At 39.4% G+C, this 72,089-nt stretch overlaps 2 protein-coding genes and 1 non-coding gene across 4 annotated transcripts; 2 read left to right on the top strand and 1 right to left on the bottom strand.

Annotated features, from left to right (window-relative positions):
- The first annotated feature begins 46,721 nt into the window (after window positions 1-46,721).
- LOC104096694 (GDSL esterase/lipase At4g10955-like) lies at window positions 46,722-48,658 on the top strand. Of its 2 annotated transcripts, XM_009603109.4 has the most exons (3): window positions 46,722-46,895; window positions 47,160-47,277; window positions 47,542-48,658. In XM_009603109.4, the coding sequence occupies exons 2-3, from the start codon at window positions 47,216-47,218 to the stop codon at window positions 48,536-48,538; spliced, it is 1,059 nt and encodes a 352-aa protein (XP_009601404.1). In that variant the 5' UTR covers window positions 46,722-46,895; window positions 47,160-47,215; the 3' UTR covers window positions 48,539-48,658. The 2 variants fall into 2 exon arrangements, with proteins under 2 accessions (XP_009601404.1, XP_070053340.1); XM_070197239.1 differs by lacking the exon at window positions 46,722-46,895 and having other exon boundaries at window positions 46,903-47,277.
- A 6,539-nt stretch (window positions 48,659-55,197) lies between these two features.
- Window positions 55,198-55,304, bottom strand: LOC117276861 (small nucleolar RNA R71). Its single transcript, XR_004507119.1, has one exon. It is a non-coding gene; the product is annotated as a small nucleolar RNA R71 (small nucleolar RNA).
- A 1,339-nt stretch (window positions 55,305-56,643) lies between these two features.
- Window positions 56,644-59,055, top strand: LOC138908152 (uncharacterized). The gene is made up of 3 exons (XM_070198797.1): window positions 56,644-57,277; window positions 57,397-57,693; window positions 58,214-59,055. The coding sequence occupies exons 1-3, from the start codon at window positions 56,644-56,646 to the stop codon at window positions 59,053-59,055; spliced, it is 1,773 nt and encodes a 590-aa protein (XP_070054898.1).
- Window positions 59,056-72,089: the final 13,034 nt, after the last annotated feature.

Genomic DNA, 72,089 nt, shown 5'->3' on the forward strand with positions numbered 1-72,089 from the left:
AACTTCTCAATAACAAACACAACGGCAAGGAGATCTTTTTCGGTGACGGTGTAATTGACTTGGGCATCATTCATGGTCTTACTAGCATAGAAGACCAGATGAAAAATCTTGTTGATAGATTTCCCCAAAACTGCTCCAACCGCTACATCACTAGCATCGCACATGAGCTCAAAAGGAATACTCCAATTAGAAGCGGTGATGATGGGAGTTGTTGTCAACTTGAACTTGAGCAATTCAAAGGCTCTCATGCAATCATCATTGAAGTTAAATTTAGCATCTTTCTCCAAAAGCTTGCACTACTTTGGAAAATTCTTTTATGAAGCGCCGGTAGAACCCCACGTGACCCAAGAAACTTCTTACGCCTTTCACGGATGTTGGAGGTGAAAGTTTAGAAATCACCTCTATTTTCTCCTTGTTGACCACAATTCCCTTCTTGAAATTTTGTGGCCAAGGACAATGCCCTCCTCGACCATGAAATGGCATTTCTCCCAATTCAACACCAAGTTCGTTTCGTCACACCTTGCCAATACTTTATCCAAATTTGCCAAACGATCATCAAAGGAATCCCCAACTACCGAAAAGTCATCCATGAATATTTCAAGGTAGTCCTCTACCATATCCTTAAAGATCGCTATCATACACCATTGAAAAGTAACCGGTGCATTGCATAAGCCAAATGCCATCCGCTTGAAAGCGAAAGTGCCATAGGGAAAAGTGAAAGTTGTTTTCTCTTGATCTTTCGGGGCAATAAGGATTTGGCTATAGCCAAAATATCCATCTAGAAAGTAATAGTAAACATGACCGGCCAACCTATCAAGCATTTGGTCAAGAAAAGGGAGTGAAGTCTTTCTTTGTGACTTTGTTTAGCTTCCGATGGTCCATACACACTCTCCACCTAGTCACCGTTCTTGTGGAAATCAATTCGTTCTTATCATTGGTGACCATAGTTATGCCCCCTTCTTTGGGACACATTGCACCAGAGAAGTCCACAAACTGTCGGAAATAGGGTAGACCACCCCGGCATGCAACCATTTGATAATCTCCTTTTTGATGACATCTTGCATGGATTCATTGAGTCTCATTTAATGTTCAATGGATGGTTTGGCATCGTCCTCCAAGTTAATCGTGTGCATGCAAAATGCGGGGCTTATTCCCCGAGTATCCGCCAAAGTCCACCCAATAGCTTTCTTCCTCTTGTGGAGCACCGCCAATGTAGAGTCAACCTGTACGTTAATCAAAAAAGAGGAAAGAATAACTGGTAAAGTAGAACAAGGTCCAAGGAATTCATACCTGAGATGTGGAGGCAATGACCTCAACTCCAAGATAGGAGGCTCTTCAATTGAAGGCTTTGTAGGAGGAGTTTTCCTATTCTCAAGATCCAAGGAAAGTTTCCGGGATGCATAGTTGTACGACCTCATTTCTTGCAAAGAATTAACACATTCCATGAAGCCATCCATCTCGTCATCATCAAAATTTAGCAAGACGACCTACAACATGTCACCCACATTAATCGTGACACTTGTATCATCAATAATCACATTGGTCACCAAGTCCACGAACGAACACACTTCATTGCTATTCGGTTGCCTCATAGATTTGTACACGTGGAACACTACCTTTTCATCACCCACCCAGAAAGTGAATTCACCAGCTTCCACATCAACAAGAGCCTTCCCCATAGCAAGGAAAGGTCTACCAAGAATAATCAGGACCTTATAGTCCACTTTACAATCAAGAATAACAAAATCCACCGGGAGAATAAACATGTCAACTCGAACCAATACATACTCAATCACCCCCAACGGTCTCTTCATTATACGATCGGCCATTTGTAATCTCATAGATATGGGTCTTGGTTGCCCAATTCTCGATGTCTTGAAAATTGAATAAGGCATCAAATTGATACTCGCCCCAAGATCACAAAGAGCTTTTGCAAACTCGGCACTTCCAATGGTACAAGGGATTGTGAAAGCACTGGGATCTTCCAACTTAGGAGCCATCGAATGTACAATTTCACTCACTTGGTGAGTGACTTTGATAGTTTCAAAATTCATCGACTGCTTCTTTGTCACCAAGTCCTTCATAAACTTTGCATATCCGAGCATTTTCTCTAAGGCTTCAACTAATGGCACATTTATCGAGAGACTCTTCATTATATCAATGAACTTTTTGAATTGATTCTTGCTATTTTTCTTGGCAAGCCTTTGAGGATAGGGAGGAGGTGGCTTAGGCAATGGTGCCTTAGCATTTTGCACTACCGGTTCCGGTATGTCAATCACATGATCCCTAGACGAGTTCACATCCTCTTGAGTCTCTTCCACCGTGTCATCAATATCAATCTGCACTTCATCATTTACGTGCACACCATTGTTTGGGATCTCCTTTTCCTCTACCTGTTGCTCATCATCCACAAGTTGCCTTTGACTTGAGGTAGGTGCATTCCCACCACTTCCACTTTTTGTACTAACGGTCATGACATGCCCCGTATTGTTCCCATCCTCAGGTTCACCACCGTATGACTTGGTAGTGCCCCCTTAGGACGAGAATTTAAAGCTTGAGAGATTTGTCCCATTTGCACTTCTATGTTTTGGATTAATGTGTTGTGTGAAGCAAGTTGGGCATCAGAATCATCATTCTTCTCCATTATTTTCTTGAACATGTTCTCACTATGACTTATTTCATTGTTGGAGGAACTAGGACTATGAGAAGGATAAGGAGGTGGGTTGCTCGGTTGTTGATTCATCGGGGGCCTTTGAAAACCAGACCCCCGATTTCCTTGGTTTTTGTTCCACCCTCCTTGGTTGTTGCCTCCCCAATTGCCTTGGTTATTGTTATTTTGCCAATTCCCTAGGTTATTGTTTCCACTCCAATTTCCTTGATTGTTGTTATTCCAATTCCCTTGATTGTTTCCACTATTCCAATTACCTTGGTTGTTGGAATTCCAACTGCCTTGATTATTTGAAGGTCTCCATTGTTGTTGACTAGTGCCTTGGAAGTTGTTTCTTTTCCCTTGAAAGTTGTTCACATATTAGACCTCTTCTTCTTGATCATTGTAAGAATCACCTTGATCAAATCCACTATCATCTTGCACAAAATTATCCACTCTTTGTTGCATTTGTGGACTTCTTGTTCTTCTCTTGTTTACCATCATATTGACTCCCCCCAAAGCATTGACTTGCCTTGGATTTTGCACTTATTGAAGTTGAGCCTTTTCCTATTGGTTCATAGTGGTTGTCAACTCGGCTATGGCTTGCCCATGGTCATGCAACTCTTTATGAAGAAGAATCACATTTGGATCACCTTGTGGGACATTGGCTCTAGATTGCCATGCCGATGAAATATCTGCCATCTCATCCAAAATATCACACGCCTCCGCATAGGGCGTAGTCATAAAGTTCCCACCGGCAAGTTGGTTCACTACACATTGGTTGGTGGTATTAATCCCTCGATAAAAAGTTTGTTGAATCATGTTCTTCGCCATATCATTATTGGGGCACTCTTTCACCATTGTTCTATACCTTTCCCGTATCTCGTGCAGTGGTTCATTGGGATCTTGCTTGAATGCTAGAATTTCATCCTGAAGAATAGCCATGTGCCCGGGATAGAAGTTCTTCGAAATAAATTTCTCCGCTAATTCATCCCAAGTATGAATGGAATGATTGGGAAAACATTCCAACCAATCTAAAGCTTTTCCCTGTAGAGAGAAGGGAAAACGTCTTAGCCTTAAAGCATCCTCGGAGACATTTGTTTGTTTGCTTCCCCAACACGTATCTACGAACCCCTTCAAATGTTTATATGCATTTTGACCCGGTGCACCGGTAAAGAACCCTCATTGCTCGAGCAAAGTGAGCATCACGTTGGTTGTTTGGAAGTTGCCTGCCCTAATATGGGGAGGGACTATAGTACTTTCATACCCTTCATTCGGCAATACCCGGTGTGGAGCCGCTCGTTGTGGAGGTGGGGGTGGAGCGGGTACATTGTCTTGAGGCGGTCGGCCTCGTCTATTGGCCTGAGGTTCAAGAGGGACCTCATCCATTTGATCATCCTCATCATCCACATCTCCCATGGCTATGTTTTTGAGATCATTGTTTGCCATGATTGCACCTATAACACTCACACATTAGTAACAAGGAAGGAAAAGACGATATCCCAAAGCACACCTAACTATATAGCTAATACCATTTTTTAGCTCCCCGATAATGGCGCCAAAAATTGATCTCGTCCAATTTCACTCCTCTCTTTGAGGTTATGGAAATGGTCGATGCAATAGTAATACCCAACAAGAGTCGGGATCGAATTCCACAGGGAGCTATATAAATGGGTGTTAGTAGTATATATCTTAGCGCGTGAGTTTGTATATCTAATTTGCACTTCCGCAATATTTGGTTTTGTTTGAAAATCGAAACTAAACTATGATTGAGATTCAAAGAATGAAACTAGGAAATTGTTTTTGTTGTTTTTCAAATGATATAAAAGGCCTAAGACTATGACCTTCACCTAGGTGTTTTCCTAATGGGTTGTAAACTTTAACGCTTGTCTTTTTGGTCGGGGTGTATTATAGCTATCAACACTCAAGTACCCACTCTATACCTCTCGGTCAGAGAATGATTTTGTCCAATTTGGCTTTCTCAAGTCCAAATGGGTATTGAACAAAATAGTTGATAAGAAGCTCAAGTCGGGTTTTACTATTTCTAGATTCAACCCTTTAATTGGGCTTATCAATCTCTCGATTGACCAATTTTCTTGCTAGCCAAGTTTTCCTGGACTAAGTCTCTCTTTTTCAAGTAGAGACCAAGTCAAATAGGCATTAATTAATATTTGCAACCATTAATTCTTCAAATAAAAACAAGAACATGGCTAGATAATAAACACCAAACCATAAACAAGCAATAAATCAAACACCCATTAAGTTTACACACTAGGGTTGAGTCACAACCCTAGTGAAAATTTAGCTACTCATGCTTAAACTAGAAGAAATAGGAGAAGAAATAATAATTAAACCCATATTGATCTTTAAGATGACAAAATCTATGTTCAAATAATTCAAAATAGCAAAAACTACTAAAAAGAGTAAAAGAAACTGTCTACTGTAGCAGCTGATGTCAAAAGTTAACCTAAAATATTGAAACTCTTCTATTGATACAAAGCTGGAATTTTTGAACAAAAAATGCCCTTTCGGAGGTTCTGCGGCAGCACAATTTCATGCGCGGTCCGCACTTTTCTTCAGCTTGACGTAAGTGGAAATTTGCGGTCGCATAATTCTGATCTGCGGCCGCACTGCTTTCTTTCTGCGATCCACACAATTTTGAGTGCGGTCGCACCTTGCTCTTCTGCGATCCGCATAAATATCAGTGCGGCTGCGTGGCTCTTCTTCTGCAGCCGCACAACAATTGTGCGGTCCGCACTTCGAGATGCAGGTTCTCTGAACTTTTTCTCTAGCCCAGCTTCTGCGGCCGCACAATTTATGTGCGGACCACACTTTGCATATTTCTCTAATAGGGATTTCTTCACAACTTGCGACCGTAGATGATATTCTGAGGTTCGCACTTCTGAGCTTTTGTGCCTGTTTTTGTCCTTGAGTTTAGATTACCCCTTCTTGGGTTGGATTTTATATTGGGAGCACATCTTTTAATATTTCTACAATTAAGCATATTTCATCAACTTTCGGGAACACAATTAATCGAATTTGGACTAAAACGAAAGCTAAAAGGCTCTAATGAGTAGTCAAAATCCCCACATATCAGTTATCTCCGGCAGGGTCCCTGTCATTTCGAGGTGGTACCAAGCAAAACAATCTTCGTTATTTATAAGAAATTGAATGAGTTTTTCCCTGAGCGTGGAGCTTAACCCCATGCCCAGGTATACCTTTCGATCGGGCAAGCATTCTCGCAATATGACTTGTTCCAGCTCCTCGATCATCGATTTAGTAGCGTCGAAATCATTGAAGGCTATAAAAGATCTGGGAACCCCATAATCATCATCCTCACCTTCCTTTTGTTTGTCCGAATATGCCGAGGATGGTACCAGGGATTGCTATTTGGCCGTTTCTGACCATCTGTTTGGATCCTTTGATGTTGAGATTGTAGACGCCGGTATAACCTCCTTGACTACAAACATTTCCTTTATAGCCGGTAATTCACCATAAACTATTTTAACTTCGCCATGTATTGGGAATTTCAGTGCCTGGTGCAATGTCGAGGACACCACCCTCATGTTGTGGATCCATGGCCTTCCGAATAAAGCGTTGTACCTCATGTCTCCTTCGATCACATAAAATTTAGTTTCTTGGATGGTCCAGGCGGTGTTTACTAGTAATGTTATTTCGCCCTTAGTGGTCTCACATTTCATGTTGAATCTGTTTAGAACTCAAACTGCAGGCACGATTTGGTCTTGTAGACCGAGCTTCTCCACGACCCTCGATCGAATGATGTTGGCCGAGCTACCTGGATCAATTAACACACATTTAACCCAAATTTTATTTATGAGTATAGATATTACCAGTGCATCATTGTGAGGCTGTACAATCCCTTCCACATCCTCATTGCTGAAAGATAAAGTTCTTTTCGGTATGTAGTGTCGAGTTCATTTCTCCCTAGTGATGGATACTTTGTTACGCTTCGACATAGGCCCATGTGGGACATCAACCCCATCGATGATCATGTTAATGATGTACTGAGGTTCTTCTTGTTCTGCTTGTTTGCTAGAATCCCTATTCCTGAAATGATTCTTGGCACGGTCGCTCAAAAATTCTCGAAGGTGCCCATTGTTGAATAGTCGGGCTACTTCCTCTCTCAGTTATCGACAATCCTCCGTTCTGTGACTGTGAGTGCCATGATATTTGCACATCTGGTTAGGATCTCTTTGGGTTGGATGGGATTATAGGGGCCGAGGCCATTTGGTATCTTTGGTGCGCCTGATAGCTGATATAATGGCGGCAACATCGACATTAAAGTTGTATTCCGATAGCATCGGCGCTTCTTTAGTCCCGGCGGACCTGTCGAAGCCATTTTTGGTCATGAGTCCCCAGTTGCTTTGACCTCAGTCATTTCTCCTTTCGTTTTTCATAGAGTTCCGCCCGAACCCATGACTTCTACGATCTCCATTATATGGCTGGTACCGATCCCTGTTTGGCCTCGTTTCACGATCGATGTCTCCCTTGACTCTGTCGAGGATTCTGACTGGATAGACAGATCCCAAAGGGGCCCCGAGTTGATCATCTTCGACTTTGATTATCGATTGATACCGGTTATGCATGTCAGACCATGTAACGGTCGGGTATTCTATCAGGTTCTACTTCAGCTAATGTGAATCCACCGAGCTTCAAATATTGAGTCTCTGCGTGAAAGCTTGAACAACCCAATAATCAGCGACCAGCAACAGATCCATTCGTTCCCTTTGATGGCATATGTATAAGAGGTCACATGCTCGTTTGGGTCGGTCATTCCATTATAGTTAAGTATTTCAGGCATACAAAATCTTATGGGGATCGGCATCGGAGCCGTGCTCGGAGGAAAAGGTTTTTACACGAACTTCCTGGAATCCAGTCCTTTCAATATGGGAGGTGCTCCTGGGATTTGATCTACCCTGGAGTTGTAGGTCTCCTTTTTTTTGTCATTAGCTTCAATTTTCTTCTCCCCTGATTCTACCCGCTTTGTCATCTCCCCGAGCATCTTTATAATCTCGGGGTTAGCCACCGATTCATGTTCATTTGATCTTTCGATGACCAGTTCATCCCTGTGGGTGACTTCCCGGGACGGATCGGGCTTAACCCTACTTGGTGCACGGCTTTGGTTTTGTAATTGAGCTATCGGCACCTGTTGAGCCTGCAACACTTCGAAGATCACGGTAGGAAAGTTTGCATCGATAGCCACATGTGAATTAGCGTCAATCGGGTGTGCGATCACAATTCCAATGGGATCAGCAGGTGGTACCTTGTTTTCGGGCGCTATGTTGTTATTTTCACCTTGATGACCGGACTCGTTGTCAACCTGCAGGGGTGCTGATTGAGAGTTCGACATTTTGTATTTTACCCTGGAATCAAAGACACTTCAAATATCAAGTGTGAAGTAGTGTGTGTTATGGAGATTTGTATCAAATAACCACTATTATCTTTGGCCCCACGGTGGGCGCCAAACTGTTTACTCTCAAAATCGGATAACAATTGAATTTATATGTGGTTTTAAGGATACGTGATCTAACTTGATACAAAATGAAAAATCAAATTAATAGTGAAATAAACGACGAGGAAGTAAATACAAACCACACAAGTTGAACGATCTTAGCCTTGAAGATTAGTTACCCTCGAGTCAGAAGTGCTTTTATCGATGCCGGAACAGAATGACAAGATAATGAGAACTAGAAATAATAATATATTGCTTTGTGATGTGTGTTATAGTGTGTTGAATGAATTATTAGACCCCCTTTATATAATAGAGGAGTCCTACTCTGGGTGCATTCCTATAAAAGGTAAAAATCTTTTGATTTGCTGATTGCTGGTTCCTTGCTGATACGTGCCGAGATTCTCGCCTTAATATTCGACCGGTCGTGGATATTTCTATTTTCTGTTAGTTATCTCCGAGCTTGTTTGAGGTTAAGGTCGAAAACGGACTTCATGTTCCTCGAAGGTAGGCTTTTCGACCTCGGGTTCTAGCTCGACGGGACTCGATGTCGATCTTCAGTGTTTGGTCGCCACGTTCCAAGCCTAATTCACCAAGTTGTAGTCGAGTTCGACTTCGACCGTATACAATGATGCCTAAAAATGCCGTAACAAATCATTACCCTTGTTGATATGTATTCATCCCTACCATCATATATTACTCCATAATACACGTCTAAACAGTGGCAGAGACATGATTTCTGCTAAAGGGGTCAAAAAAGAAAAAGTTAAAAAATTAAAGAAGACTGTATAGCCGGTGGGAATTGAACCAACAACCTCACAAAGATTATGAACCCTCTTGATTATTGAACTACGCTTTCGCGCTATGTCAATAGATTCAAAATATAATATATAGAGGTACAAAATGGATTTTGCCTAATTTTCCGGCGAAGGAAGTTGGGATAAACCCCTACCGCCCCTCTAAATCCGCCATTGTGCCTAAGCCAACAAACCAAGCTTGTTTATAAGGTCAAACCCTCGCGAAGCTCCCAAGTCAACACGCGAGGCTCTCATAGAAAATTAAAGTGGAGCCCTGAGTGCTTAATCGACAGCAATTTGCTCGTTAATTATTCGCGAATTGAAGATAGCCCACAAGACATATTCATTGTTCACAAGGAGAGATCGAGGCTGATCACTTAGTTCAAAATTCTTGCGGCATGCACGACAGCACGAGAAGGAATGGTACAAATTTGCTTTCCACGCAAGATCACTTAGTTCAAAATTATTGAACCCAAATTCCTTGTGCATTCTTGTTCAAAATTATTCTAATAATTATATAATCTAGTAATTACACATTAATTTTCAAACACACCTCAAGTGTTTGCCATAACAAAGATGGTAAGATGAGTACGTGTAAAATAAGTCTGTACGAAGTAATGCTATAACATTAAATTTGTGGAAAGCAAAGGTCCGGACTCCGGAAGTAGAGCCAAGCACTTGCAATGTAGTTAGTCTGGACTCTGGGCCAATTAATTCTAGCGTACGACGACATTCATCAGCGTGATATCGACTCATCAATGTGATTGTCCATTGCATGCATTGTCTCACAGTGTTATGTGTCTTAGGCTTGTCTCGGTGTTTCTTTGTAATACTAATTCCTTGATTTTGCATTTAGGGCGTTTACACATTATGGTGACAAGATAATATCACAAGAAGCCAAAAAGTCCTTAGGACTAATTATCCGGTACACATGAAATATGTCCCTTGTTTGACCTATATATATACATACTCGGTTCATGCCCATGTGCACAAAGAAATTGTATTAAACAAGATCAAATCTTTTATGGTTTCGGAACATTCTTCTATAACACCACCAAAAAAAGAATTGAAAAACCTCAATTAATTTCCAAGTGGATTGGACTATTGACCAATCAAACCTGATCATATGGTCTACTGGTTCAGTGAGAGTCTCCTGCTTAACTGTTGTGGTTTCAATTCTTTTTGTTGCTCTTCTCCAATTCCATTCATGTTCCCCATCACTTACGTATAATTAATGAAAACAATTAAGAGAAGTGGATAAAAGATAAATTAATATAATTATTTCCAGGTAAATTCTGCTAGGATTCTTCAGATGATATTTCCTAGTATCATTTTGATGATTTATTTTTAAAATGGATGAATAAATAATATCAATGTAAGTAAGAATCTACCTGGTGTGATGAGTGGTCCGTCTTCTAATTCCTTATACCTAGATAGAGTTCTATCTCTAGCATTCAGTTTGTAACAAAGTTGGTGAGGACTTAGGGATCATGATATTGGTAACCAATGCGGAAGAAAAGGACCATTATATTTTGTTGCAGTAACTTCGACGGGTGAGTGTCAATTCTTGTGATCAAAGCGAAACTTTTCAAGAGACAAAAGGTAAATTATTCTTGTTCATGTTGCCAATTGCTACGGTGTACGGGTAAAATCGGGGTCAAAGTACTCCCTGATTCCCCGATAAAGGAACAAAGGGTAAGCACAGCTCGAAGTGATTATAATCGAGGCCAGGAGAACGATGTACCTGAGATCGGACACGGTGAAATGACAGACTCAGGCCAAGTATAGCTCTGGACCTCGGAGGACGTGGTGAACGGTTATGCATGACGAGCAAGAGGCTGTATTATTCACCCTCAACCGGATATTATGGAACGAATCCCGTTCAGTATCAACTGTATACCGGAAAAAGAAGATTTTTACTTTTTTAGACTTGTACTAGGATTGAAATTCCCCTAATATATAAACTGAAAGGTTTTCTTAATTCTGACACATGGTGACATATAAATCAAAGCAATAAAAGTTTGCATTTGTCTTCTAGCTACTGTTCAAGCCATTATTCATATGTTGTTTTCTTCAATCGCGATCGATCTTGTATCGGGGGTCCAATCGAGGATGATTTCCACTGTTCAATCCTAGATCAATCTTGGTTATTACATTGCGATTGGTTTGATCATTTATTTTGTCTTTAACTCATTTACCTATTGTTCTTAATTATTCGTATTGAATTAAACCACGTATCCTTATGGCAATCTCAGGCATATAGTCGATTCGATTCTTTGACTGGCGTTGGTCGAGCAACAACTACATTTCTTGAACGGTTACTGCCTACATAACCCTTCTCCCTCTTTTCTAGGAAGTGAGTCTTAGACCCTATGTAGTTCTTGGTCCTTTTTTTAACAGTTCCTGACAAGTGCTTTTGTGGCTCTACACTCCAGCCCTGAAGTAGTCTGTGTGCCCATTTTAATGTGGTCCCTCCGTTATGGAATAGAAAGAAAGTGGTGTAGAGACCATCCAATCCGCGTACAAATTTAATTGTTACTCAATTTTAGGGTAAACAGTTTGGCGCCCGCCGTAGGGTTAAGGATAATAGTGGTGATTTGATATGAATCTCCATAACACACCCTATTTTATGCTTGTTCCTTGAAATTTCAATTCCAGGTTGGCCTAAGGATGTCAAACTCTCAGTCTGCTCACTTGAACGTTGACGCTGAGTCAGGCCACCACGGCGAGAATAATAATATGGTGCCTATTATGATGTGCCTCCTGTCAATCCCAATGGTGTTCCAGTTGCCGACCTAGTCGATGCTAACTCGCAGGTGGCCATCAACATCAATTTGCCAGCTGATCCCGAAAACAATGTTCACGGGGGACCCCAGCCAACGACTCGAGAAACGCCCGAAGGTGAAGGTGATGGGGGTGAGCTTACGATTAATTTTCGAAATGTTGCAGGCTAAACAAGCGGCATTAGCACAACTACAGAACCAAAGCCACACCCCTAACAGGGTTGAGCCCGAACACTCCCGGAAGAATACTCGGAGAGACGAACAAGTTGTCGTGGAGCCAAGTGAAGTTAGGCCCGGAGAAACTTTCGAGGTGATGAAGATGCTCAAAGCATTAACAAAACGGGTGGAGTCAGGCGAGAAAACGATTGAGGCCAACGACAACAAGGTGAAAACATACAATTCCAGGGTTGATCAGATCCCGGAAGCACCTTCGATAATCAAGGGACCGGACTCCAAAAAGTTTATTAAGAAGCCTTTCCCCCCGAGCGCGGCACCAAAGCCATTCCCGAAGAGGTTTCGAATGCCCACATTCTCAAGTATAATGGAACAACGAATCCAAATGAGCATGTAACCTCCTATACATGAGCAATCAAAGGGAATGACTTGGAAGATGACGAAATCGAAGGGGGAAATGATATGGTCTCAAAACTTTGCCTCTGAATTCTATTAACACGTTTGCTATGCTTGCAGATGCTTTCGTGAAGAACCATGCCGGAGACATCAAGGTTGAGACCAGAAAGTTAGATATTTTCAAGATCAAACAATGGGATAACGAGATGCTCAAGGAGTTCGTGTCAAGATTCCAGATGGAACGGATGGATCTGCCACCAGTTGCAGATGATTAGGCCATTCAGGAATTCACTCAGGGCTCAACCCCCGAAGTTGCGTGGCCTCTCAACAGCTAAAATGAAATTTGGTGGAGTACCCAGTAGTAACCTGGGTCGACGTCTACAAAAGTTACCAATCAAAGATCAGGGTTGAAGACGACTAACTCGGGGGCTCTTATGGATCTGTTTACCCTATCAGAACCGATGATAGATCTAAGAGAGCCATTGATCAGGAGCCAAGGCCGGTCCTAGATTAATATCAGCCATATCATGCAGATCGGAGGGGAATCAGATCCGGGCATCACCCAATAAGGAAAGAGAAGAGAAGTGATCGAGGACCGAGCGATTGGGGCCTGATGAGCAAGAACGAGTTTGACAGGTCGCTTGGGAGCAGGGAAGCGCCGAGATTATCGGAGTACAATTTCAATGTGGACGGTGCAAGCATTATGTCGGCCATAGGGCACATCAAAGAGACCAAGTGGCCCTGACCATTGCAGTCTGACCCTACCTAGAGAGATCCTAATTTGATGTGTGAGTATCATGGAACTCACGGTCATATAACCGAAGATTGCCGATAGTTAAGAGAAGAAGTTGCTCGATTGTTCAACAATGGGATTCTCCGAGAATTCCTAAGTGAGGGAGCCAAAAACCACTTCAGAAACAGGGACGCCAAAAAATAGGACGAACAAGAAGAGCCTCAGAATGTAATCAACATGATCATTGGGGGAGTCGATGTCCCCTAAGGGCCAATGATAAAACATACTAAAGTGTCTATTACAAGGGAAAACGCACCCTGAATTATGTCCTAGAAGGAGCTATCTCATTCAGTGACAAAGGCGCCGAGGATATCGTATAGCCTCATAATGATGCATTGGTACTATCTGTGCTTATTAATAAATCTCGGGTTAAGCATGTGTTGATTTATCCAGGAAGTTCGGCGAGCATCATCAGATCGAGGGTCGTAGAGCAACTCGGGTTACAAGATCAAATCGTACCAGCGGTTCGGGTATTGAATAGATTCAACATCGCATACGAGACCACAAAAGGTGAGATAACTTTATCGGTAAACACTGCTGGGACAATCCAAGAAACAAAGTTACGTGATCGAAAGGGATATGAGGTACAGCGCATTGTTCGGAAGTCCATGGATCCACAACATAAGGGTAGTACCTTCGACCTTACACTAGGCACTAAAATTTCCCACTCTGGGGGTAGCCAAGACGGTCTATAAAGAACAGTCGGCTACAAGGGAAATGTTCGTTGTCGATGAAATGATCCCGGTGCCCATGATTTCAACATGAAGAAACGCAGAACCGACCAAAAAAGAAGAAACTAAATAGAAATCAATGATACCGGCCCCAGCCAAACCGAAAAAATAGGAGGAGCACGAAGCGGACGATAAAGAAGATTAGAGTGTCTCGAGATCATTCATAGCACCTGATGACACCGACGCCACCAAATCAACGGTCGAGGAGTTGGAGCAAGTTATATTGATCGAGCACCTACCACATCGAAAGGTATACCTGGGCACGGGGTTAACCCCCGAGATCAGGAAAAAAACTTATTGATTTTATTAAAGCAAACATTGATTATTTTTCCTGGTCCCATCTAGACATGATAGGGATCCCATCGGAGGTAACAACTCACATGTTGAGCTTGGATCCAAAGTTCCATCCGGTTAAACAGAAGAGAAGGCCACAGTTTGAGATCAAACATGCATTCATCAAGGATGAGGTATACAAACTTCTAAAAATAGGTTCCATCCGGGAAGCTAAATACCCAGATTGGTTACTTTTCAGATTACGGTGGTGAAGACTCAAATTGACTATCTTCTCCTTAAGAGGTGAGATAGAGGATTGCGTAAGGATTGCAAGTTTATCCAGGGTGACACCCTCGCGATGCATAATAGGATCTTGGTGATGGACGTCAGTATCATAATGAAGGGGAAAAAGAGTACTACACAAGGACGACTGACGACTAGGTGGGGAGCCTTAACTAAGGATAAAGCTCGGGAGTTGGAAGGGAGGTTATCGGCTTTGGGAGCCTGGAGGAGTAGTGAGACTTGAGTGATATATGGTCGATGATGACAAATTGTATAATGGAGGCGGTGAGAGAGGTTTTGGGAGTCGCAAAGGGTTACTCTAATGGGCACAAAGGCGATTGGTGGTGGAATGAAGTGGTCCAAGGTAAAGTGGAAGCGAAGAAGGCGGCATACCTGAAGTTAGTAGGGAGCACATGCGAGGAAGAGAGGAGAAAGAAGAGAGAGAGGTATATAATAGCTAGGAAGGAGTCGAAGCTGGCGGTCACGGAGGCTAAGACTTCGGATTTTGGTCGTTTGTATGAGGAACTAGGGGCCAAAGGTGGGGAGAAGAAATTATTTAGGCTAGCCAAGGTGAGAGAGAGGAAGGCTCGGGATCTGGACCAAGTGAGGTGCATCAAAGATGAGGACGGTTGAGTATTGATGGGAGAGGCCTAGATTAAGCGGAGATGGCAGACTTACTTTAATAAACTTCTGAATGAAGAAGATGAAGATAGCAAATTATTTTGTGTGTAGAATCATTCCAGATGAGTTCTCTTCAAGCCAAAGGCAGAAGCTCAAAGGGATTGTCAATATTATTATTGGTATTAACCATACCTTTTCCGTATTTGTACATATGGGGTGTTTAGGAGGTGTGTACCAGAAGTAGAGCAATGTGATATTCTTGGGGCTTGTCATTCTTCGCCATATGGTGGTCATCATGGTGGAGCAAGAACGGAGGACAAAGTGCTTAGATGTGGTTTCTATTGGCCTACTCTTTATAAGGATGCTACTGAGTTGGTGAAAATATATGATGAATGTCAACGGGCCATGGAATCTCAAACAAAAATGAAATGGCTCTCGCAACCATCTTGGAGATTGATATTTTTTATGTTTGGGGAATTGGCTTCATGGGCCCTTTAGTGAGTTCTTTTGGAAACACCTACATCTTGGTCGTGGTGGATTATGTGTCCAAATGGGTTAAGGCCATCGCTTTACCCAACAATGAGGCAAGAAGTATAGTGGCCTTCTTGAAGAAGAATATGTTCACAAATATTGTTACTCCACGTGCAATTATAAGCGATGGGGGGTCACACTTTTGCAACAATGCTTTTGACACTTTACTTGGCAAGTATGATGTTACTCACAAGGTCACGACTCCCTATCACCCACAATCTAGTGGGAAAGTTGAAGTCTCAAATCGAGATATAAAGAGTATCTTGTCTAAAACAGTCAATGCTAATCGGAGGGATTGGTCCAAAAAGCTTGATGATGCATTATAGGCTTATCAGACAGCTTACAAAACACATATCGGAATGTCTCCATACTGATTGGTGCTCGGGAAAGCTTGTCATCTTTCGGTGGAATTAGAGCACAAGACAATGTGGGCTCTAAAGAAGTTGAATCTTGATTGTGATGTAGCCGCTAACTTGAGGGTTGCAAATTTGAATGAATTGAATGATTTTCTGTACCATGCATATGCGAGTTCGTACTTGTACAAAGAAAAGATGAAATATATTCATGACAAATACATTTGGAAGAAATATTTCAAAGTGGGTGATCTTGTATTGCTGTTTAACTCAAGGTTGAGAATGTTTACCGGGAAGCTAAAATCCAAGTGGAATGGTCCATTTGAAATTGTTGGTGTGACACCTTTTGGTGCATTAGACTTGAAGAACAAAAACAATGAAGTATTCTGAGTCGATGGTCACCGGGTGAAGCACTTCTTGGGCAAGGTTGGAGATAGCCACGTGGTGGCGTACATTTACTTCACTTGAGGGTATTTTGCGACGTGCCGCCATGTTAAATCAGGAGATTCTTAGAAGGCAACCTATGTTCTTTTCCATTTTTTGTAGTTAGGTGTTATTTGTATTCTTACTTGATTTGAAGTGTGCTACAGGGTTGAGTGTGACTTGCAAGAAGGGTGAACTAAAAAATGGCTAAGTGTTCAAGGATCTGCGGACCGCACATTTTTGTGTTCCACGGCAGGACGACATTTGCGGCCGCACATTTCTCATGCGGATAACACAATTGGAATCTTACAAAAGTGTAAAATTTTTAACTCGCTCAAGTTTGAGCCTATAAGTGTGGAGGCTAATGTGCGACCGCAAGAAAAATCTGCGCCTGCACCCTAAAATATGCGAACCGCACATTAAAAGAAGAGACGGTTGCCCCAGGTGATAGAGTGCAGACTACAAATGAAAATCCGCGGCCGCACTCGCCTCTTTTCCCTCTTAGGATTTTTAGTATAAATAGGAAACTTGAGTTCATTTTACACTATTTCCTCTCCTAAAAAAATCACTGGTATTGTGCAACTTTCTTGAGAGATTTTTACTGTCCCCACACACAACCACATGTGCTTATACACCTAGTGCACTCACTCTATCTGGTATGCCTCAATTCATATTGAATTTTTGTGTTAGTTTAAATTTTAAAATTTTAGTTATTTAGGCCATATGTTATTAGAGTTCGTCCATGTGTCCGTGTGCGGTAGATCTAAAGTGGGTAATTGATAATACATGCTTTAATGGGATTGGGTTAGTGAAATTTCGTGTTTATACCGTGTTGTAATTGCAAAATTAAAGAATAAAAACACTGCATGTACGTAATGTTTGAAATCTACGACCGCACTTGAAATTGTGCGGTCGGCAGTTTGGTGTTTTCAATAAATTGTTGAAGGCTAGTGCTTCTGCGGCCGCACTTAAAATGTGCGGACCACATAATTCTGAGAGTAGTCGCAATTAGCCATCAAAGGTCTATCCTTATTGAGACCCCTATGTGCGGAACACACCTAAAATGTGCAGACCGCAGATTTCTTCTGCAGCCGCAAAATAAGCTCTGCACTGTCTTAAGAGAGAGGGACTTCTGAGCCACTAAAGTTTATTGTCTGAAGTGCGGCCGCACTTGCAATTGTGTGGACCGTAGAACCCAATTCCTGTAGCCTGTTGTTTTGCCGTAACCTCACTATGTCCACAATGTTCTCCCTTGCCTACATAATTCTTGAATGTGTTGAATAATGACTTACAACTAACAATCGTTTTTGCTTTGATATAGACAATGGTTCCATCATGAGGCCGCGACAACACTACAAAAGGAAGAGGTGAATCTTCTAGGGGCGAGGTAGAGGTACCTTGCCCCTTGGCCAACCCAAAACAATCAGGAAGTAGACAAAATAGGCAGAGGGAGAGGTGTAGACCTATCCGAGTGTAGTTTCTATGTCTCGTCTAGGGAAGCTTTAGAGGGCAACTCAGCCTCTATTCAGGAGGAGCAGACAGCCACACAGTCTAGGGAACATGGGCAATTCCAGCTCATGGATGAGGCCTCTTCATCTCACAGCACTTTCGAGGGGTCGAAAAGTGCTAGCCAGATCTCTGGGCCAACAGCTGCCCCAGAAACAGAGGCACAAGTTGTACAGGATATCCCCGATGATGGTAGAGAGGGAGATGGTAGATCCACAAGTGTGGAGAGATTGAAGAAGAAGGAGATATGGGAAGATAGGTTCGTCATCTTGGCTGCCTTCACTGATTTTCGTATGTGGTGGTCGGTGAGATCCTTGACACTCAAGTGGCAGTTTCTATTGAAGGATTTGGATAAATATAGCCCAACGGTGTTGAGGCAGTTTAGAGCAAGAAAGGGTTGGATGTGGTTTACTAAGAGAGTTGAGGATTCCAAGGAGTACCTCGTCAGAGAGTTATACGCAAATGTTTCTCACATTAAGAAGGGGACAAAGGTGACTAAAGTACGCAAACTCAAGGTAAGGTTTGATCAGCACACACTAAATGTGTTTTTGGGGTTTGAGGAGTTGGAGCTGAAGGAGTAACTGGAGAAGTGTGCATTGAAAGAAGAAGTCCAAACTTGGCTAGCAGAGACAGAGATCTTAGCACCACCAGTGCCATCACCACCAAGGATTACTGTTGGGGTTCCCATTCACCGGAACGTATTGAGCTTCGAGGCGAAAGGAAGGCAAACCCTTGTTTGCAGCAGACTTGTCCCATGCCAGAATGAGACCTATCTACCTCTTCCTCGGGATGTTCTTGTGGCTTCTATCACAGTTGGGTACCCAATTAATGTGGGTGCCGTGATGTCGGCCAATATTTCATTTGTAGCACAACAGACTAGCTCAGCCTACCCTTACCCCAACACTATCACAGAGTACCTCACTGATGCAAAGGTAGAGCCAAGATCATATGACAGCAAGGTGAAGATAAAGAAGCCATTTGATTGGTATTCATTGATGGATGCGACCAATCGAAAGAAGAGAGCTCAACCTTCTACCACCACATGCAAGTATGATACCAGTAACATTCCATATACCTCTGTTGAGCCCTCTTCTAGTGTTGTTGCTATGCCTTCGCCACCGCGTTTAGATCCTACCACAGCCCCCAGGGCTGCCCCTGCTCTAACTCCGAGGCTAGTGCACATACCTACAACTCCCTTATTTGTTCTGCGAGTCTCCCAGACATTAGAAATTCTCAATAACTGGATGCAGACAACTACTTCAAAGAAGTCTAACTTATCTAGTACTGTTGTTGAGCAGTCATCTACACAGGCACCATAAGTTTCCTCTGGTCTTGATGAGAAGCTGAAGAAGATTCTGCACAACTAGAAGTTGATCATGGACACTATGGTACAACACAGGTCGGTTATTAAGGAGTTAGGAAAAGAAGTGAAGAAGATGAAGAAGTCTCGGGCAAGCAAGAAATCGGTTAACAAGCTCGGGAAGGAGGTGACCAGACTTGCGACGTCTGGGTATCTACCTTTTGATATGTTACTTGACCCAGAACAGTCTTCCCCAGATCCATCTGCACCGTTTGCACCGGTTGGACCAGATAGCCATTCTGAGAAGCCAGACCTTACTGCCGACACTACTGAGGCAGTGCGTGCAATTTTTACCACTCCCGCCATGCCTAGATATGACTATGATGATGAGATACAATTGGCTGACCGAACGGGAGATGATGTTGCTGGAAATATTGAGATGTCCGAGGATCCTTATGGAGTTTTCTTCACCATATCTCCTTTCACTCTTATTTTGTTAAGCATTTGGGACAATGCTTACTTTATTTGGGGGGGGGGGGATGGAGTTTATTTGATTTGACATTGACACAAATTGGATATATTTGGACTGTAATAATTGGATGATTATGTTCCTTTTCTTATTTGTAGTTTATCTATCTTTAGTTGTTATTGTTCATTAGCTTCTTTATTTTTCCGCTTTAGTTCTAGTTTTGTTAGTAGCTTCTTTTCATATTTTTGTAGATAATAAGCCTTTGGTTTTCTTAACGCCACGGTTCTTTCCAAAAGTAGTTTTTGTATGAACCGGGTGACTCATCCGAACTATGGATGACGTGATAACCTTCTTAAGGGAATGAGTCTGTTTATATGTTTAGGTAATAATAATAATAGTAGTAGTAATGAATAAAAGGCTTAATTAAGTCATTCTCGAAAAAGAGTTCTTCATGCTTCATTTGGAACCAACACACTTAACTATGTGCTTATGGTTTGAAATGGTTTTTGAAAGAAAATAGCTCTAGTTAGTGACTTTGAGACTCTTGAGTTGACTTTGGTAATCATAGAGTGGTTTATTAGATCATATTGATATTTAACTTCAGTGTAGTTGTTGCAGGATCTCGACTCTATTCTCTTTTACTGTCTAGTTGCGTGAGGGTTGAGGTGATTTGTTGCTAATACAAGTATCCGTGTGAATGGTCTAGAACTTTCTCCCGAATGTGCTTCAAGGAGAAATCCCAAGTTTGTTTGGTTTGGGAAATGATTTGGTCCGTTTGAGCTTTCTATTGCCAACCAATGTCGTTATCCCTACTCAACCCCCTTTGAGCCTCTAGCCTTTCTCATTTGATAACCATGTTATATTTTGTCGTGATTCTCTCTTGACACTCGTACCTTACTTAACACTGTTGTGAAATTAGTTGATTAAGGCATATGTTTGGGGGGGGGGGGAGTTGAGGAATTTGAAAGAGGTATCAAGGCACAAAAAGAGAAAAGAAATGATCTCTATGAAAAGAGGAGGCAAGAAAAGAAAAAGAACAAAAAGAAAAATGCAAAAAAAGGAGAATAAGGGAAGGGTTGATTGATTCAAAGAGAGGTAATGATCCCTAACATGAGCATCACGGGAGAAAAAGAATGAAATGAACAAGAAAAAGTGATGTCAAGTCTCTCTAGACCCTAATAAAAAGAGAATACCTCTAAGAATTGGTAATTGTGAGCCAAGAAATGAAAATGTGGAGTGTTTAAGGAAATGTGTAACCACTTACCCATATGGTATCCTTCCCTAATCCAAAATCCTTCATTACAACCCGAAAGAAGTCTTACTTGATTTCGAACCGAGTGAGATTACATTAGTGGTTATATACATGAGAGGCAAGCCTATGGTACTTGAAGCCGTACTTGTGACATTCTCTTGTGAGAGAAGAGTGAACCTTTCATGAGATTGAGTGCTAACTTTTGAAATTAGCTTGGAAAATGAAAGGTAGAGGAGGAAGTGTTTGGAGTCCACCATGATCTACATGATATAACAAGAGTCCTTGATGAGTAAAGTCAATTCTTGAAGCTCCAATATCACACTAGAACTATATGTGCATGATACTTGACTTGTCACCTTATTGATAATGCATGAGTAGTGTGGGTAACTGTTGGTCCCAACTGAGTATTGATGGCTTACCATTGACTCGCTGAAATGACCTTTCACTTTGAAGTGGTGGGAACTAATCTATTTGCTTGAGGACAAGCAAAGACTTAAATTTGGAGGAGTTGATAAGTGTGGATTTTGACCATCTATTAGTACCTTTTTACTTTTGTTTTAGTCTGAAAGTGTTGATTTATGTTCCCAAAACTAATGAAAGTGTGCAAATTGCAGGAATGTTGGAGATTTGGGCTCTTATGCAGAAACATGACTAAAAATGAGTGTTCCGACTCAAAGGAAATAAAAGGTGCAACTGACCAGAAGTGCGATCTGCAGAAGTATGTCTGCAGCAGCAAAAGCAAGTGCGAACCACAAAATTCGCTCTGCGGCCACAGATCTAATGTAGAAGCCTAGAAATAATTGAAAAAGAAGTGGAGACCGCACACAATATGTGCGGCGCAGAACATGGTCGCATTGACAATAATTCAAAAAGATCAGAGAGTCTGCAAAATGACTAAGACTGAAGCCTTGCCTGAAGTGCAGACCGCATATGAATTGTGTGGCCACAGAAACTGAATTGCAGACGTAGAACAAATTGTGCGACTATAAAATCTATTCTGCTGCAGACTCAAGCAATGTGCGTACCGCACATGGAATTGTGCGGCCGCATAACCTCTCGAAGGGTATTTTTTCAATGAATTTCGGACCACTATAAATAGACGGGAACCACTTTTTTAGGTCATGTTTTGACGTTTCTTAGCTGTAGCCTTTGTAGTTTACCATTTTGGGTAATTTGTGATCATTTTAGGACAAAAACATCATAGTTTATCATTTTAATTTTATATTATGGGTTTAATTAGTAATTCTTCTTTATTTTCTTCATTTTCTACTATAAGTAGGTAGATACTTACTAGGGTTGTGACTAAACCCTAGTGTATAAACCTTATAGGTATTTAATTTAATGCTTATTTATGGTTGGATGTTTGTTATTTAGCTTTGTACATGCTTTAATTTTAGAATTAATGGTTGCAAACATTGATTCAAGCCTTTTTGACTTGGTCTTTACTTGAGAAAGATGGACCTAGTCTAGGAAAACTTGGTTAACAAGAAATTGGGCTAGTTAAGGATTAGACTAGACTAATTAAGGAGTGTGAACTATAGATAGGGAAAACCCGACTTGACCTCATATCAACTATTTAGCTTGATACCTATTTGGGCTTGAGAAAGTCAAATTGGGCAAAATCATTCTATGATCGAGAGGTATTGAGTGGGTAACTTAGAGTTGAGATCTATAATACACCCCAATCAATAAAACAAGTGTTAACGTAATTAGCCCATTAGGCGAACACCTAGGCAAAGGTTACATCCCTAGGCTTTTTACCTATTTCAAAACAACCAAAAACAATTAGTCAATCTCTAGTTTCATTTCTCTAATTTAGCATTCATAGTGTAGTTTATAGAAGTAATTTGAAAAACCAATATGATTGGAAGTGTAATTAAGTTGTTTCATCTTCACGCATCAAGTATACACTCTAACACTCATTGTTAGCTCCCTGAGGAAATCGACCCCGACTCATAGTTGGGTACTATTCTTCCAACGACTTCTTCCAATCATTGTTGAGTGCGGATTGGGAGTGGAACAACACACTCCGAAGGCAGACGAAATATTGTACCTCTATTTGGAGGTTTTCGATGTGGCGGTAAGTGGTGTCTTAGTCCAAGAGTAAGAAGGTACACAATTTCCTATTTATTATGTTAGTAGAACCTTAGGCGATTCCGAAATAAGGTATCATCACCTAGAAAAATTAGCGCTCGCCTTACTAAGTGCTTCTAGGAAACTAAAACCGTACTTTCAATGCCACCCCATATGTTTCGTAATCTCTTACCTGCTGAGGAATGTCATGCATAAGCTCGAGCTCTCGGTCCGGCTGGCCAAATGGGCCGTAGAGATTAGCGAGTACGATATCGAGTATAGACTCTGGACTGCCATAAAGTCTGAGATTTTGGCAGACTTTGTGGCCGACTTTACGCTGGCCTTGATACCCATGGTCGAAAGGTAATTGATGCTCACTTCGGGGACTAGCTCGAGGATCTGGACCCTATTCATGGATGGTGCCTCCAACGTGAAAGGGTCCGGACTCGGTATCATTTTAAAACCACATGCGGTTAACATAAATAGACTGTCCATTAGAACTGTGAAATTGACTAACAATGAAGTCGAGTATAAATTTATGATTATAGGTCTAGAACTAGCTAAGAGCGTCAGGGCTGAAGTAATCGAAGCCAAATGTGACTCTTTCTACGTCGTAAATCAAGTCAACAGAACGTTCGAGGTAAAAAAGGAACGTATGTGGAGGTACTTGGACAAATTGCAGGTGGCCCTACACCAATTCAAGGAATGGACTCTGCAACACATACCTCAGGATCTAAATAGTGAGGCCGATGCACTGGCCAACTTGGGGTCATCTGTCGACTCTAATGAATTCGACTAGGGGGCAGTAGTACATCTTATGAACTTGGTGGTAGAAGAAGGTCACGCCGAAGTTAACTCGAGAAGTTTGACTTGGGATTGGAGATACAAATACATAAACTACAGGAAGATAGAAAAATTTCCATTGGTTCCTAAGGAATCAAAATCCCTACGCACCAAAGCTGCCAGGTTTTTCTTAATCAAAGGGAAATTGTACATAAGATCGTTCTTCGGCCCACTAGCTAGGTGCTTGGGTCCGAGAGAGACCGAATACGCCATGAGAGAGGTCCACGAGGGCACTTGCGGGAACCACTCGGGGGTTAGAATCCCTAGTTCAGAAGTTAATCAAAGCTGGTTACTATGGGAATGATATGAAGAAGGATGTGAAAGACTTCGTACAGAAATGCAACGAATGTCAAAGACGTGCCATGATGATTCATCAACCGGGAGAGATGCTTCACCCGATCCTGTCACCATAGCCATTTATAAATTGAGAATGGATATCTCCGGTCCCCATCTATCGGCGCCCGATAAGACCCAATACATACAACTCATGACCGATTATTTTTCCAAATGGGTCGAGGCCCAGGCATTTGAGAAGGTCCTGGAGAAATAGGTCATCGACTTCATCTGGGATCATATAATATGTTAATTTGGAATACCAGCTGATATTGTTTGAGACAACGGAAAATAATTAGTCGGCAACAAGGTAAATAAGTTATTCGAAGACCACAAATCAAGAAGATATTATCAAACCCTTACTATCATAGTGGGAAAGGGCAAGCAGAATCAATGAACAAACCTATACTCTAAAACTTGAAAACGTGATTGACCGATTTAAATGGAAAGTGAAAGGAAATCTTTCCCAAAGTCTTATGGGATTACCGTAGGACTTCGAAGTCAAGTACCGGTGCGATCCCATTCTCCCTAATATACAGAGCGAAAGCCTTAATACTGATCGAGGTAGGGAAACCGAGCCTCGGGTTCCAGTATGCTACCGAAATTTCAAGCAGTGAGGTCATGACCACAAGCCTAGAATTATTAGACGAAAGGGTGGAAGCCGCCCTGGTCAGGTTGGCCTCCCAAAGCATCGATTAGGGAGGTACTACAACCGAAGAGCCAACCTTTGAAATTTTAAAGTCGGGGACTTGGTTTTGATAAAAGTAATGCTACACACCAGGAACCCGAACGACGGGAAACTGGGCCCGAATTAGGAAGGACCGTACAGAGTTGCCGGAATAACCGATAAAGGCTCATATAAACTCGAGTCGGAAAATGGTGTACAATTACCGAACAACTGGAACGTAGCACACTTAAAGTGGTACTATTTCTAAGGTATGAGCTCAATCCCCTTTTTAATTTTGTTATATTACGGACTAATTATGCAGGTACACGACCGAGGGCAAATGTGACTATTAGGTTTGAAAGCACATGTTGTACTCTTTTTCTCTTGATCCGATTTTTTCCGAAGTGCATTTTTCGGCAAGGTTTTTAATGAGGCAACAGTAAAACGCGCTACCTTATTTTCGAAGGCCGGCCTTAAACTGGAGTTGTTAATTATTTTCACCAAACCAACAATATTCGAGCCCTCACAAGATCTGCCTCAAATACTGGGGGGCATTACCCCTAGGTTTTGATCTTTAGAAGGTGCAATCAATCGATATTAAAATCCAAGACTTGGTAGTTAGGATTCATTGTAAGGGTCAAACGGTCAAATGAACCATACCCATGTATCCCACTCTAGCCATAACACAAGGCTTATGCGCCCCCGATTATGTACTCTACATACAAAACAATGAATGAAATCTTTACTTTCTAGATACTTTATTACTACGCATTTCGCTTCGTCGATGCTTCACAATGGACCCTAAATCCTAAAGCCCATGGGCTACCCGACTCGGGGACTATCATCCGATAAAAAATCGGATGGCCCGGGCTATTGAACCCCGGAAGCACCGATCCAATTAGGCAGGGCCCGAACACGAAAGGCTATGACCGCCCTAAACTTGCTCGGAGATTTCCGAAGTCCGTGCTTAGAAAGTAATGCCCTTATGTATAATTAAAACATATTAAAGGGTTACATTTGGCAAAACATCATCGTATATGACTGAAATGCTTAAGTGTCTTAAAGGAATTCGATTTTTATCAAAAATTTGAAGCCACGAGCAATCCGTAGTTACCATCAAAACCGAGCCCCATTCGGGCTTCCGGAGAACGGATGCTCCAGATTACGTTTAATTCTATGCTAAGGCATTAGGGACGATACACATATAAAACAAATTGTAAATAGATGTTGAAAACTAAAAACATGGTGTTGCCAATGGGAAAATTTTATATATCTCTCAAAAACTATTTACAAAGTCAGGATAAAACTGCCTTGAAATAAACATAAAAGAAAATGTATAATAAATAAGTAAAAAAGAGCTAAGGCATCCCCGTATGCTCTTCACTGAAGCTCAACTCGGCACTGCGACCTTCAGAACCTTCGGGCTCATAAAATTCCTTTGCCTCGGCCTCAAACCTCTTGGATTCTTCAACCTCGGCCAAAAGGTCGAATCCCCGGACTTGAACTTTCCCGAGGGTCTCCCTCCAGGACAACGGCTTTACATACTCGATCTTCATACTTAAGCGAGCTTCGGCAATCTCCATATCACTTTTATACTGGGCCAGCATTTCCTCGACTTTAGAGGAATCAATCGAGGCTGCCTCCAATTTGGACTTTAGCGCAATATATTCCCGCCCAAGGGCATCCTGTTCTAAGGCAGCTGAATGTAGTTGTGCTCGGAGTTTGTCATTTAGCCGAGATCACTTTTCGTCCTTGTTCATTTCCACCCGGAGCTGGTCCATGACCGATGCTAACTCCTCCTTTGTAGCTTCCTTTTACGAAGCTAGTATGTCCATCCTACTTCTCAGCGCCTCAGCCGTAACTTTGCCCTCGTTCATCTGGGCCCAAAGCTGGTCAATCAAGTCTATCTTGTCTTGGAACTGTGAGGTTACGTCATTAGTCACTACGCATAATCTCCCGCTTCACGGATAAGGCCTTCTTCTGTGCCTTTTCTAGCTCGGCTCAGAGAATTGAAAAATCTTTGAGGGCTTCATCTTTTTGTTCGCTAAGAACCCTATATATGTCCTTCTGCCGGACTTGCTCTTTGAGCTTGAACTCGAGCTGGCTAACTTCTATTTGAGATCGAAGGAAGATTTCATGGTGGAGCACCGAAGCTTGAAAAACAAAATGATAAGATCGTAAGAGCATGCTGGGACTAAGCAAGATTCACAAAGGGCACAAGGAATAGACAGCTTACCCGGTTCAGTGCATGTTGTACCTCGTTGAAGAGGCTTGATGTTCATACATCGTTCATCTTTGCGTGGTCCTTCTCGGTCACCAAGCAATGAAAATAGTTGGCCATACCCACCAGAGCAGACAATTCCCTGGCGTCCGCCGTGATAGTAAGCACGACCGATCTTTTGCAGTCGGGATCCACACTAAGAGCAGGAAACTGCCTCACCAGCTTCGGGCTCGAGCTCAAGTTGCCTGCTCCCAACAACACGTCCTTTTTTAGGATCTCCAGGTGACCAATCCCGAAATAATCCTCCAACGCGCTCATATCCATGCCGTCGAAAAACATGTTGAGGGTGTCATCTGCGCCCCGTGCTATCTCATTTAATTTCTCTTTATCGTCTTGAGCCTCGTCGAATACAGACTCTCTGTGAGACGGTGACTCTGCGATGTCAATAACACCGGCTACTTCCTCTAGGGTAGGGGCGGTTTCTCGGGAGTCAGTGGCCTCTGATTCTCTTTCTAGCTCCTGAGCTAGAGAGGGATCGGCCTCTCGCCACCTTCTCTAGTTACCGCCTATTCTCCTTCGTTGATGGTTGACCCATGAGCGATGAATTCTAGATCATCATCCTCAGGGTAATCCCTGAGCTAAAAGAGTGAATCGGGGTCCGGTGTCTTGGCTTTGGCACTCTTTTTGTTGCTTTTCTTCACTCGGACGGCTACCCTCTTCTTCTTGACCTCGGCGTCCGGGGAGCTAGAGGATTTCCTCTTTTTCTTCCTTTTCTATTCCTTTGCAGCAGCTCTGGGCTGTCTCGAAGCGGAGGGTTCATCAAGCGAAAACGGGGCCTTATCCTCATCCAATGGTCGAAACTCGATGGTCTTGGGAAAACCTGTGAAAGGAAAAAGACTTAGTAGAAATAAAAATTAAGTATGAAAATAGAATTTTTTGGGGAAAGACTCACCATGGGAACGGTCCTCCCACTTGCCCTTTGAAAGCTTGTGCCATTCGCGCTCGAAATAAGACCTTTGTTTACAGATCCCCTCGATCCACTCCATGAAGCGGGGAGTTGCATTAAGAACTTGGGAGACCTCTTCACAACTATAGACACAGGCAATTAGCAAAAGAAAAAAAGATGTGCCAAGTACTTAGGAAGGGGAGAAAACTTACGAGATAAGTTCCACTCTTCAGGGAACGATAAGACTTCGGGAGGAATGAGGTCTTCAGTTTTCACCCGAACGAACCTCTCCTGCCAACCTCAATCTCAAACTTCATCGATGCTCGATAATAGAGCCTTGTTTGCTCGACGAACGATCTTGATCAACCCCCCTCATAAGACTCGGGGACTGTAGAGATGAAGCAAGTGATCAAGGGTAAACTGAGGTGCTTCGGTGTTGTTGACAAAATGGCAGAGGAGAATTAGAATCCTCCAAAAGTACGGGTGAATCTACCCAAGGCAGACCTTATACCTTTTGCTGAAGCCAAGAATTATAGGGTCCACCGGGGCAAGCGTGAAGGGGTAAGTGTAAATACTTAGATTCCCCTCTACGTGAGTAGTAATGTCTTCGTTGGGCCAGGGTACGACCACTTCCTTGCCCTCCTATTTGATGTCCACCCAAACTGTGGGGAGTGTCTCCTCAGTAACAGAGCATCTGTACCTTCATACTCCCTCACCTCAGTCATGTTGACTGGAGGCCTTCTCGACTTTGAAGTCGTTCTCAATGGAACAGTCTTTGAGGATGAAGCTCTTCAATGGAGGCTTCGGGGCTCAGCATCCGTGGCCACGTTGAAATTTGAAGGGATGGTTGAGGCATGGATTTGTAAGCTTTTGCCATTGAATTCTTGAAAATATGAAGGTTTGAAAGTAAGGATGAAGGTTTAAAGATGGGGATGAAGATTTGAAGATAGGGATGAAGGTATGAAGATCTGACTTGAAGATTTGAATATGGAGTATGAAATTTTGAAGATAAAAATATGAAGATCTGGAAAACAATGGATGAAGGTTCGAAGGGGTTAGAGATAAGTGAAGAATTCGAGGGTAAAATTGGGAGCTCTGGAATCGGAAAGTAAAAAGGTGAAAAGGGGGTCGAAGCTTTTATAAAGAAAGGGTAATCAATGTGTGACATTTCGCATTCGAGGACGGTCAATCGACGGCTAACACGTGTTTGAAGTCAGAATGACGCGACTAATGGGATGTTTCGCTGACCAGTCAAATCGATTGTAGCTTAAGGAAGAAGGAACCGAGGTTAATTCATCGCTTCTCATCGTTTCGATAAATCTACTCTTCGATAAATGAGGGGACTATCTGTGTACAGGTAATATCGGGGTCAAAGTTCTCCTCGATTCCCCCATGAAGGAACAAAGGGTAAGCATGACTCGAAGTGATTATAATCGAGGCGAGGAGCCCCTCGTATCGAAACCCGGGAAGAATGAACGATGTACCTGAGATCGGACACGGTGAAATGACGGATCGGACCCGGGCCAAGTATAGCTTCTGGACCTCGGGGGATGCAGTGAACGGTTATGCATGACGAGCAGGAAGCCGTAATATTCACTCTCAACCGGATATTACGGCATGAATCGCATTCAATATCAACTGTAGATAAACATTTACCTGAAAAGGAAGATTTTTACCTTTTTAAGACTTGTATAAGACTGAAATTCTACTACTATATAAAGGGGAAGGTGTTCTTTATTCTGACATATGGTGACACGCAAATCAAATCAATAAAAGTTTACTTTTGTCTTCTAGCTATTGTTCAAGGAATTATTCATTTGTTTTTTTCTTCACTCACGACCGAGCTTGTATCGAGGGTTCAATCGAGGACGAATTCCACTGTTCAATCTAAGATTAGGCTTGGCCATTACATTGCGATTGGTTTGATCATTTATTTTGTATTTCACCCATTTACCTATTGTTCTTAATTATTCGTATTGAATTAAACCACGTATCTCGTAAATCACATACAAATTTAATTGTCACTCATTGTTTAGGTAAACAGGTATAGGAGTACTATATTTCCCTAACATTCCTTACAACGTAAAACTATGTGCTTTTTGTAGTTATGGGCAATTAAAGGCAAAAGAACAACGAACTAGCTATGACTATTTATGAGATTGATCTACTGTCTCACCTATCCGGGAGGAACTTGCAAAATGTGAAGGCTACTTGTATGAGTTAGTTAAAGAGTGGCAGAACAAGCAAAGGGATATGCATGCACCAGATGGTTGAAATCTTGTGGCCGGAAACATAAGTATATACTAATTAATAGACACACACATATAAAAGGTAGTAAATACTTACTCGCATCGATCGAGTATTTATATCAAACCAATAAATACATGATATGTTTTCACATATAATTGTCACTAAATTATAGTTAATTAATACTTATTTTTACTTTAATTTATTACTTAACCATGATAAATAAGTATAATTTGGCATAAAACATGCCGTACATATAAGTTTTACCTTATAAAACCTAAAGATAATAAATCGTGTGGAATGAGAATTGGGGTGAATCAGAGAGGTACGGTGTTCAATTTCGCGCACCTCCATGCTCTTCCCAATTTGTTTTCTTCAAACTGCACATTGCTAGTTTTTTGCACTTCATGTTTATTTTCTCAACAAGGGACAGCTAGCTTTTTAAACTCGTATTTCTACCTAAAAAGGATGGAAAGAAGAATGTTTTTTTAAGGGAGTTGAATTTACGATATTTAACAAAACTTTAGCTCAATGTACTATGTGGAAGCAATTTGTAAGAACAAAAAGGTGATGGCCAACTTCGTGGCCGGCAACAACGTCGACTAGTATAACATTGTCGTTTAACACAAAGATGATTCGATCATTTATTTATTTACCCAAAATTGTAATTAACAATCGACGACTGAATCTTTTATTCATTACTTAAACTTAAGGAGTAGCTGGGACATTCCCCCATCGATTGGAAAGTATGGCTGTAAAGCAAATAGATATGCAATTATGTTTTCTTCACTCGTTTGGTATCTTAAAGAAAGAAAATAAAAAAAACGAAGAAAAAGAAGAAATATTGCATAATCGTTTGGTTTCTTAAAAAAAAAAAAAAAACGAAGACAACGAAGAAAGATTACACATGGTATATTACATCAGATTAAGCTAAATGAGTTTACCTCAACTAGCTCCTATAAGACAGTACATAGACGTGTGATGACCCGATAGGTCATTTTAAGTTATAGCCTTTATTTCCGCGTATCGAGACCTTGACTAACTATGTGTTAATATTTCTCGATTTGCGTGCGCAGTCCGTATCTTGTTCCGAAAAGTTTTTATGTGAAAAATGGAAGAAATGTGAAATTTTCATTACAAAAAAACTGGAATTAGCTACGAACGTCGTCGCTAATCTATCGTTAAAACGCTTGTAGCTAGTAGAATTTTTTGATAATTCGTTGTTAATCCATCGCTAAATGAGATTAGTGACGGATTTTCCTATTTAGCTACAGAATTTGTCTGTCGCTAAAACCTATTTTTTTAGTAGTGTTTGCCTTCAAAATTATTTGAGTTGACTACGGTCAACATTTTATGTAAACAGATCTGGATCAGTGTTTTGACGGTCCCGATAGGCCCGTATCGTGATTCGGGACTTGAACGTTTGTCCGGAATCGAATTCGGAAGTCCCTAACTTGATTTAACGTGATTTGTTGAAAACTAGTAACTGGAAGGCTTAAAGAATTCCCAAGTTTGACCAAATGTTGACTTTGTTGTTACCGGGTTCAAATTTCGATATCGAAACTTAGAATAGGTTCATTTCACCATTTATGATTTGTCTGCAAAATTTAGTGCAAAACGGAGTTGATTTGACTTGATTTGGACGTCCGGTTGTAAATTTGCATGTTCTTCAGTTTCTTTGACGTTCGATTCGTGGTTATAGGTATTATTTGGTTGTTTTGGTCGCGTGAGGGAGTTTGTATGATATTTTTAGACTTGTGTGGATATTTGGTCTGGAGCCCCGAGGGCTTGAATGACTTTCGGACGCGTTACGGAGAGTTCATAGGAGTTTAAATTTTTGTTGGTCCTCAGATCTCACCTTTGCGAGAAATTGGTCGCATTTACGAGCTTCATCATTGCATTTGCAAAGAGCACAGTGGCATGAAGAATTCGCATTTGCAAACTCCTAATCGTATTTGCGATAATGGCTTGGCCTGGGTATTGGTCGCATTTGCGATCACTGGGATCGCTTTTGCGTATTATCTATGTTCGCATTTGCGAACAAATCATCGCATTTGCGATGACAACAGAAGTGTGAGATTTCTCGCATTTGTGATGGATTCTTCGCAATTGCGGGGTTTGCAAATGTCGTATTTGTGACATCTGCGACTGGACAGCTGAGGGATGGGATGTTTAGACTCTTTTTCATATCTTGGAACCCTAGGCTCGGTAGGAGGCGATTTTGAAGAGGGAATTTCATCTACAAATTTTGGATGAGTGATTCTAATCCATTTATAATCCTATTCTATCAATTTATCTTAGATTTTAACATCAAAATCATGTGAATGAAAATGAAAATGTGTGAAACTTTGTCAAGCTTTTAAAAAATAAGAAATTGAGTTTTGAGAGTCGATTTGGACTCGAATTTTAAAACTAATCATATATATGAACTCGTGGGGTCATGGGTAGTCAGAATCTACCATTGGACCTGGGTTTTGACTGGGCGGGCCCCGAATTGTCTTTTGTTGACTTTTTGGAAAAATATAAAGATCTTAGCTATATCTATTATAATTTATTTCCCTAGCATTGTTTGATAATATTAAGTCGATCTTGATTAGATTCTATTGGTTTGGAGGCAATTTTTTGAGGAAAGGCCTAAGTTTAGCTTTGATTTGGTTGCGAAGTGAGGTAAGTATTGGGTCTAACCTTGATTTGAGGGAATTATGAACCATTGAACTATATGTTATGTAAATTACGTGTGTAATGGCGTATATGCGTGGTGACGAGTGCATATACGCCGTCAAAATAATTATTTCTTGTCATTAATTATCTTTGTATTAAATTGTTCGTTCCTGCTATAACTCTGATTAATTGTTACTTGCCTTAATTGCTTTACTTGTACACCTTAATTGTCATGTATTTGGCTTGTCTTGTTGCCTTTGTATTAATTGTAGCATTCGTTGATTTAGTACAAGCTATTGAATTGATTGCTTTTATTGACAATATTTGTGGATCGAGTTGCACGTCATAACGGTTGCGATATGGTGGAATAAAGGAGGACTATAATATTGATTATAATGATATGATGGGATCGAGTTGCGCACCGCAACGGTTGTGTACGTAATATTTGTTATTGATAAATTATGATATGGTGAAATATGGGAGGATTATGACATTGAATATGATGATATGGTGGGATCGGGTTGCACGCCGCAATGGAATTTATATATGATTCTTGATATTGATAATTGATGTTATGGTGGGACAAGGGAGGATTGTGTGTGTGCGATGGGATCGGGTTGCGCGCCATATCGGATTGTGTGTGTTATACTCATTGTTGTATTATGTTAGTCTTAAGCATTTTTATATGATATTCCGAGGACTGATATTTTGGATTCACTGATTTCGAAGATTGAGTTCGTTTTCATAAATTAACTGCTTTACCTTCATTTCCTGATTTCTTTCTTTGTTATAATTATTATACTGCGAACAGGTTGTTGTGAGTCAAATTTTTTAACCTCGTCACTACTTCGTCGAGGTTAGGCTCTGCACTTACATAGTACATGGGGTCGGTTGTACTCATATATACTCTGCACTTCTTGTACAGATATTGGAGTCGGTCCTAGCGGCGGTCAGTAGATTGCTCGGATTCGGTGCTTGACAAAGACTTGAGGTATAGCTGCACAACATTCGCAGCCCTGAAGTCCCCTTCTACATTACTCTAGCTATTTATTTCGATTCAGACAATTATGCTTTCATTCATACTATTATTTGTAGTACTCTAGATTCTCGTGTATTCATGATACCAGTTATGGGATTTGTATTTGGATATCGCCGCTTTATCAGATTTATCTACTTTATTTCAGTTTAGCAAGCTTATTGGTTTTCATTTGATTTGAATTATTAAAAATGGTTAATAACGACATCTAACATTGGCTTGCCTAGCAAGTGAAATGTTAGGCGCTATCACGGTCCCGAGGATAAATATTTCGGGTCGTGACAAGTTGGTATCAAAGCACTAGGTTACCTAGGTCTCACGAGTCTTGAGCAAGCTTAGTAGATTCAGGGGATCAGTGCGGAGACGTCTGTACTTATCTTCCAGAAGCTATGGAGTTTAGGAAAAAATTTATTTCTTTCCTTCTCTATCGTGCGATTTTATTCTATAATTAATAATTGAACCATTCTATTCATGTTCTCTCGTAGATGGAGAGATTATAGGTTGACTAAACCAGCTGGTTCACCTCCACTTACCTGGGATCAATTTTCACAGCTATTTTTAGAGACGTTTATTCCTTTCACTCTGAGAGAGGATTATCGCAGGCAGTTCGAGCGTCTTCAGTAAGGTAGTATGACTGTTACCCAGTGGAGGTTTCTTTTTCTCCTCAGTGCCCCCCATAAGTACTCCCTACAAAGTTTATCTACCTCTTTCAGGACACTTTGAGGCAATATGAATACAGCACCCCAGAAATTGCGAATAGAGAATATCACTGCATTGATGATTTGCAACCTTCCAGCATAGGATAACTGTTTAGCATACCCATTCTGAATTTTCTGAGTAATCTTATCAATCAACTGATGACATTCTAGTTTGTTCCATTTTTTAGGAGAAAGTGGCAATCCCAAATACCTTATAGGAAAAGTCCCTAGTAAAAATCCAGTGATGCTTAGTAAAGTTGCCTTTGTATGGACATCTACTCCTGCTATGAAGATATTTGATTTCTTCATGTTTGTTATCAATCCTGTGACCCTAGTGAAGTGATTTAAAGCCTCCATAACTTTCCTAACAGATTGTTCTTGGCCTTTACAAAATATCATCAAGTCATCAGCAAAAACCAAATGTGTAAGCTTTAGGTGCTTACACATTGGGTGGTATTTGAAATCAGGTAAGTCACTCATACACTTGAGTACTCTAGACATGTACTCCATGACTAATACAAATAAAAGGGAAGACATGGGATCCCCTTGCCTCAGTCTCATTTTACCATCAAAGTAGCCATGTCCCTCTCCATTAACTATTATAGAGTACTTTGGAGATGTTACACACTCCATCACAAGCCTAACAAACCTCACTGGAAAACCATACCCTAGCAGTGCTTCTTCCACAAACTCCCAACTCACCATATCATAAGCTTTTCTGAGATCAATCTTTATAAGACACCCAGGGGTAGTTTTTCCATTATAGTGCCTGAGAATGTCATGACATATTAGCACATTATGAACCATAGTTCTGCTTTGTACAAATGTTGCTTGGTTCTCAATAACTATCTGACTCACACCTTACTTTAACTTCAAACAAATCAGCTTTGAGATGACCTTATATATCACATTACAACAAGCAATTGGCCTAAATTGACTTGCATTTTGAGGGTTAGTCACCTTTGGTATAAGGGCAATGTTGGTGGCATTGATTTGTTTCGGCAATTATCTAGTTTGAAAGAACTCCAGTACTGCCTCAGTGATATCCTTGCCTATGACGCTCCATGCAGCTCTATAGAAGCCACTCACATAGCCATCCGGCCCAGGGCTCTTATTGATATCAATACTGAACACTGCCTTCTTCACTTTCTCAATGGTGAAAGGCTCCAAAATCCTTAGTTGCTGGTCAATTGTCAACAAGGGACCATTATTGAGGAATCCTCTAAAAGTATTCACTCTTTCTTCATATGCTTTCCCTAAAAGGTCTTCATTGTACTGCACAAAGATCTTGGCTATGTTTTCCTGTTCTGTTTGCATACATCCTGCAGCATCCTTCAGCTGTGTGATGGCTTGTTTCAACTTCCTATGTTTGATAACTGGATGAAAATACCTGGTGTTTTCATCACCAAGCCTTATCCAGTTAGCCTTACTTCTTTGCTGCAAATAGATTTCTTCTAAGTAAGAAGATTTTCTGAGTTTTTGAATACTTCTCCCTTTTAGTTTGTTGTAATTCAAGGTTATCTAGATCAAGATGAAGCTGCTCTTGGATATTCTGCAAAGTAGTTCTATCCTCATTAGCTTCAGATACTATGTTCCTGAAGATGTGAGTATTTAGCTTCTTCAGTTCTCTTTTTAGTATCTTCATTTTTTATACCACCTGAAATATTTTGCAACCATCTATCTGTTTATTCCATTCTACTTCAACCACTCTCAGAAATTATTCATGATCAGACCATGCATTGCAATATTTAAAAGTTCTTTTTGGCTTCCTACTATTATCATCAAATGTAATCTTTATTGGGAAGTGATCGCTGATGCCCTCAGGTAAGTAAACAGCCTTACAGCTGGGCATATTTTATAGCCACTCAGCATTGATGAACATCTAGTAAAATTTTGAGAATACTCTCTGGTCAGAGCCTTTATCATTCCAAGTATATCTCTGGCCACCATGTGCTAACTCCATCAAACCACAGGTGTCCAAGCAGGTTTTGAAATCTATAACTTCAGCCCATGTAACAGGATTCCCTCCTAGTCTATCCTCACTACTTAACACTGAGTTGAAATCCCCAACCACAAGCCAAGGTAAACCACTCTTGTTTCTTTGTGTTACTAACTCAGTCCATAGTGTTTTCCTATCCTCCTTTGTGTTAAAGGCATATACAAAGGAGATAATACAAGTTATCTATGTGGGGATGTATTTAACCTCACAATTCACTATCTGTGCATCTATATTGATAGGAAGAATGTTGTAGAAGTATGGTCTCCATTCAATTAATAATCTCTCATTATAATGAGCATCTAGATTAGTGATATATTGCCACCCTTCAAATATTTTAGTGGCTATGTCAACAATCTTATTTCTCTTAACTTAGTATCCAGCAATCCCACCAATCCTACTTCCTCATTTCTGCAAAGAGATTTAACTTCCCTCTGCTTATTAGGGGAATTAAGCCCCCTTATATTCCAACACATGATCCTAACTATTCCCAGATATCGGAATATTTAGACCACCCCTATTCCCATCTTGGCCAATCTTGTTACCAGCGTTGCTAGTTGTCTCTTGCAGCACATGAAATGAGTTATTCCCAACCAACTGTTGTTGAGTCTTAGACTGTTTGCTAGCTTGACTCTTAGGGATAATCCAGCTTGTTGTAGTTTGATCATTCTGTTCCTTCACCACTAACTTTAGTGGTTGATTCTCCTTGTTGGTATCTCCATGTTATTTCCCTACATGTGGCTTTTTAGTCTGCTCCTCAGCCCCCAATCTCTTTTTTTGAGTTTCTGTAGGATCTATGCCTTGCTTCAATTGAACAACCTCATCTTGTTCCCCCATTATTTTATTTTCAGTCACATAATTCTTTTTCCTACACTTTGCAATGTCATGCCCATACTGATGGCAAAATTTGCATAGAGTTGGTCTCCAATCATAAAGAACTTTCTGCTCAATCAGGTATCCTTTCTCATTCCTGAATACTACAGTATCTTGTAGCTTTGCATCCATGCCTACTTCCACTAACAGACTTGCAAAGTTCAATCCAGCCTTCTTCTCTGTATTATGATCTACCATGAGTCACTTGTCCACTAAACTACCTATTTTGCTCAGTCCATTTGGGCTCCAATACTTGAAATGTAGGCCAGGCAGCTTGATCCATACAGGAACGGTCTGAATTTCCTCTTTGGAGAACTCCATGTCGAGGTTCCAAGCTTTGACAATAAATGGCTTATTTTTAAAATGGAAGATATTCCCTTGTAAAACATCATTCTTAGCAGCAACAGAATCAAATCTCACAAAAATGATGCCATTTTTAAGCATAGCAATTTGACTAATTCTATGCTTACCCCACAACCTCTGGATGTAACCTTTGATTAATGCAAACGGGGGATGGGCTCCCAATACATAGCATACAACAACAGAACTCCAGTATTTAATTTCAGTTGCTATATCATCCAGCTCTATATCAGTGATCGAAGACTCACCATGCACAACCGGAGCAACAAATTCCAGCTTGAAACCAGCTTTGTTGATCTTAGTTATGTTAAAATTGTCCCATATTAATCCTTTTGGAGGTGGCGTATTCAATTCCTCCTCGACTTCATCGGCCCATGACTTCCTTCCTTCCATACGCTTTTCCACAATATTTGTCTATTGACGTATAGCTTGTTCCTTGTCAACAGAGCCAACCCTAATTTGTGTTACCTCTGTAGTAATTAGAGGCACCGTAGATTCTCTATCGCTCTCACTTTGATTTCGTCTCACTGTCTTTAAAGTTGATGCAATCTCTGCAATTTGGGAAGGCGTTGCTAGGTTTTCAATTGTTTTGGCCAAAACCGGGGTTACCGTTCCATTGATTCCCACTTCCTCTCCAATTTCCTTCAATTTTCCTTCATGATTTCCTTGGTTATCTTTCGATCTTCTTGTTACGTTGCTTTTTGTTGTAGCTGCTTGTGCCATTAGAGCTTTTTGAGATGGAATATGAGCTCTCTTTTCCATGGTTGGTGCATATTAATAAACTTGCCCCGAGAGAGAAAAAACTATCACAAAAGGCCTTTAGTTCAATCCTTTAAATGTTAGTTAAAAGCGATCTTCTTCTTCTTGATATGGTAGACTTTGATGTTATTTTGGGCATGGATTGGTTGTCACCTTATCATGCTATATTGGATTGTCATGCCAAGATGGTGACCTTAGCTATGCCGGGGTTGTCTCGATTAGAGTGGAGAGGGACTCCTGGCCATTCTACCAGCAAGGTTATTTCTTATGTGAAGGCTCGATGTATGGTCGAGAACCGATGTCTAGCATATTTGTCTTATGTTTGTGATTTGAGTGCGGAGGTTCCTTTCATGGATTCAGTACCTGTTGTGCGTGAGCTTTTAGGGGTGTTTTCGTGCAGATCTACCGGGGATGCCACCCCACAGAGATATTGAATTATGTATTGATTTGGTTCCAGGCACTCAGCCCATTTCTATCTCACCATACCGTATGGCCCCGCTGAATTTGAAAGAATTGAAGGAGCAGTTACAAGATTTGCTTGATAAGGGATTCATTAAACCTAGTGTATCGCCCTAGGGTATGCCCATATTGTTCGTGAAGAAGAAATATAGGTCGATGAGGATGTGTATAGACTATCGGCAGTTGAACAAAGTCACTATTAAGAACAAGTACTTGTTACTGAGGATTGATGACTTATTTGATCAGCTTCAAGGTGCCATAGTTTTTTCGAAGATTGATTCGACGTCTGGCTACCATCAGTTGAAGATTAGGGCATCGGATGTCCCTAAAACAGCTTTTCGAACTTGGTATGGGCACTATGTGTTCCTAGTGATGTCATTTGGGTTGACAAATGCCCCAACAACATTTATGGATTTGATGAACGAGGTATTTAAGCCCTATTTGTATTGTTTTGTGATCGTATTCATTGATGATATCTTGATTTACTCTCGCAGTCGAGAGGATCATGAGTAGCACCTTCGGATTGTACATCAGACTCTAAGAGATAGTCGGTTCTATGCCAAGTTTTCAAAGTGTGAGTTTTTGTTAGACTCAATCACCTTTTTCGGGCATGTTACATCGGCAGAGGGCATAAAAGTGGATCCTAAGAAGAGTGAGGCAGTTCAGAACTGGCCTAGACCTGCTTCAGCTATAGAGATTTAGAGTTTCATGGGTTTGGCGGGTTATTATTGTCGGTTCGGGGGGGGGGGGTTTCATCCATAGCAGCCCAATTGACTAGATTGACCCAGAAGGGTGCTCCATTCAGGTGGTACGAAGAGAGTGAGTTGAGCTTTCAGAAGCTCAAGACTGCTTTGACTACGACGCTAGTGTCGGTGTTGCCCACGGGTTTAGGATCATACACGATGTATTATGATGCATCACGTATTGGGCTCGGTGCAGTATTGATGTAGGATGGCAGGGTGATTGCATACGTGTCATGGAAGTTGAAGGTTCATGAGAATAATTACCCTATTCATGACCTATATTTAGCAGCCATTATTCATGCATTGAAGATTTGGAGGCACTATCTCAACAGCGTGTCGTGTGAGGTGTTCGCGGATCATCAAAGTCTACAATATTTATTCAAGCAAAAGGATCTCAACTTGAGGCAGATGAGGTGGTTGGAGTTGTTGAAAGACTATGATATCACCATTTTGTATCACCCTGGGAAGGCCAATGTGGTGGTCGATGCCTTGAATAGAAAGGTTGTGAGTATGGGTAGCCTTGCGTATATTCTAGTTGGTGAGAGGCCGCTTATATCAGATGTTCAGGCTTTGGCCAATCAATTTGTGAGGTTAGATGTTTCGGAGCCTGGTCGGGTTCTAGCTTGCACGGTATTCCGATCTTCTTTGTTCGAGCGTCCTTAAGGACACGGTGCGACACGGTGGTGCCAAGAAGGTTAGTGTTGGAGATGATGAGGTTTTACGGATGCCGGGTCAGATTTGTGTGCCCAATGTGGATGGGCTTCGTGATTTGATTCTTGAGGAGGCCCACCGTTCCTGGTATTCCATTCATCCGAGTGCCGCTAAGATGTACCAGGATTTGCGACAGCATTATTGGTGGAGGAGAATGAAGAATGATATAGTTGCATATGTATCTCAGTGCTTGAATTGTGAGGAAGTAAAGTACAAGCATCAGAGACCTAGTGGTTTGCTTCAGAGGCTGGAGATTCCTGAGTGGAAGTGGGGGCGTATTACCATCGATTTTGTTGTTGGGCTCCCACGGACTAAGAAGTTCGACGCGGTATGGGACATTATGGACAGGTTGACCAAGTCAGAACATTTCATTCCAGTGACAGTTACCTATTCTTCAGAGCAGTTAGCTAAGATCTATACTCGTGAGATCGTCCGACTTCACGGTGCGCCGGTGTCCATCATTTCTGATCGAGGTACGCATTTCACCTCACACTTTTGGAGGGCCGTACAACGTGAGTTAGGAACACGAGTTGAGTTTATTATAGCATTTCACCCCCCCTTCCCCCAGACAGACGGACAGTCCGAGCGCACCATTTAGATATTAGAGGATATGTTTCGCGCTTGCGTATTAGATTTTGAGGGTTCTTAGGATTAGTTCTTGCTGCTTGTGGAGTTTGCCTACAACAACAGATACCAGTTGAGTATTAGAGTGGTTCCCTATGAGGCATTTCACGGGAGGTGGTGTCGTTCGCCTGTTGATTGGTTTGAGCCGGGAGAGGCTCGGTTGTTAAAGGTAAAGATGATTCATGATCGACTTCGCACAGCTCAGTCTAGGAAGAATAGTTATGTTAATCGTAGAGTTCGTGATGTTGAATTCTTGGTTAGATAAAGGGTATTGCTTCGGGTTTCACCTATGAAGGGTGTGATGAGGTTCGGAAAGAAGGGCAAGTTGAGCCCTAGGTATATCAGACCCTTTGAGATTCTTGAGAGAGTGGGTAGGTGGCCTATAGACTGGCATTGCCACCAAGTTTATCACCAGTCCATCCGGCGTTCCATGCGTCCATGCTCTGAAAGTATCACCGTGATCCGTCCCATGTGTTAGATTTTAGCTCAATCCAATTAAACAAGGATTTGACTTATGAGGAGGAGCAAGTGGCTATTATTGCCCGGCAGGTCCGAAAGTTGAGGTCTAAGAGTTATCCTTCAGTTAGAGTACATTGGAGAGATTAGCCGATCAAGGAAGCCACGTGGGAGTCCGAGTCGGACATGCGGAATAGATATCCACATCTTTTTACTAGTCCAGGTACCTTTCTATGTCCGTTCGAGGATGAACGTTTGTTTTAGAGGTGGAGAATGTGATGACCCGATAGGTCACTTTGGTTTTAGTCTTTATTTCTGTATTTTGAGACCTCAACTAGTTCCATATAGTGTCCCTCAATTTGCATGCGCAGTCCATGTCTTGTTCCGGAAAGTTTTATGTGAAAAATAGAAGAAAATGTAAATTTTTACCTTAAACTCATTTGAGTTGATTATGGTCAACATTTTGTGTAAAAAAAATATGGATCAATATTTTGACGGTCCCGATGAGTCCGTGTCGTGATTTGGGACTTAGACGTATGCCCGAAATCGAATTCGGAAGTCCCTAGCTTGATTTAACGTGATTTGATGAAAACTAGTAATTTGAAGGTTTGAAAAATTCTCAAGTTTGACTATGGGTTGACTTTGTTTCTACCGGGTTCGGATTTCGGTGTAGAAACTTGGAATATGTTACATTTCACCATTTATGATTTGTGTGCAAAATTCGGTGCAAAACGGAGTTGATTTGGCATAATTCAGACGTCCAGTTGTAAATTTGCATGTTCTTGAGTTTTTTTTAAAATTTCATACATTTTCACGTCTAATTTGTAGTTATAGGTATTATTTTGGTATTTTGATCGCGCAAGTGAGTTTGTATGAGGTTTTTATACCTGTGTGGATGTTTAGTCTGGAGCCTTGAGGGCTCGGGTAAGTTTCAGACGCGTTTCATAGAGTTCATAGGAGTTCAGATTTTTGTTGGTGCTCAGATCTCGCATTTGCGAAGAGCACAGTGGCTTGAAGAGTTCGCATTTGCGAACTACCAATCACGTTTGCGATAATGGCATGGCCTAGGTATTTTTCACATTTGCAATCACTAGGATTGCTTTTGCGAATTGTCCATGTTCGCACTTGCGAACAAATCATCGCATTTACGATGACAGCAGAGGTGTGAGATGTCTCGCATTTGCGATGGATTCTTTGCATTTGCAGGGTTCGCATTTGCGACATATGCAACTCGACAAAAAGCTGAGGGGCGAGATTTTTAGCCTCATTTTTATATCTTGGAATCCTAAGCTCGGTAGGAGGCGATTTGGAAGAGGTAATTTCATATATAAATTTTGGGTGAGTGATTCTAATCCATTTCTAATCCTATTCCATCAATTTATCTTAGATTTTAGCATCAAAATCATATGAATCAAACTGAAAATTTGTGAAACTTTGTGTTTTTAAAAAATAAGAAATTGAGTTTTGAGAGTCGATTTGAACTCGAATATTGAACATATATGAACTCGTAGGGTCATGGGTAGTCGAAATCTATCATTGGCCCCGGGTTTCGACCAGGCGAGCCCCGGGTTGACTTTTGTTGACTTTTTGGGAAAAGTGTAAAGATCTTAGCTTTATCTATTGTAATTTATTTCTCTAGCATTTTTTAATAATATTAAGTCGATTTTGGTTAGATTTGATTGGTTTGGAGACGAATTTTAGAGGAAAGACCCTGGTTGAGCTTTGATTTGGTTGCGGAGAGAGGTAAGTGTTGGGTCTAACCTTGATTTGAGGGAATTAGGAACCATTGAACTATAAGCTATGTGAATTACGCGTGTAACAGCGTATATGCGAGGTGACGAGTGTATATACGCCGTCAAAATATCTATGTCTTTCTCGTATTTCATGAATTATCTCACTCTATGCCTTATTTGTTACATGCTTTAATTGCCTTCTATGCTGTAATTTGTTACATGCTTTAATTGCCTTCTATGCTGTAATTTGTTACTTGTCATTAATTATCTTTGTATTAAATTGTTCGTTCCTGGTATGACTCCGTGATTAATTATTACTTGCCTTAATTGCCTTACTTGTACACTTTAACTGTCATGTATTTGGCTTGTCTTGTTGCTTTTGTATTAATTGTAGCATTCCTTGTTTTAGTACGGGGTCCCTTTTTTGCTTTGCTTTCATATTCCTTAATTGTAGAGGTTCTTGTAAAATTGAGCTATTGAATTGATTACTTTTATTGATAATATTTGTGGATCGGGTTGCACGCCGCAGCAGTTGTGATGTGGTAGAATAAGGGAGGACTATGATATTGATTATAATGATACGGTGGGGTGAAAATTATTTACACCTTCTAACTTTGTTCTAAAAATCAAACTCTCCCCTTAACATTGAACAATAGTCATTCTCCCCCTCTTATCCTATGCAACATCAATTTTGCCCTTGACATTTTTAATTCTCCATCTATGTAATACCTTTTTATATTATATCGAATAATATTCTATTTTTTAACCTAGACATTTTACCTATAGTTTATATAATTTTCTATCTTAGTGTAGATATACTTAAGTTCATTAGCATTATAAGTAAAATAATCTTCTTATAATTTTATTACAAAATCTAACGCTATTTTTTTATAATTATTATTTAAATATTACGTGCATTAAGTAAGTAAGTATGTATGTATGTATGTATGTGCGTATGCGTACATATATATTTAAGTTTCGCTCTCTTATTCTCTATCATCTATATAGATAAATGAGTTTTGATCGTCATTAATAAAATAATTTTTAAATTATAATTTAGGATGCATTTACAATATAATAGATAATCTTTTAGAATTCTGTTATAAAATTTATCTCCATTTTTATTTCATTAATAACGATCAAAACTCATTTATTTATATAGAATTCTATTATAAATTTATCTATATTTTTATTAATTATTTTTTTATTACTTACATTCAAATATGTTTATAAAGTTTTTACTACTTTTATGTCACTTTACAAATATATATTAGAGCCTTGATTGCTATAAATAAAATAAAATTATTTTTATTCCGCTCATTTATTTCACGATAGAAAATATTACTTAAATTACTATTTCTCACTCTTCTTTTTTGGTCTCAGAAATAATTTTTCTTCTTTCTATATGTACTTTTGTTATATATATTTTGATAAACAAACGAAAATTTTCATGATTTTTAAGAAGTTAAGTAAAAAAAAAAGGTTGATATGTAAGGGTAACTAGGTATTTAAAAAAGTTAACTTACATAAAAGGGGGGAGAATGACTATGCTCAATGTTGAGCGGGAAATTTAATTTTTAAAGCAAAGTTGAGGGGTGTAAATGATTTTCACCCTGATAGAGTGGGATCGGGTTGCGCGCTGCAACTGTTGTGTACGTAATACTTGTTATTGATAAATTGTGATATGGTAAAATAAGGGAGAATTACGACATTGATTATGATGATATGGTGGGATCCGGTTGTGCGCCGCAACGGATTTTATATGTGATTCTTGATATTGATAAATGATGTTATGGCGGAATAAGGGAGGATTGTATGTGTACAGTGGGATCGGGTTGTGCGCCGCAACGGATTGTGTTGTTGTACTCATTGTTGTATTGTGTTAGTTTTTAGTATTTTTATATTATATTCTGAGGATTGATATTCTGGATTCAATGAATTCAAGGATTGAGTTCATTTTCATAAATTAACTAGCTTACGTTCATTTCTTGTTTTCCTTCTTTGTTATTATTATTATTATACTGCATACAGGTTATTGTGAGTGACCCGCCTTAGCCTCGTCAGTACTTCGTCGAGGTTAGGCTAGGCATTTACAGAGTACATGAGGTCGGTTGTACTCATACTACACTCTGCACTTCTTGTGCAGATTTTGGAGTCGGTCCTAGCGACGGTCAATAGATTGCTCGGATCCGGTACTTGACGGAGACTTGAGGTATAGTTGCACAGCGTTCGCTGCCTTAATGTCCCATTCTACATTACTCTAGCTGTTTATTTCGATTCGGACATATAGGCTTTCATTCAGACTATTATTTTGTTGTACTCTAGATGTTCGTGTATTCGTGACGCCAGTTCTGGAATTTGTATTTGGATATCGTCGCTTATCAGATTTATCTATTTTATTTCGGTTTAATCAGCTTATTGGTTTTCACTTGATTTGAATTATTAAAAATGATTAATAACGACATCTAACGTTGATTTGCCTAACAAGTGAAATGTTATGCGTCATCACGATCTCAAGGGTGGGAATTCCGGGTCGTGACAAGACTTTGCTTAATTAATTAGCAATTTTGCATTTTAATGGAGTATTCAAAGGAGCTCCACGTCCTCCTCAAGAATCTATCTTCGTTTTTCTTCCAAGTTATAGCTACTCAAGTCTCAAGCTATGGGTTCAAGTTTGACTTCATAATTAATTAGATATTTTTACTATATTCCCTTTATGGGAACTAAATTTAGATATATTTAATGTGGTTTTGTCAGAGAACTGGTTTTCTTCCGGAAATTTCTACTATTAAAAACCCAGCAACTTGCATATATTTTTCCTAGGTAAATACCTATTTCATGATAGCATGATTGAAGTCAGAAAGGCAGTAGTTGTCATGTTACCCTTGTCTTTATATTTAATCATATTACTTGCTAATAAATATAATGCAGTTTGAATTATTCTATTAACTCACAGGTATACCCATTACACCCCCCCCCCCTCTTTCCCGGGCCCATTTTGCATCTATTCGGAGTATGTGAAGGTCAAATTTGTTAATATTCAATGTGAATTCATTGCCCCTTCATTTAAAAAGATAAAATAAAATAAAATTTTCCTAATGAAAAATTATATCAAAAGTACTAAAAATTTACATTGGTTAATAAGTTAAAATATTTAAAAAGTATTTGAAAACGTCATGGTCAAGAAATACATTTTTAACTCTTCAAATAGTAATAGTGTTACATAAAATGGTTAAGTTATTGCTAACTTTTGTTACTAATATATATGCATTGGTTATTGAATTTCAACAAACATTATAGATTAAAGAAAAATTAATTTGAGTTTCGACAAACATTAAAGATATATGAAAAGCTAATCGAAATTGGACGTACTGCTGGACATTCTTAATCCTACCAGTCCCATTATTACATTAATTTATAAAATTTGTCCTTATTTATTGTCGTTTGGAACCTATTAAGAGTTTTGGCGTTTACCAAACCTTGGACTTGGTAAAGATCTCCTTTGGACTTTGGTGTGCCCACTCTTTCCTCCTACATTTCCTTCTCCAATACTAGTAGTTTCTGCACGTTTTCTTTCTCTCAACTTGCCTGCAGATTTTGAAGTGGGGTGGGTATGTTTGATTATAATCCACACCCTATTGCTCTTTCATAGCAGGTAATTTTCTTCTCTTGTAGATATCATTGGATACTATTTTATTTTGTGCTTTCAACACTCGATTCTGATTCATTCTTAGAACTGTGTGTTTTCAACTTAGTGTTTCATTTGTTCCAATTTGATGTACATATCCTACTTAATTATCTCATCCTCAATTCATATATGCAAATTGATGTTGCAATGTCTGTGGACTACTAAACATTTCAACATTGCATGAATTGAGGCAATTAATTGCCTATAATGTGTGCGTGCTTTTGCTTTCAGTTCATGTCACAATTGTTCAATCCGAAGCTAAAAAAGAAGGGGAATTCCTTTTTTTGATGGCCTCTGAAAGGGAGATATTCAGCCTGTCGGGTCCATTATACCTCACTGCTATTGATTGGTAAGGGCATATATTAAGCTTAGCTTTGAGATGGTTCAAGTTGTTAATCTAAGATTCTTTTCAAATAAAAGGTAAAAAAGCTATAATTCTTCAAATTTGGAATAGATCTATATATGAACTCTTCGTTTGCTACAACTTTTAAAGGATGTATTAATTGAATTCTAGGCCGCATTAGTAATTAAGACAAATTAAAATTTTATCTTTAGTTAAAGTTATATGTAGTTGACTTTAAGATTTGAGTCAAGTTTTCATTTTCATTCACAGGAAAAATACAGATCATAGGAGGTCCGTAGCAGCAAGCTTAGTGAAGAGCGTGTACATTCTTGAACGTGACCGCCAGCAAAACCGACAAGGTCCTAAAGCTCTAGCTCCGCCCTGGTGGGAATTCTTCCATTTTCAGTTAATCCAAGTTTTGGTGGACAGTGAAGACCAATCTTACTTCGGCGCCATTTTCCAATACAAATTTCCAAATTCTCATTTCAACTACTCTTATTACTCAACCCACGGTCAGAATCAGAATCCACCAAAGTATGTGATCGCCTTTCGAGGCACAATTGCCAAAAAAGATAGCAGATCACAGGACTACAAGTTGGATTTTCGAGTCATTCGCAATAATCTTCACAATAGCTCTCGCTTCTATATTGCCCTTCAAGCTGTACAAAGCATTGTTCAAAATTATGGGCCCTCGGATATTTGGCTAGCAGGTCATTCATTGGGTTCTGCAATTGCATTAACAATTGGAAGGGATATGGTAATTAAAATGGACATTCATCTCGAAACATATTTGTTTAATCCACCATTTGCATCTCTTCCAATAGAGAAAATCAAGAACGAGAAATTGAAGCATGGAATTCGCTTTGCTCATAGTGTTGTCAAAGCTGGACTTGTTGCTGCCGTCAAAAGTCACAGGCCAGAGCCTCCACATAAAAATGATCATTTTACTATATTATCTACATGGGTTCCTTATTTGTTTGTGAATCCATCTGATCCTATTTGCTCGGAATATGTTGGATATTTCGAACATCGGGAAAAGATGGTTGCCATTGGCGCTGGGGAAATTGGACGGATTGCGACGCAGAATTCAATAAGAAGTATTATTTTGACTGCTATAGGAAAAGAGTCGGAACCGTCGCACCTACTTCCTTCTGCGTTTGTTACTGTTAATTTGAGCCCCTCTCCAGATTTCAAACGAGCTCATGGAATCCACCAATGGTGGAAACCTGATTTGCAGTGCAATTGTAAGCTTTACCAGTTTCGATAAGATTTGATATTAATTGTTTGTGAATTTTTAAAAGTTGTGGCTTATGTGCACAAAGTGTACAAAGCTGGGTGCAGATGGATAATTTGATTAATTACAGGGATCAAGAAATTTTTCTTGTCATAGGATGAATCTGAATTTGTTTTATTTGCAGTTAGATTGTTTTCTGTTCCATATTGAGACTACCCATTAAAACATTAAAAGAAGAAAAATACACACCTTTTTATTCATTTAGAATTTAAAATAAATATAACTTACCCTTTTTAAATTTTTGGTGTACTTGGGCTAAGTACTTGTTGTTGTTTCATGTTTGTACAATTTTAGTTTAATCTAGTGCAATACTTGATTCAAACTACCTATAATTTTGGTAACGATCCTTATAACATTAGCGACTATTTCATTTATATTTTTACTAGAAAAAATTACTATTGGCATAAGTTTGCTATAAACACAAATGAATACGATTAATAATGAGAAAATAAATTTTCAATGGATCATGATGTTTCGTATGAAGAAAGAATAATCATAGGTGTCACGAAGAGAAGTTAATTGAAGTTTATCATTTGAAGGCTTCATCAATAAAACCATGCAATTTTTATTTTTTATTTTTATTTTCTTGCATTCTCTGTTATTAAACTGTGTTCGGAAATAATTTCTGCAATAATAAAGCAATAACAGATTCAGAAATAGAAGAATAAAAAGTTCCAAGCCCAACAGAAAACTGTGTTTTCTTAAGGAATTTAATCCCCTCAGTGTTGCCCAAGGTTATTGGATTAATTCCTCCCAGGATAGAATATAATAACTATTCTTTAATACCGGCAATGGAAATTACAGAATTTCGGCGAACTCAACAAACGGCAATAAACCACACTGATGCTTACGTTTTTGCTTTGAAAAAACAGTGCAGAAATGCAGAAGAAAGAGGGGAAAGTTTTCAGATTTTCGGTGGTGAAAAATGAGGCCACTCCTATGTATTTATAGCAAACAATTACAAAAAATTATCAATCATATCAATTGACCAAATCCGAATTTGAAGTCGAGCCAACAATTACAAAAAATTATCAATCAATCATATCAATTGACCAAATCTAAATCCAAATTTGAATCCTCCGAATCGGAAGCCGAAGCTGAGCGACGACGACGGCGCGAGGAACCACTTCTTCCCAACTCTTTACGAGCTAGCAGATATGTTTATCTCTATAAGTACAAAGATTTTCTTTCCATTTTCTGATAAGGGACAAAGTGCATTGGTAAAAGGAATACTTCAAACTTTTCTTTTTCCTCCAAATCTTTCCCTCCATTTTTCCATTCACACCTCTTTAGATAAAAAATCCAACAATCCCCCACATGAATGGGGAATGGCTATCTGAAAATATGCATGCATGAAAAACTGTGTGATTTACAAGCAAGGATTAATCGCATCTGGATAAGTAGATTTTCCTTTGAACTTTTCATAGAGAACTTATGTCGGATATACTCGGTCAATCGGTAGATTTGATATCTTTGAACCGTCGAACTTTAGTATTTACCTAGACAGCCCCATAAGTCACACAATGAACGCTTTAAGCGTCTTTGGTTCTCATTGTTATATTCATTTCAGCCATGAACACCGCCCTGGTTCATAAGTGCGTAGAGAACTGGCCTTACAAAATTCTCCTTGAAACGTCTTACATTTCACACTTACATAGGTGATTCCTAAACGTGTTATCCCATTGATACATTATTTGATATTCTCCGTATCAAACTTAAAAACTGTTAAAAAGCATTAATATTTTATCCTTGGTACTGGACATTGTCTTCAACACGAGAATTGATCAAAGTTTTATTTGACAATGTTGAACCATCATTAATGACTTTGTTTGATCTCCTTGGACCTAGATATTGGGATCTCTAGTCTTCTAGGTAGAGTTACCGCCATAATGACTTATCCTCGGCCATAGTTCCATTCCATTTGATGATTTATCAACCGCCTCTCTACTTAGGCCTTTTGTGAGCGGATTCGACACATTATCTTTTGACTTTACGTAGTCAATTATGATAATTCCACTAGAGAGTAGTTGTCTAACAGTGTTATGTCTTCGTCGTATGTGATGAGATTTCTCGTTATACATAACGCTCCCAGCCCTTCCTATTGCCGCTTGACTATCGTAATGTATGCATATAGGAGCCACTGGTTTGGGCAAAAATGAAATATCTTTCAAGAAATTTCAGAGCCATTCTTCTTCTTCTCCAGCCTTATCTATAGCTATAAACTCAGACTCCATTATAGAGCGAGCAATGCATGTCTGTTTGGATGATTTCCAAGACACTTCTCATCTACCAATGGTAAAAACATATCCACTTGTGGACTTTGTTTCTGATAATCCAGTGATTCAACTTATATCACTATATCCTTCAATTACTGCAGGCTATTTATTGTAGTGCAAAGCATAATCTTGGAAGAATGATTCTCAACTAAGAAGCTTTAAGTTAGAAGAGTTGACCAAGTTTGACTTTTTAGTATTTGACCTCGGATCGAAGTTTTTATAGTTCTGTTAGGTTTGTATGGTAATTTTGGGCTTGGGCGTATGCCCGGATTTGCATTTGGATATTTCTAGAAGGTTTCTATACTAGTTGGCAAAAGTTAGCAATTTGAAGGTTTGGAATGTTCATAAGTTTGACGGGGAGTTGACTTTGATGATATCGGGTTCGGATTATTATTTCAGAAATTGGAATAACTTCGTTATATCATTTGAGACTTGTGTTCTAAATTTGAGTTCATTCCGAGTTGATTTGATAAGGTTTGGCAAGGGTTTTGGAAGTTGTAAGATTCAAAGTTCATTAAGTTCGATTTGAGACACGATTCATGGTTTTGATATTATTGTGGGTGATTTGAGTCCTAGAGTAGGTCCATGTTATGTTATAGGACTTGTTGAAATATTCGGACGGGGTCCCGAGGGGCTCGGGTGAGTTTAAGATGAGTTTTAGATCGTTTCCATGTTTTTGGCACTACTGATTTCTGGTTTTTCAGGCCTTATTCGCGATCACAAAGATTGGGTCGCGATCTCATAGTGTATTATGGGAGCTGGACTTTTTCCTTCTTTACGTTCGCGACTGTTATACCGCATTAACGTACCTTTGGAGGCCCGAGCAACACGTTCGCATTCGTCAGCTCGCGTTCGCGTAGAGTTGAGTTGAGAAGCTAGGAGTTGGAGATTTCTTATTCGCGTTCGTATTTGTCTTGTCGCGATCGCGTAGTGCAGGTGCATCTGGTCATCGCATTCATATGGGAAGTTTCGTGAATGTGTAGGGTATTTTTGGAGGCTGTCGGGTTTGTTCTTTGCGATCGCGAACGATGTCCCGCGATCGCGAAGGGTGTTTCTGTTCAGTGGTTATAAGTACTCTATTTTTGGGGGGGTTTCAGTCATTTTATCATATTTGGAGCTATGGAATTCAGTTTGAAGCGTATCTCTTCGAATTCCTTCCACTCACTGGTATGCGCACGTGAGTGCTCGGTATCAGTTGTACATTGATGGCTTGTGGATTCCATGGATGAGGTGCGAGATGAATTTTTTATGTTTTGGTGATGGGCTAGTCTAGAGGACTTGAGTCCTGATTTGGAACGCAGCTTAGGCTCGGTAGTTTCAGCTGTGTGAGCATGTGCTTCGGGACTTCTATGTCCAGTGGTGTCCCTATGAGTGAGACTGGTGGCTCGGTGAGTGGTTGGATGGCTATATGATGAATAGGAAGTGACTACGGGATGTGTTCAGATGGTTTGAATGTGACAGGAAGAGTTTGCTTGAGATGTGAAAAGAACTATTTGATGCTCGATTTCTGTGGATGTGTCATACAGCCTTGAGTTATGAAGGTTTTTGAAAGATTCTTTCATGTTATTTCATTTGTGTAATGAAGTAGATTTTCATGTCTTGTTGATGAGTTCAGACTCAGGAAGATTAAGTGATTGCATAGTAGTTGTGGTTGTGAACGGGTATAGAGAGATTTCAGTTTGAGGCTAAGAAGGTGGTTGATGGATAAAATTTATTCATATATTTTTATATGTAAATATAAAATATTTTAAATAAAACATGAATAAATATACCATGTTCTCCCATATTTTCTAACATACTTCGCAGGAGGAAGAGCATATGAAAATTGAAGAAAAGAAGCAAAAAAAGAGTGGGAATTGAGTAGTCAACCGAGAATGAAGAAGCAAATATAACATCATAGTTGCGACAATGGCAATTGAAAATAATGGAGCAAATTACATAGTTGCAACTAGCATACTATAGTTGAAACTATGGTTCTTCCTCTGCAGAATAAAAATCAATTGGCAAGGTCATAGTTGCACCTAAAATTTCCATAGTTGCAACTATGGAGAACCTTAGGCAAGAAAACTCTATAAATAGAGTGTGAATTTTGAAGAGAAGACATTGAGTCCTACGGGAGAAAACTACTTTTTGGTCTCTCTCTCTTTTGTCTTTAGTATTTCCTACTAGTTGTCTTTCTTTTAGAAGAATAATATTTCTTCATAAGTTCTTTGTTCCTAAATTAGTTTTTCTTACTACTTCTTTTGTTGGGATAGTTGATAAAGCTTGATATATATATTTATAATACTATCTCAGTTTAATACATCCTTGGCTTGAAACTTTCTTTTTATACTTTGTATTGTGCCGTAATAATAGTTTTAATTAATCATTATTATCACTTCTACATAGTTTATCTCTAAGTTATTCTTATATTAATTTTGTAATTCTCACGAAGCAAAATTGATATATAATAACCAATGAATAATTAGTAGAGTGAGAGTAATTTTTAGTAATCTATTATTCCAACTTCGTAATCTTGCTTGCCTCAGTTTTAATTCTCACGGAGGAATTGCTGTAGGCAAGATTATTAATTTTTTTTTAGTAAAAATATTCTCACGAAGTTTTTACTACCTCTTAGCACAATTCAAGCAAGAAATATATTTCGATTTAATCGTCACTAGTTTTAACTCAATTAATCACATAACCTCACAGAGTGCTATTAATTGACTACTTCTTAATGAACTAAATATAATTGTATTAGCAATAAGTAATTATTCCTAAGATAAATACATGTAAAAATTGATATTTTATTGTAATATATTATCAATTGAATTCAACGATTCCCAACTCTTTTAAATTATAAGTCTTCCAAAAGTTCTTGGTTTTTGTTTAAGTAATTAACAAGCTTTAAGCCTCACTCACTTTTCATCAAACTGATTCTCTCAAATAGTAGTTGAAATATTAAAAGTCTGTAGCATAGATGTTCCAATCTCTGTGGGACGATATCATAAATTATACTAGAATTTGACAAAGTACGAGCAGAAAAATCCTATACACATTGGCCTCATCAAAGTTTTGGTGCCGTTGCCGGGGATTTGCATACATATACTTCAGATTAAATATTTTGTTACTAATTTGAGACTTTATTATTGTTATATGTTATTATTATCACTATTTACTAAGTAGTACTATAACTACTACTATCATATTAATATTATCGTTTTCTTCTCGTAACAGCACTCTAAAACAAATATATATTAGTACTTCTTCGTATTATTGCTATCATTAGTTATCCTTCATTATATTTAGTATAATTATTATTAGTACTATCACTTGTTGTATCAATTTTTTTTCTCATTGCAAGTACTTCGACGTACTTCTTTTTCTAATTTTCAATATAGTTTGTTGTTACATATTATTATTTTCTTATCATTGTTTATTGTTTTTTGGGGTAATATTTTATCATTATTATTAGTACTTCTACAGTGTTATTCTCACTGATCACTATTATTACCCACTAGTACAACTTTTGTTTATACTTAATAATACTCTATTATCTCAATTCATTATTAGTATTACTACTAACGCTTAATTGTTAGTTTCATTGTTTTATATATATATTTTTATTTTATTAGTAGCCTAATTACTAGTATTATTATCTACAATATTATGGTATTTGTTTTTCTTCACTAACTATCTATATTCTCTTTGAAATTTTCTTTAGTTTAGTTATCAATTACTAGCACTACATTAGGATTAAATTTAATTTTTTTTTACTTTCAAAATTTTAAGTAGTTTATGACCCGCTCTTCTACAAAAGAGTTGGCTAATTACGATCCTGAAATTGAAAGATCTCTTCGATTGCACAGGAAAGGACAAGCATTATCTTCTCAAAGCATAACTTGTGACAGAATGGAGCACCAACTAGAAGATGATAACAATCCACTGGAGATTCCACCACCAGTTCATGTAGAGGAGCAGTTTGATGAAGTGGTGCCAAGGCCAGCAAACAAAATTCTTAGGGATTATGCTAGACCTGATCGCTTCAACTGTGAATCTAGTGTCAGGAAGCCCCTAATGGCAGCCAACAACTTTGAAATCAGGACCGGCCTGATTCAAACAAATCAACAATCTTGTATCTTCACTGGTGATACAAGTGAAGACCCACATAGTCATTTAATTAATTTTTTAGAACTTGTAAAAACTGCTAAGTACAATGGAGTACCTCCTGAAGCTATCAAGTTAAGGCTATTTCCTTTTTCTTTAAAAGGAGGTACCAAGACTTGGTTGCGAAGTTTACCTCAAGGGTCCATTACGACATGGGACCAGATGACTTAGAAGTTTTTAAATAAATATTTTTCCCCTGCTAAAATCACAAAGTTAAGACAAGACATATCTAATTTCTTGCAGACTGACACTGAGTCAGTTTATCAAGCTTGGGAAAGATTAAAAGTAATGTTAAGAAAATGCCCACACCATGACATTCCTGAACATATGCAATTGTACATTTTCTATCACGGGTTAAAACCCTCTGCTAGAAATATGATAGATGCAGCTGCAGGAGGTTCTATAATGGGAAAAATCACAAAGGAAGCATTGCAACTATTGAATGAAATTTTTGAGAACGCTATCCAATGGCCATCCGAGCGTGTAATCATTAAAAAGGCTGCTACGGTAAATCAGGTCGATGCCTTGAATATACTAACGCAACAGATTGTTTCTTTGGCACAAAAGTTTGAATCTTTTCAGGTGAATAGACAACAATCAAACCAATCAGAGGCTTGTGACATGTGTGGAGGAAACCACCAGAACCATGAATGTCAAGCAACCAATCAAACGGATGAACATGTTAATGTCATCGGTTATAAGCCATATCCCTTTGGGAGTCCAATGGCACAAAAGCATCCAGGATTTCAGTGGAGTAACCCAAATGGTGCAGAAAACTCTCAAAGCTTCCAGAAACAACAGGTGCAGGGCCCGCCGGGATACCAGAATCAAAATCGTAGACAACCGAATTACAGACCTTATCAGCAAGTAGGACCATATTAACAAGCAGGGTCATACCAGCAGAGGCCCTAACAAGCTCATCCAAGTCTTGATGACCTTTTGTATAAGTATATTAAGGTCGCTGATGAAAAGATGGAAAGCCAAATTTCATCCCTCAAAAATCTGGATATTCAGTTAAGCCAATTGGCGGCTCTTGTGTCAGAAAAGATTCAGGGTCCCTTACCAAGCAATACAGAGAAAAATCCAAAGGAGCACCTTAAGGCCATCACTTTACGGTCAGGTAAGAAACTTGATGAACCTTATGCAGACAGACAAGAAAAGAACCAGACAGAACAACAGGTAGACAAAGGTAAGAATATTGAAAAATTATCTGAACTATTAAAGGAGAAAGAAATAAAGAATAAGGAAGAAAAAATTTCTGAAAAATTGATTGCCCCACCTGTGACAATTCCTTTTCCACAAAAAATAAAACGAGAAAAACTTGATGGTCAATTTGAAAAGTTTTTTGAAATCTTGAAACAAATTCATATTAATATTCATTTAACTGATACTTTGTTGCAAATGCCTTCATATGCTAAATTTTTAAAAGAAATTTTTTCAAGCAAAAGAAAATTGGAAGAAGTTTCTGTGGTAATGCTTACTGAATAATGCAGTGCTATACTTCAAAATAAGCTACCATAAAAACTTGGTGATCCTGGCAGTTTTATCATTCCATGCACTTTGGGAGGAGTATATTTTGAAAAAGCACTTTGTGATTCTAGAGCTTCAGTAAATTTGATACCATTTTCTATCTTTAGAAAATTGGATCTTGGTGAAATGAAGGACATAAGTGTCCCACTTCAGTTTGCAGATAAAAGTACTAAAAAATCTAAGGGAATAATTAAAAATGTGCTTATAAGAGTAGATAAGTTTGTGTTCCTTGTAGATTTTATAGTGCTTGAAATGAAAAAATTTCCTGATGAACCAATAATTTTAGGTAGACCATTTCTTTCTACAGGAAGAGCAATCATACATGTTCATCAAGGACAGCTAATTTTGAGAGTTGATGAAGAAAGAGTCATTTTTGATATGCAAAAGATACTAAGATTTTCAGGAGATGAGGAATCATCTTCATGCTTTTATATTGACATGATTAGTGATCTTGAAGATGAATTCAAAGATGATCAATTAATTTCTGACTCAATGGAAAGATGTTTGACCAAATCAGGCACTACACAAGATGATGATCCCACAATCAGGAAAGAAACTGAAAGACTGGAAAATGATTCTAACGATAAAGAAATGCAATCAGAAGAAGTTCAACCGAAAATTGAACTCAAAGTTCTCCCTTCTCATTTAAAATATGTTTATCTTGAGCAAGAATTATTTCCAGTAATTATTTCATCTTCTTTGACTGCAAAACAAGAAGAAAGACTAATTCAAGTCTTAAAAGCAGATAAAGGAGCTTTAGGTTGGACTGTAGAGGATATCAAAAGGATTAGTCCAGCAATTTGTGCCCATAGAATACTCATGGGGGATATCTAAAAGACAATAATCCAACCCCAAAGGAGATTGAATCCTATAATGCAGGAAGTGGTGAAAAGGAGATTGTCAAGCTTTTAGCAGCAGGTATTATTTACCCAATTTCAGACAGCCCTTGGGTAAGTCTAGTTCAGGTAGTACCAAAGAAAAGAGGTATGACAGTTATAAAGAATGAAAATAATGAACTCATACCTACGAGGACTATTACAGGATGGAGAGTCTGTATTGATTATAGACGTCTCAATGTTGCTACTAGAAAAGATCATTTTCCTTTATCATTTATTGATCAAATGTTAGAAAGAATTGCAGGATATGGTTTTACTGTTTTCTTAATAGTTATTCAGGGTATAACCAAATACTAATTGCACCCGAAGATCAGGATAAGACAACTTTCACATGTCCTCACGAAATATATTCCTATAGGAGAATGCCATTTGGTCTGTGCAACGCCCCTTCTATATTTCAACATTGCATGTCAGTAATTTTTTTTGGCATGACTGAAAAATTTCTTGAAATTTTTATGGATGATTTTACACTCTTTGGCAAAACATTTGAAGATTTTCTTTACCACTTGACTTTAGTTCTTAAGAGATGTGAAGAGACAAACTTGATTCTGAATTGGGAAAAATATCATTTTATGGTTACAGAGGGAATTGTTTTAGGACATAAAATCACTACTAATGGAATAGAAGTTGATAAGGCTAAAATTGATCTTATAGTAGGATTACCCCTCCCACAACTGTTAAAGGCATTAGAAGCTTTCTAGGTCATGCATGTTTTTACAGATTGTTCATAAAAGATTTTTCAAAGATTCCAAAACCTCTGACTAACCTCTTGATGAAAGATGTTAAGTTTGATTTTTCAGGTGATTGCATGATAGCTTTTGACACCCTGAAGGAGAAATTATCAATTGCCCTTGTAGTTGTGTCCCCTGATTGGAGTCAACCTTTTGAGGTTATGTGTGATGCTAGTGATACGTCAATTAGATATGTTTTAGGCCAGAGAAAGGATAAGATTTTTCGTCCCATTTACTATGCCAGTAGAACACTAAATGAGGCTCAACTGAATTATGCCACAACAGAAAAAGAGTTACTGGCAGTATTATTTGCATTTGATAAATTTCGTTCTTATTTGATAGGAACGAAGGTCACTGTTTTTACTGACCATGCAGCTCTAAAATACCTCTTAGCAAAAAAGGATGCTCGACCTAGATTGTTAAGATGGATTTTACTTCTGCAAGAATTTGACCTTAAGATAAAAGACAAAAAAGGAACAGAGAATCAGGTAGCTGACCATTTGTCTAGACTAGAAGACCCTCCCCTCAAGTTCAACGAGATAAAAGAAGAATTTCCTGATGAACACATTTTTTCAGTTGACTCTATTGTGACTCAACCACCTTGGTTCGCAGATATTGTTAATTACTTGGTTGGAAGATGGACACCCCAAGATCTCTCTTACAAACAGAGAAAAAAGCTTATTTCTGATGCTAAGTATTATTTGTGGAATGAACCTTACTTGTTCAAAATTTGTGCAGATAATACCATCAAGAGGTGTGTACCTGAAGAAGAGATGACCAAAATTTTGTATCACTGTCATGATGGAGCAATTGGAGGTCATTATGCTGCAAACCGTACGACATTTAAAGTATTGGAGGCCAGATTTTTCTGGCCAACACTCTTCAAAGATGCCCGAGCATATGTTACATAATGTGACAGGTGTCAGAAAACAGGTAATATCACTAAGAGAGATGAGATGCCATTACAATCAATATAGGTATGTGAAATATTTGATGTTTGGGGAATAGATTTTATGGGTCCTTTTCTTTCTTCTCATTCTTTTGAATATATCCTTGTGGGTGTGGATTATGTATCAAGATGGGTTGAAGCCATCCTCACAAGGAAGAATGATGCTCATACAATGTGTAATTTTCTTAGAAAAAATATTTTTACTAGATTTGGCACACCTCGAGTCATCATTAGTGATCAAAGAACTCATTTCATGATAAGTAATTTTCTGCTTTGCTATCAAAATATGGTGTGACTCACAAAACTGGAATACCATATCATGCTCAAACACAAGGGCAAGTTGAAGTTTCCAACCGCGAGTTAAAAAGAATTCTGGAAAAGACGGTTGGAATTTCAAGAAAATACTGGTCTTTAAAATTAGATAATGCATTATGGGCATATCGAACGGCGTTCAAAACGCCAATTGGAACATCCCCATATAAATTAGTCTTTGTAAAGGCTTGCCTTTTTGCGAGTTGAATTAGAACACAAAGCTTTTTGGGCACTCAAAGCATTAAACTCTGAATTAACATCTGCTGGTAAAAATAGATTTTTTCAGGTTAATGAATTGGAAGAACTGAGGTTGGAATTTATGAAAATGCCAGAATTTTCAAAGAAAAAACAAAAATATGGCATGACAATTTGATCCGACAAAAAAGTTTTAAAATTGGAGATCATGTACTTCTTTACAATAGTCGACTCAGGCTATTCCAAGAAAAATTAAAATCCAGGTGGACAGGTCCTTACAATGTTACAGGTGTTACTCCTTATGGAGCAATCAAAATTCAACAGAACAGTGGAGGAGATAAATTTAAGGTAAATGGTCAGAGACTCAAATTATACTTTGGAGGACATTTTGAGCAACGTCCATCAGTCACTCTGATAGACTGATGAATTCTACACTCAATAAGTCGAGCTGACGACGTTAAACTCAGAACTATGGTACCTACCCGTAACCATTGAAGGTGAAGCAATGGAACCCCATAAGACCAATATGATTTGTATGAATAAATGCTTAACCAATTGATTTGGTTAATATACAGATTATTGTACAACCGGGACATCCCATGAAGGCCTCTACAAAAACAGAGCCATCTATACAGGAGTAATTCCATGCTGGTCGGTATGCCTAAGTCACTAGTTGGTTTATATCAAAACCCGGACCCTATGACTGTTAAGGTGTTAAATTAGTCCAGTCTATTACACATAGAACATGTATGGTCACAGTTTCTTTCAAGCTTTCTTCTATGATTGTAAACGTGAAAGCCAAAAACATATATATTTTTACTAATAGAATAATTTTCTCTCTTTCTATATATATATATATATATATATATATATATATATAAATTTATAAATGTTTACGAAATATCAAGTGCTTAGTTATATGTCATAATTCTATTGCTTTATTTTAAAAAAAATAAAAAATATATATAATAATATAAAAAGAATGATCACGTTCTTTCTTTAAAAGTTGTTATAAGGAAAGTTTCTCTTTTGTTAATTTTTTTTTCTCGAAAAAAAGAATTCTATAATATTATAATAATTTTTTTTTTCTTAATGATTGTGTCACTGTAGGTTTTTAATTAGTAAAATAAATTATTTCTATTGCGCACAAATATTAAGTCTTTTCTTCATTATCATATCAGTTCCACGCCTATGACTTTAATTTTGTGAAGGCAAAACTAGCTTCTCCAACTCGCAAGATCAAAGGAATTGAGAAAAGTTCTTATCACAAGAAGGTAGACTCAATAATTTTTCTAGAACTTACTCTAAATGTTCTTCGAGGAGAAATAATGGATGACACTGATTCTTGAAAGATGAAATTAGGCTTTCTTTGATACACCTTTTAGCCTCTTTTAGTTTATTCTCTCCAAGAAAAAAAAGCTTTTACCTCTTAGAACCTATCTTTGAGCCTTTATCCTATTTTTTTTTAAAAACACCATGGTCTATAACCCAAAAACAAAAAAATGAAAAAAAAAGATGTATATTACTATTATAGTTATTACTTCTTCTAGCCATGATAAGTAATGTTTGTTAGAAAAATGGAAGAAAGATTGTGCAAGGCACGAAACAGAAAAGAAAAAAAAGGAGAGAAATCTAATATATAAGAGTGTGTATATTCTTATATCTCTTTATGTTGATGAAAGCATATATACAAAAAGAAAAGAAAATGCAAAAATACTGGAAAAAAAAAAGATGGAATAATTAGTATCAAGGAGCATTTGCTCCAAGCTGGAAGAAGAAAAGTCACTACAAAAATATCTTTATCCTATCAGCCTGAAGCCTGACATTATAAGCCAAGAAAAAGTCCTAAATAGATTTTAAAAATCAGTGTTGAATCTATATTAGTGGAGATTAATATGAATAGCAAGCCTATGGACGAAGAATTGTGATATTCAAGACGTATGATAATAAAGTAATCAATTCCGAAAGATTCAAGAGAAAAAGAATGCAAATTTTTGTTTTTTTTCAAAAATGAAATCAGAAGCAAGGTAAATGATTTGGTGAAGCTTAAAAGATTAATTATTTGGCATGATGGAGGAAATTATTTTGAATAGAATTTCTATCCTACAAAGACCAAAAGTTTTGAAGAAAATGTTACAATTTCTTTTTCATTAGAAATATTTTTCCTCGAGGACGAGAAAAGATTCAAGTGTGGGGGAATTTGATGGATATAATTTATTCATATATTTTTATATGTAAATATTAAATATTTTAAATAAAACATGAATAAATATACCATGTTCTCCCATATTTTCTAACATACTTCACAGGAGAAAGAGCATATGAAAATTGAAGAAAAGAAGCAAAAAAAGAGTGGGAATTGAGTAGTCAACTAGGAATGAAGAAGCAAATATAACACCATAGTTGCGACAATAGCAATTAAAAATCATGGAGCAAATTACATAGTTGCAACTAGCAAACTATAGTTAAAACTATGGTTCTTCCTCTGCGGAATGAAACTCAATTGGCAAGGTCATAGTTGCACCTACAATTTTCATAGTTGCAACTATGGAGAACTTTAGGCAAGAAAACTCTATAAATAAAGTGTGAATTTTGAAGAGAAGACATTGAGTTTTACGGGAGAAAACTACTTTTTGGTCTCTCTCTCTCTCTCTCTTTTGTCTTTAGTATTTCCTACTAGTTGTCTTTCTTTTAGAAGAATAATATTTTTTCATAAGTTCTTTGTTCCTAAATTAGTTTTTCTTACTTCGTAATGGAGTAACTTCTTTTGTTGGGATAGTTGATAAAGCTTGATATATATATATATATATATATATATATATATATATATATATATATATATTTATAATATCATCTCAGTTTAATATATCCTTGGCTTGAAACTTTCTTTTTATACTTTGTACTGTGTCGTAATAATAGTTTTAATTAATCATTATTATCACTTCTACATAGTTTATCTCTAAGTTATTCTTATATTTATTTTGTAATTCTCACGAAGAAAAATTGATATATATTAACCAATGAATAATTAGTAGAGTGAGAGTAATTTTTAGTAATCTATTATTGCAACTTCGTAATCTTGCTTGCCTCAGTTTTAATTCTCACGGAGAAATTATTGTAGGTAAGATTATTGATTTTTTTTAGTAAAAATATTCTCACGAAGTTTTTACTACCTCTTAGCACAATTCAAGCAAGAAAATATTTTGGTTTAATCGTCACTAGTTTTAACTCAATTAATCACATAACCTCACGGAGTGCTATTAATTGACTACTTCTTAGTGAGCTAAACATAATTGTATTAGCAATAAGAAATAATTCCTAAGAGAAATACATGTAAAAATTGAGATTTTATAGTAATATATTATCAAGTAAATTCAATGATTCCCAACTCTTTTAAATTATAAATCTTTCGAAAGTTATTGGTTTTTGTTTGAATAATTAACAAACTTTAAACCTCACTCACTTTTCATCAAACTGATTCTCTCAAATAGTTGTTGAAATATTAAAAGTCTGTAGCATAGATGTTCCAATCTTTGTAGGATGATATCATAAATTATACTAGAATTTGACAAAGCACGAGTAAAAAAATCCTGTACACATTGGCCTCGTCAGTGGTTATCACCTACGGGGTAATCTACGGATGTGTGATACTTATGTTGTTGTGTGGAGAATTATTTTTCTACCAGTGGGTATAGGTGTTGCGATTTGAGTTTGGATTGGTTGAGAAAGTTGACATGACCATCACGAGGATGAATGCGAGCTTAGCAGATGATTTGAGGTGTTATATGGTTTGTGTTGCATGAGCTTATGAAAGATTTAGTTGAATCTCACTGCAATAATATGGCAGTAATAGAGTATGTGCATTGTGAGTTATCGAGTTTTTTGATCTATGGCTTTGATCCAGATGGGGGAGTCTACTATCGACGATTTGATTGCATGGTTATGTGTTGTATTGATTTCGGTATGAGGCATACTTGTGGATCGGTTATGACTTGCAGAGGCTGGTTTTGAGAATGACTAAAGCAAGAAAATTTCTGGATGCATGGTGTATTACACTTTAGGTATATGGGAATCATGGAATTATTGAGTTGTTATTCATGAAGGATGTAGTTTGCATGGAGTAGGAATTTGCTCGAATGCATTAGGCTGGGTTACTTATTTGGGTATTGTCGTGCTAATGGGACACAAGTTGTTCGGCCCGTTTGGGCAGTGCAATTGAGATTTGAGCAGAGTGGATGACTCTCGAGAAGGTTCTAATGGATTCAAGATTTATATATAGCAATTGAGAATGTAACGACCCGGCCGGTCGTTTTGAGAGTTAGAGCCCCGAACCCCTATTAATTGCTTTCCCTATATCTATTTCTGCTATTGTGACTTGCCGGGATGATTGGTTTTGAGTTTCGGAGTATTTTGGGACACTTAGTCCCTAAATGAGAGCTTAAGTTTTAAAATTTAGTTCGTAGTTGGAACTATATGAAGACGGATCCGGAATGGAATTCCGTCGACTCCGTTAGCTCCGTTGAGTGATTTTGAGCTTAAGAGCGCGTCCGAAATATGTTTTGGAGGTTTGTAGTAGATTTAGGCTTGAATTGACGAAAGTTAGATTTTTGGCGATTTCGGCCGATAGTGGAAATTTTGATATCGAGCTCGGAATGGATTTCCGAAAGTGGCTGTAGGTTCGTAGTGTCATTTGTGATCTCTCTGTAAAATTTAAGGTAATTCGGACTCGATATGATGTGGTTCGGTGTCGTTTGTAGAATTTGGAAAATTCTAAGTTCTTAGGCTTGAATCCGTACTTAATTCATAATTTTTGGTATTATTAAATGTGGTTTGAAGGCTCGACTAAGTTCATATGGTGTTATAAGATTGGTTGGTAGGTTTGGTTGAGGTCCCGGGGGCCTCGGGTGAGTTTTGAGTGCTTAACGGATCAAAAGTTGGATTTGTTTTGCTGCTGAAGTCTTCAGGCATCTGTCATTTTCGCACCTGCGGTGGAGAGACCGCAGGTGCGTGATCGTACAAGCGGAGAGGCAAGCACAGAAGCGGATTTAGGATGTGTGGTCAGGGGTCGCATGTGCGAAGGGAAATGCCGCATCTGCGATGCCCGCAGATGCGCTAAAGGACCTGCAGGTGCGGAGGAGATCGCTGAAGCGAATAATAGTCCGCAGGCGCGCACTCGCTGGTGCGGCCCTTTTTCCGCAGAAGCGGTCCCAGCCCTCTTAAGTAGTTTCCGCACCTGCGAAGGAAATTACGCAGGTGCGGCATCGCAAGTGCGATCCAAGGTCCGCAGATGCGGAATAACTGGGCAGAAAAGGGGCAGATTCGAGGGTTTGAAGTTCACTTCACAAATTTGATTGAGAGCTCGGTAAAAGGCGGAATTTGGGGAGATTTTCGGAGGAAGTTTATGGGTAATGGTTCTTAACTCCCTTATGGTTATATTCCACTAATCTATGCTTGAATTCATCTTTTAAATTCGGATTTGGGGTGAAAATTTGAGAAAAGTTCTTAGGCTGAATTTTGGGGTTTTGATCGAGATTTTGGTGTCGGATTTTAGTAAATTTGATATGGTTATACTCGTGAGAGAATGAGCTTTCGTATTTTATAATTTTTACCCGATTCCGAGAAGTGGGCCCCACGGGCGATTTTGAGTTAATTTTGGGATTTTCGTTAAAATGTTGATTTCGTTAATTAGATGACTCTATTATTGTTGTAATTATGATATGTAATTGCCTTTGGCTAGATTTGGGCCATTCAGAGTCGAATATTCGTAAAAAGGAAATTCTTACGGATTGATTGAGCTTGACTCGAGGTAAGTGGCTTGCTTAACTTTGTGTGGGGGGAAACCCTTATGATTTGGAACTATTATGATATGTGAGCGCCGTGTACGTGAGGTGACGAGTACGTACACAGGCTAGTTGTGGTAAAACCCGATTTTCTTACTGAGCAGCAACATGTTTTCTTGTTATTTTGAGTTATACCATTTTAATGAGTACTAATCTATTTTCATTCTTAATTGAGTTATTCCAATATGTATAGCTATCATGTTTAGTCTAATACAACATGTCTATGTGTCTTAATTGTTTATGTGAATTATGTGCAACATGCTTAGTGAATTTCCTGCTTCTTCCCTGACTGGTACTTAGTCTAAATTGTAAGAATTTCGTGATGTAGTTGTATTTCTATCATTCGCGCTGCATATTTACTTTGGGACTACGGAATGGTATTCCGGGAGAACCCCCTGTACTGCATATGGAACGGTATTCCGGGAGATCCCTCTGTACTGCATATTTACTTTGGGACTACAGAACGGTATTCTGGGACATCCCCCTGTCTTGCATATTTACTTTGGGACTACGGAACGGTATTCCAGGAGATCCCTCTGCACATTTACTTTGGGACTACGAAACGATATTCCTGGAGATCCCCCTGCTCATTTACGTTTGGGACTACGAGACGGTATCTCGGGAGATCCTCTGTTGTGTTTCTGTGTACTGAGCTGTTACCTTATATGATTTCATTGTTGTTAAATTTCAACCTTTATTTTATTGCGGTATTACAATCTATATTATTTTATTATATATTTACCAGTAGGGCCCTGACCCGACCTCGTCACTACACGACCGAGGTTAGGCTTGGCACTTACTGGGTACCGATTGTGGTGTACTCATGCTACTCTCTGCACATGTTTTTCGTGTGCAGATCCACAGGCTCCTTATCAGCCGCACTATCAGTGAGTCAGGATAGTTTTGAAGACTTCAAGGTATATATACCGTGTCCGCAGACCTCGGAGTCCCCTTCTACTCTTTCCCATGTCCATTTTCTTCTGTGTTTTTCCTTGTTAGACTCTAATGTATAGAGACACTAGATCTTTCCTTCTGTAGTTTGTGATTCACGATGTTACGTGTTTTGGGATTTGTTGTGTATTTTTGAATAATTGGTTAAATTTATATTTTTATTTTATTATTCCGCAAAATGTTAGGCTTACCTAGTTGTAGAGACTAGGTGCCGTCACGACATCACACAGAGGGTAAATTGGGTCGTGACAAGTTGGTATCAGAGCTCTAGGTTCATAGGTGTCGTGAGTCACAAACCGGTTTAGTAGAGTCTCGTGGATCGGTACAGAGACATCTGTACTTATCTTCGGGATGCTATGAAACTGTTAGGAAAATTTCACTACTTTGATTCCTTGTCGTGCGAAAATTGTTGACTTCAAAGATTCTAAACATCTGTATTTTATTCTCTCACAGATGGTGAGGACACGTACAAGCGAATCTGATGACTAGGCACCCGCGCTCCCTGCTAGAGCCGCGAGAGGCCAGGGCTGAGGTAGAGGCCGAGGATGTCCACGTGGTGCAGCCGAAGCACCTGCACGAGCTGCTACACAGGAGCCCCCAGTAGCTCAAGTTGGTGGGCAGACACCTGAGATACCTGTTGCTGCACCAGCCCTCTAGGAGACTCTAGCCCAGTTTCTGAGCATGTTCAACACCTTAGCTCAGGCTGGATTGATTCCACTTGCTCCTATCATATCTCAGGCCGCGGAAGGAGCACAGACTCCTGTCACCTGTACTCCAGAGCAGCGGGTTCAAGTCGAGCAGGTTCCAGATATTTTACCAATACAACCTATAGCTCCAGCTCAGCCCGTGGTTAGGGCAGCAGCTTCTGAGGCAGAGCAGCTCAACCTTGAGAGGTACAAGAAGTACCACCCACCTACTTTCAGCAGATTGGCTACAGATGATGCTCAGGGTTTTCTGGAGGAGTGTCATCGTATTCTCCGTACTATGGGCGTAGCGAAGACGAGCGGGGTTTCTTTTACCATATTCCATCTTAGAGGAGCAGCCTATCAGTGGTGGCGTGCTTATGAGTTGAGTAGTCCGGCTGAGGCAGCTTCACTTATATGGACTCAGTTCTCGGACATGTTTTTGAGAGAGTATGTCCCTCAAAGCCTCAAGGACTCATGGCGCGCGGAGTTTGAGCAGCTGGGCCAGGGTGCTATGACTGTGTCAGAGTATGCAGTTCGCTTCAGCGATTTGGCCCGACATGCACCGGCCTTAGTTGCCACAGTTCGATAGAGGGTTCGATGATTTATTGAGGGTCTCTATCCCAGCATCCGGAGTAGTATGGCCAGGGAATTGGAGATGGATATTTCTTATCAGCAGGTTGTGGGTATTGCCAGGAGATTCAAGGGCATGTTTTCCCGGGATAGCGAGGAGAAGGAGGCCAAGAGGTCTCGAGAGGCTGGTTATTATTCTAGAGCCCGTGCCCCAGCAGCTCGCCATGGTAGGGGTTATGTGAGCCGCCCCATTCATTCAGCTCTTCCAGCCTCCAGTGTTGTTCCAGCTCCTTCTAGACCCAGGAGCCTTATTATGCACCGCCAGAATCTAGTGTGCCTACTACACGGGGTGTTCCTAGAGGCTAGTCCAGCAGGCCTGGCCCGAGCCAGTCACAGTAGCCACGCCCTCCCAGAGCTTGTTTTGAGTGTGGTGACACTTGCCACATGGTGAGGAATTGCCCTAGGATTAGGAGGGGTATACCTCCACAGACCTTTTAGCCACATCGTGCTCCACCGGGTCCTCAAGCTATGATTATGGCACTAGCTTCCACCCCACCTATTCAACCAGCTCGAGGTAGAGGTCGGGGAGGTAGAGGTCACCCTAGAGGGGGAGGCCAGGCTAGATATTATGCACTTCCTGCTCATACAGAGGAGTTGCTTCTAATTTTGTCATTACAGGTATTGTTCCAATCTGTCATAGAGATGCGTCGGTATTATTTGACCCAGGCTCTACATATTCTTATGTGTTCTCTTATTTTTCCCTGTATTTGGGCGTATCTCGGGATTCTTTGAGTTCCCCTATTTATGTATCTACTCCTGTGGAAGATTCTCTTGTTGTGGACCGCGTGTATCAGTCGTGTTTGATTGCTCTTAGTGGTTTTGAGACCAGAGCTAATTTATTATTGATCAGCATGGTAGACTTTGATATTATTTTAGGCATGGACTGGTTGTCGCCCTATTATTCTATTCTTGATTGTCATGCTAAAACCGTGATGCTGGATATGCCAGGTTTACCACGATTAGAGTGGAGAGGTACCTTAGAGTATACTCCCAGTAGAGTTATTTCTTTTCTTAAAGCTCAACGAATGGTTGAGAAGGGGTGTGACGCGTATCTAGCTTATGTGAGAGATGTCAGTATTGATACCCCTACAATTGAGTCAGTTACAGTAGTGAGGGACTTTCCAGATGTGTTTCCAGCTGATCTTCCGGGCATGTCGCCCGACAGAGATATTGATTTTGGCATTGATTTGTTGCCGGGCACTCAGCCCATCTCTATTCCTCCATATCGTATGGCTCCTCCTAAATTGAAGGAGTTGAAAGAGCAGTTACAAGAATTGCTTGATAAAGGCTTCATTCGGCCCAGTATGTCACCTTGGGGTGCTCCTGTCTTATTTGTGAAGAATAAGGATGGTTCTATACGGATGTGTATTGATTACCGCCAGTTGAACAAAGTCACAGTGAAGAACATGTACCCATTGCCTTGTATTGATGACTTATTTGATCCGTTACATGGTGCCAGAGTGTTTTCTAAGATTGACTTACGTTCAGGTTATCATCAGTTGAAGAATCGGGAGCCGGATATCCCGAAGACTGCTTCAGGACCAGATATGGTCACTATGAGTTTCTTGTCATGTCTTTTGGGCTGACCAATGCCCCAATAGCCTTTATGCATTTGATGCACAGTGTGTTACTGCCTTATCTTGATTCCTTCGTCATTGTATTTATTGATGACATCCTTTCCCAGTCTCGGGAAGATCATGAGCAGCACCTGAGGACCGTGCTTCAGACTTTGAGGGAGAATATGTTGTATGCAAAATTTTCTAAGTGTGAATTTTGGCTTAATTTAGTGGCATTCTTGGGCCACATAGTGTCTTGTGATGGGATCAAGGTAGATCCGAAGAAGATTGAAGTAGTGTAGAGTTGGCCCAGGCCATCCTCAGCTACAGAGATCCGGAGTTTTCTTGGTTTGGCGGGGTATTACCATCGCTTTATAGAGGGATTCTCATCTATTGCAGCACCTATGACCAGGCTGACCCAGAAGGGTGCTCCATTCAGGTGGACAGAGGAATGTGAGGAGAGCTTTCAGAAGCTCAAGACAACTTTGACTACAACCCCAGTATTGGTATTACCTACATGTTTGGGGTCTTATATTGTATATTGTGATGCATCGCGGATTGGTCTTGGCGCGGTGTTGATGCGGGACATTAGGTTGATTTCCTACGCATCCAGACAGCTGAAGGTGCACAAAAAAAACTATCCTGTCCACGACCTTGAGTTAGAAGCTATTATTCATGCCTTGAAGATATGGCGGTAGTATTTGTATGGTGCTTCTTGTGAGATTTACACCGATCATCGGAGTTTTCAGCATCTATTTAAGCAAAAAGATATTATGGTTGGAGCTACTTAAGGATTATGATATCACTATTTTGTACCACCCTGGGAAGGCCAATGTGGTAGCCGATGCTTTGAGTCGCCGGGCAGAGAGTTTGGGGAGTTTAGCATATTTACCATCAGCAGAGAGGCCATTGGCGTTGGATGTTCAGGGTTTAGCCAGCCAGTTTGTGAGATTGGATATTTCTGAGCCGAATTGAGTATTGGCTTGTGTGATCTCTCAGTCTTCTCTTTATGATCGTATCAGGGAGCGTCAGTATGATGACCCCCATCTGCTTGTCCTTAAGGATGCGATCCAGCACTGTGATGCTAAAGAGGTTACTATTGGAGATGATGGTGCATTGAGGATGCAGAGCATGCTGTGTGTGCCCAGTGTAGATGGATTGCGTGAGTTGATTCTTCAGGAGGCTCACAGTTCACGGTACTCTATTCATCCAGGTGCCACAAAGATGTATCGGGACTTGAAACATCATTACTAGTGGAGGAGAATGAAGAAGAACATAGTAGAGTATGTGGCTCGATATCTGAATTTCCAGCAGGTAAAATATGAGCATCAACGACCAGGTGGATTGCTTCAGAAGTTAGAGATTCCGGAGTTGAAATAGGAGCGGATCACTATGGATTTCGTTGTTGGACTCCCACGGACTCAGCGGAGGTTTGATGCAGTTTGGGTGATTGTGGATAGGTTGACCAAGTCGGCTCATTTCATTCCTGTGATGACTATCTATTCTTCCGAGCAGCTAGCTCGAATCTACATCTGTGAGATCGTCAGGCTTCATGGCGTACCGGTATCTGTTATCTCTGACCGGAGTACGCAGTTTACATCACGGTTCTGGAGAGCTGTACAACATGAGTTGGGTACTAGGGTTGAGTTGAGCACAACATTTCACCCTCAGATGGACGGGTAGTCCGAGCACACTATTAAGATATGAGAGGATATGCTCCTTGCGTGTGTGATAGATTTTGGGGGTGCTTGGGACCAGTTCTTTCCACTTGCGAAGTTTGCTTACAATAACAGTTATCAATCCAACATTCAGATGGCACCGTATGAGGCTCTGTACAGTAGGCGGTGTTAGTCCCCAGTGGGTTGGTTCGAACCCGGTGAGGCTAGATTATTGGAGAGGTTGCTTATGAGCTTGCCTTGCCTCCCAGTCTAGCAGGAGTTCATCCGGTATTCCATGTTTCTATGCTCCGGAAGTATCACGGCGATTCGTCCCATGTGTTGGATTTCAGCTCAATTCATTTGGACAAGGATCTATCTTATGTTGATGAGCCAGTGGATATTTTAGACAGGCTGGTCAGAAAGCTAAGATCAAAGAACATTGCTTCCATGAAGGTTCATTGGAGGGGACAACCGGTCGAGGAGGCGACTTGGGAGACCGAGCAGGATATGCACAGCCGTTATCCTCATCTTTTCACCACTTCAAGTATGTCTCTATGCTCGTTCGAGGACGAATGATTGTTTTAAGAGGGGGAGGGTGTAACGACCCGGAAGGTCATTTTTAGAGTTAGAGCCCCGAACCCCTATTAACTGCTTTCCCCATATCTATTTCTGCTATTGTGACTTGCCGGGATGATTGGTTTTGAGTTTCGGGATGTTTTGGGATACTTAGTCCCTAAATAAGAGCTTAAGTCTTAGAATTTGGACCGTAGTCGGAACTGTGTGAAGAGGGATCCAGAATGTAATTTCGTCAATTCCGTTAGCTCCGTTGAGTGATTTTGAGCTTAGGAGCACATCCGGAATGTGTTTTGGAGGTCTGTAGTAGATTTAGGCTTGAATTGACGAAAGTTAGATTTTTGGCGATTTCGGCCGATAGTGGAAATTTTGATATCGAGCTCGGAATGGATTTCCAAAAGTGGCTGTAGGTTCATAGTGTCATTTGTGATCTCTCTGTAAAATTTGAGGTAATTCGGACAAGATTTGACATGGTTCGGCATCGTTTGTAGAATTTGGAAAATTCTAAGTTCTTAGGCTTGAATCCGTGCTTAATTCATGATTTTTGTTGTTATTCGATGTGGTTTAAAAGCTCGACTAAGTTTGTATGGTGTTA

This window comes from Nicotiana tomentosiformis, chromosome 3, assembly GCF_000390325.3.
Source record: "Nicotiana tomentosiformis chromosome 3, ASM39032v3, whole genome shotgun sequence".
Lineage (NCBI taxonomy): Eukaryota > Viridiplantae > Streptophyta > Magnoliopsida > Solanales > Solanaceae > Nicotiana > Nicotiana tomentosiformis.

Excerpts from the sequence above, each read along its gene's own strand:
- LOC104096694 (XM_009603109.4), top strand. The coding sequence starts at position 47,216 with ATGGCCTCTGAAAGGGAGATATTCAGCCTGTCGGGTCCATTATACCTC. Across the intron at positions 47,278-47,541 it reads TACCTCACTGCTATTGATTG|GAAAAATACAGATCATAGGA; the intron begins GTAAGGGCATAT and ends TTTCATTCACAG.
- LOC138908152 (XM_070198797.1), top strand. The coding sequence starts at position 56,644 with ATGAAGGACATAAGTGTCCCACTTCAGTTTGCAGATAAAAGTACTAAA. Across the intron at positions 57,278-57,396 it reads AGCAGATAAAGGAGCTTTAG|GAAGTGGTGAAAAGGAGATT; the intron begins GTTGGACTGTAG and ends CCTATAATGCAG. Across the intron at positions 57,694-58,213 it reads TTTCTTAATAGTTATTCAGG|GTGATTGCATGATAGCTTTT; the intron begins GTATAACCAAAT and ends TTGATTTTTCAG.